This window comes from Rattus rattus, chromosome 16, assembly GCF_011064425.1.
Source record: "Rattus rattus isolate New Zealand chromosome 16, Rrattus_CSIRO_v1, whole genome shotgun sequence".
Taxonomy (NCBI): Eukaryota; Metazoa; Chordata; class Mammalia; order Rodentia; family Muridae; genus Rattus; species Rattus rattus.
The window spans coordinates 35,804,912-35,868,417 of NC_046169.1; the positions used below are offsets into that span (position 1 = coordinate 35,804,912).

The 63,506-nt window shown below is 52.2% G+C and overlaps 1 protein-coding gene across 2 annotated transcripts; it reads right to left on the reverse strand.

Annotated features, from left to right (window-relative positions):
* Nucleotides 1-12,750: 12,750 nt before the first annotated feature.
* Fbxo21 (F-box protein 21) lies at nt 12,751-46,860 on the reverse strand. 2 transcript variants are annotated; one of them, XM_032886550.1, is made up of 12 exons: nt 46,583-46,860; nt 45,687-45,822; nt 43,569-43,663; nt 36,946-37,067; nt 34,140-34,286; nt 33,782-33,918; nt 32,324-32,460; nt 28,602-28,781; nt 27,645-27,777; nt 22,836-23,026; nt 21,242-21,399; nt 12,751-14,950 (listed from the first exon to the last, which is right to left on the reverse strand). In XM_032886550.1, the coding sequence occupies exons 1-12, from the start codon at nt 46,819-46,821 to the stop codon at nt 14,763-14,765; spliced, it is 1,863 nt and encodes a 620-aa protein (XP_032742441.1). In that variant the 5' UTR covers nt 46,822-46,860; the 3' UTR covers nt 12,751-14,762. The 2 variants fall into 2 exon arrangements, with proteins under 2 accessions (XP_032742441.1, XP_032742440.1); XM_032886549.1 differs by having other exon boundaries at nt 22,836-23,047.
* Between the last annotated feature and the right edge of the window lie 16,646 nt (nt 46,861-63,506).

The window sequence follows — 63,506 nt, forward strand, 5'->3', positions numbered from 1 at the left end:
AGCTAAATTGAGGTCTGGAGGGAGCCTTACGCATGGAAGGCACCATGGGGGCTCCCTCCCCCTCCCCAACACAAGGCTATCTCAGTCACCAGGTAACTAATTGCTTGTCCTTGGAGGCACAGGTCCTTCAGAGGAGCTAAAGAACAGGGGCAGACAAACCTGTTTGTCTCTGTGCCAGCGTGATTTGCAAGTCTGGTCCCTAGGAAACCAGAGGGTGGCTGAGCCCAGCGAGGTTGAGCTGGGCCCTGCCTTTAGCTCTGCTGTGGGGTCATGCTTGCTCAAGTGGGTGACTTCGCCTCCCGGTGCCTCGGTTTTCCCGTCTGTAACATGGCACAGCAGCACTGTCTTCCTGGGGTAGCTGTGAGGAGGGTTGACTAAGGCTCATCTGCTCCAACTGTCAGAGATGATAATCCCCAGCTAAGTACCCTCTAGGAAGTCCATCGGTGGTGTTTGCCAATTCCCACAGTGTAGACATCCCAAATGGCCGACTCAAGCCAGCAGTAAGGAGCTTTCAGGGTCCCCCTATTTTACAAGATTCTGCACAAGCTCAGTCCATGGTGGAGCCTTACCTGCTTGTATGATGTTCATGCATTGGCCAGGAACATGGGTGGCCCTATAGACGGACGGACCCCAGTCTGCAAACAGGTGTATCAGGGGAGCCAGATACTGCTGCAGGGGCCTGGAGGGACACCAGACGCTCCCCTGTTTGATTGGTCGGAGACCCCAGTGGTCTCCCCCCCCCCCATGGATTTGAACTCTGAGCAGCCATTTCTAGGATCCTGTAAGTGTCGGGTGATTCCCCCCGGGTTTTGGAATACCGCGGAAATACTGGATAATTTTCGTGACTTATAAAGACTCCAGGAAATTAGAAGGGACTCTAGGTGCCAGCCAGCTGGATAGACAGACCACATCAAACAGGAGCCCATCAGCCAATTCCTCCCAAGGGCACAGCTGTTCTGATTCAGGCCTGTGACGCCAGACCTGGGAAGCTGAGGCAGGAGGATTGCTGGGAACTCATTAGCCCATCCAGGATACACAGTGTGAGCCTATCTCTGAAAAGGAAGGGGCTAAGGCTGCGGCTTAGTTGGTACCACATTAACCCGGCGTGCAGGAAGGCCTGGGTTCCATCCCCCAACACTGCATCCACCAGACATGGTGGAACACACCTATAATCCCAGAATTTGGCAAATGGAGTGTCGGGAATTCAAGATCATCCTTGGCTATGCAGAGTTCAGGGCCAGCCTGGGCTCCCAGCCTTGTTCTCAAACAAGGGAGGGAGACCCCATGATGAACTCCCTATGTCTCTTGAGTACAGTTCAATGAATAATGGAATCTCAGACTCCACCTTTTGCTAGCCCCTTCTTAAGTCAAGCTCCGATGTAGGACCTTAGGAGTCCCTCCCATCATCCTCAGGGACCTTGAGACAACCCCCCTCCAGTCACCCACCAGCCTGGGTGAGGGTCCCCGTGGGTACTGACCTCAGACCTCTCATTCCCAACCCCAACCCCTTCCAGGTTACAGGACCACTGAGCCCCCAGGATCTCTTTCTCAGTTTCCGGCCGGACCCCAGAGGGATGCAGGTCCATGAGCCAGGGGTGGGGGCTAAAAATAGGAGGCTAGGTCTCCTTGGGGAGGGCGGCTTGAGTGCACTTCTCCATTATTTACACAATTAAAAATAGTGACCAATCACTGGCGAAGACAGGGGCAAATGGAAGCTTGTCCCTGGATGGGCTTCAAATCTGCATTGGAGTGGAGCGGCAGAGAGAGGTGGCTGGAGCCCAGAATCCATTTCGAATCCACTGTGCCTTGTATGGAGCTTCGGGGTGGGGGAGTAAAGGCCCTGAGCTCTCAGGAGCAGCGCACACCGGTGGGTGAATGTAGTTCTCCTCACAGCCGGCTGTACCCAGTCTGTAGGGGGCCCTGAGGAGCCGCCTCCTCCATCACTGCAGGCGGCCCAAGGGAGCTGTCTGATCCCTGCCTCGAACCTGGGACTGTTGGGTCGTGGACCTGGGGGAAGGACTTGAGGCTGCTCGTGCTGACCAGACGGATCCTGAGCAAACACAGCATATACAGGGACCGAGGGAGATGGGACACTGGCCCAGCCAGTCATGGCTGGCTTTGAAGAGGGAAGAAGGGACCAAGGAGAACAAGGAATGTAGCCTCTAAAAGCTGAAAACTGCACCAAACAGCCCCGCTCCCCGAGGCTGCTAGAGAGATACCATCTGCACTTTGCTGGTGGCCCAGCGAGACCTCCAGCTCCCAGAACCAGAAGATAACCGCCTTTACTCTTCTAAGCCACAAAAACAAAGCGAAACCAGCCAAACAAAAACTGAGCTGAGACAGAGTCTGAGCGCGTTAAGACACCCCAGCACCGTGAACACGGTGGGGACAGGGTGGGGCGGTTTGCTTAGTTTGTGTGCGCATGCGCGCGCATTGCCTCCGGTTCTTTTTTTAAAAGTCTGAGGCCTGGGTCCAGAAGCTGCAGTCAAGTGCCAAGGTTGGGATGAGGACATTTCACATCACAACTCTGGGAGGCTCTGAAGCCGACCGGCTGTGGCTGTATTCGATGTGTCCACGGATTTCCCTGACTAAAACGCATAACCCGGACAGTTTTAGTTTCTCTGCAGGATTGTGTGACCATGGCTGCAGTCACCTTTACAGTATCTTTTTCGTTCTCACACTTTCAGCTGTGATCCCGCAATCCCCCAGCCCCCAGGAACTCACCAACTCCGGATCTTTCTTTCGTGTAAACAGAATTGTGCATCCGGTGGCCTTTCACATCTGATTCCTCATAGTGTCTTCCTATTCCTTTCCTCTTCCTGGCTGAATACTATTCCACAACCGGGACATTTGTTTGTTTGTTTGTTTTGTTTATTCATTCTTCATAAGATGGACACTCAGTGGGCTCTGTCTTTTGGCTGCTGTGACTCATGCTGTCATGAACATTTGGGGTGGAGATACAAGAACACAGTGGCGGGACACTCTTCCTTTTCTATGCATTTACTTCCGAAGCCAGAGCCACAAATGTGGCCACAGGAGTTGGGGTGTGTGAGGATACTAGACAAGGAGGGTCTCCACATGTCAGTGGCTTTCCTTCAACCATCTCTGCTAGCATGGCCAATGAGAAGACACCCCCCTTTACCATCCCATGCTGGAGATATGGAAACTGAGACTCAAAGGGGCTGGAGTTCACCTAGTGAGCAGGTGACAGACCCATCCTGGGTCCCAGTCACTAGCCCATGACTGCTGACACTACTTAGAGGTGTCTCCAGCCACCAGGGTGACCCAGCTTGGTTACACGTAGCCTGTGCCACAGAGCCCAGTTTTTATAACTGGAGATGACGCTCCCACTCCTAGCAGGCTGGGCTCTCTCCTAGCAGAGCCACACCCCTGTCCAGGTCTCCATTGGTTCTGATGTAGCCAGGGACAAACCCTGGGCTGCTGGGCATAAATGGGGTGTGATGCACTTACCTGAGATCCCCTCAGGGACACAGTGTGCTGTGTCCTGGTGCATTACAGAGTGCTGGCCCTTTGGGTCCAAATGCATTTTTCCTCCTAGTTTCATAGTCACAGATCACACACATCCGGAGCAGGGAGGGTGGCAGGGAGTAGCAAGACCAGGGACAGTTTCTGGGATGATTACGTCTGTCTGTCTGTCTGTCTGTCTGTCTGTCTGTCTGTCTGTCTGTCCTTCAGCCAGGCTCCCAACCTTCATCTGTGCAGGGGGTGCCGAGGCTATATCTAGAGGCCCAGTGCTATCCTGCAGGGTGAAGCCAGCAGTGTGGGCTGAGCCTGTCACTTCCTTCCCAGCCTGGAGCAGTGGAGGTGAGGGGAGCCCTGCAGAGGGTTCTCCTCCCCCCTCCTCCCTTCTGAGCACCTGCACCCACGGCTGCACAGAGACGCGGGGGTGATAAACACAGGGTGGTTGCAGCATTACGCAGGGTAAAATTTGAAGCTGAGCAGAGAGAGCTTCCCCTCAGGGGACCAGCCCAGGCAGGTGCTGCAGAGCCAACGGCCAGGCCTGGCCACGTTGACTCAGCAGAACCCAAGCTGTTGCTGGCTGCTGACTAGGCAGGGGCAGGAGAGGGGAACTGGCTCCCGGCTGCCCACTCCCGCTGGCACCGAAACCCTCCAGAGTTGCACTAACATAAAGAAGCAAACTCCGCTCCTTCATCAGCCAGAGGGAGGTGTAGGATGTGGGTCAGTTTCACTCAGGGACCCAACGTGGGCTAAGCTGGGGGTCCCAGCTATGTGAGGGTCATAGAGGTGGTGGGGGGATCTGGGGTGGGGGAGGAGATGGTACCCCACCCTCCCGCTTCCCAAAGGAACCGAGTTGCTCCCCAGGGAGCAGCAGAGTGCATGCACAGAAGGCATAAATTGTCCTGAGGGGACCTCAGTCTAAGAGGTAGGCAGCGATGGACAGCATGCACGCGAGATGGCCCTGGGGTTACAGCAAAGGCCCCCACACGGTGGCACGGTAAATGGAGAGCCCCTATTTCACTCACAGGATTTCCCCTACCAACCAAAGGGCACAGACCAGAGCTCATTCTTTTGGGTTAGCAGGAGTCCATAGACTTCTCCACACACAAATTTAGAAGCAGCTCTGGGTGCTGAGGCCTCCTTATGGGAACTTGTGGGCAGTCCCTGTCCACTAGGCCATGAGACCCCTCACCAAAATGAGCAGGACCCCAAGCCTGTTCCAGTAAGGTTGTTCATTAGCCTCTGCTCCCAGGAGTGGTTAAGACCTTGGCTAGCTATGCCTGCACCTTTCCTAAATGAGGCATGGTGGGATAGTGGGGGACAGGAGGGTGTCCCCTAAAGTGTCCAATATGTCTAGCTTCAGCCACCAAGCCTGATAACCCACATGGAAGGAGAGAACTGAGTCCCATTAAATGTCCTCTGACCTTCACATGCTCACATGGACATACATGCGTGCATATACATGCATACACACACATTAGAGAGTTGCAGGTGAAAAGTCAAATTCAGTTGGTGCTGTGTGTGTATGTGTGTGTGCGTGTGTGTATCCACGCATGCACGTGGTTCTGTAGGTACACACTCATGCCAAAGTGCAGATGTGGAGGTCAGAGGACAAAGCCGCAGGATTTGTGGTCTTTTCCATCATACGGGTTCCAGGGATTGAACTCGGGTTGTCAGGTTTTGCAGCAAGCACCTTTACCCTCTGAGCCATCTTGTGGGCCCCTAGTGGGCTTTGAGCACATTCCCAGTTGCAGTGGCTACTCTGGATGCCAAGGCTCTAGCAGGCACGGGGACCCCAGAGCATCTGGTTTGAAGACAGGGGACAGCCTGGAGTCAGGGCTGGCTGAGCAAAAATGCTTGCAGTGAACTGGAGGAAGCTGATCCGGGCTCCATTGGGCTAACCCCTGCCTCTTGTTTTCCCTACTGGTTGGGCCAGGTGGCCAGCCAATCAGGACTGGGCGAGGAGAGTGGGGGACCGACTTAGATTCACAGCCCTAGGTAGCACACCTGTGGCTTCCAATCCCTTCTTCCCACTGATGAGATGCCCCAGGCCCCCCAGGCTCTGCTCAGCCTCTGCAAGGAGGGACAGGCAGCCTCCAGAGCAGCTGTGGTGTGTGTGTGTGTGTGTGTGTGTGTGTGTGTGTGTGTGTGTGTGGTGTACTGCTGGTGTGAAGGTGGTACATTCCTGGTGGCTGTTCCCAGATGATGTCACGGGCAAGCAGCCCCTGCCTGCTATTCTCAGTCTGTGGAGCACACCTCTGCCTGGCACAAGTCTGCCGACTTCTGCAGGGTTCTTATAAATAACTGGAGCTGGGAGTGCTCGAGGATGCTTGAGGTATATGAAGAAGGCGGCTGTGGTGGGTGGCCACATCCTCCCTCCTGGCTTCGTGGACAGGGGTCAGAGTGTCACCCTTCCTGTGTAACACCCATGGGTGCCTACAGCTGCCTGCTGACTCCTCACAGATGTGCAGGCCAGGGCACCTCTGAGGCTTCCTGGAGTAACCCCAGGGATTTGGGGTCCCTACACTGCCCCCAAGACAGGTCCTGAGCTGCTGGGCCAAGCAGAACGGAGACACATGAGGAGCAGACAGCACTGGATGCTGGGGAGGAAACATGAGGCATTGTCCAAGGAGGTACCCTGAGCTTAGGTGGAATAAGGCTCAATACTTCTCCTACGGAAGAATTTGGGGTCAGATCCCACTGTAGCCCAGGCTGGCCTCAAACTTACTATGTAGCCAAAGATACCTCAAATTGCTCATCCTCCTGCATCCACCTTCTCTATGCTGGGGTTACAGGTGTATGCCCTGCCGAGTCGTTTAATTTCTTTGAAAAAGCTCTAATACTGCGTGTACATGTGGGTGTGTGTGCCACAGCGTGTGCAGGGGGATCAGAACACACACAACTTCATGGAGTTGGTTCTCTCCTCCCACCTTTATGTGGGATGGAACTCCAGGCTCCCAGGCTGGTGTGACCATCAAGATAGGTAGCCATTTTTAAGTGCATGGTTCAGGGATGCTGGGTGCCCAGGCTGCGGTGTCAGATGTTTCTACTTTGAAAGTTTCAAGAGAGAGTTTGTATACAGCCCACCCTGGGTAGGAGCCCCTCCACTTTGCCGGAACTACAGTGGGTATGAAGCGAGCGTATCTGTTAGTACACGCAATGCTTGAGGGGGGTTATCTTGATGCTTACTGACACTTGTAAAATACAAGCCGTCTTAGAGCAACCGACTCAGGAATTTCTATTTGTATGTCAGTGTGCAGAATATTACACTCAGGGTCTCGCTATGTAGCACAGGCTGGCCTCGAACTTGTAGAAATCCTCCTGCCTAAGCCTCCCCAGTACTTAGAGATTACAGGCACGTCCCCCAGGCCTGGTGTGGAATATCTTTATGTGCTGGTAGCTGAAAGTGGACCTGACTTGTGTTGTACATGGCTTTACCAGGAGACTATCCCCCGGCCCAGAAGAGTGCATTTATAATAACAATAATAATTATATTAATAATATTAATAATTATAATGAATAACCATATATTAATATTATTTTAAATTTAGTATCTCTATGTGGTCAGGCTGGCCCAAACTTGTGATCTTCCTGTTTCAGCCTCCCGAGTACTAGGGTGACCAGCCTGAACCACCAGGCCCCATCTGCTCTCGGCAGCCACCATCGTACAGCACCTGCCCAGCTGGGTGAGCCATATGCAGGTCCCCACTCCAAGGCCCTCTGCCTTCTCCTGGGGTCATCATCCTCCGGGAGTGCGATGGCCATGTTGCTGGCAACAACTAAGAGGCTCCACCATCTGGTCACAGGGTGGAAGAGGGCCGCCATTTCTGTTTTTCTACATCACTCAATCCTAAGAGGAGGGACTCACAGCCCTAAGACAGGATTGCTGGCTCCTGAGTCTCCTTGGCCCCTGCTGAGTCCCCATACAATGCCCCCGACACTGCTGGCCTCAGGGATGTGCACAGTGATCAGCCTTTGGAGGTAGACACAGCAGTGTTTCACTTTTAAATGACAGCAACGGCATCCCCAGATAAATTCGTGCTTCTGGCAGCTTCAAGGCCTTAGAGGAGAAGGACACTGTCCACGAGAGGTGGGCAGGTACCTGTTCTCTCTGCCTTCCATCTGTGCTGTGCGGGCACAGGAGAGACACAGCGCCAACCCAGGCTTCCCTGGAGTCACCAGGAGAGGATGTGGAAACTTACCTCGCCCCCGCATTCTCATCCCCGCAGAGGAACTTGGGTTCCCTGGAGGGTACAGCAGAGCCCTGGTCATGCCACCAGTTGGCAGGGTGCCTGGCTCATCTTGCACCCTGGCTCCTTCCTGGCTGTGTTCCCGGCTCGATGGCCTCCTATAGGCGGGTCACTAGGCACTGGGCTTAATGAGCTCCGCGGGGGCTGATGATGTCGGTTGTTGGCCTTCGTTTGCCAGGATGCCTGGATGGTACTGAGGAGTCTCTCACTCGGAGAGAGACCTACCTGTGTGCCCTCGCCCTCAAGCCACGTGGTTGTCTCTGGTACCCTGCATGTAGCGCTGCCTGGTCTAGGCGGCTCACTCCGGGATGCTGTCCCTACCTCACAGACCCGCCCTGGTCGTCTGAGAGCCAGGAATGCACTGCTCAGCGGCCTCGAGCCCTCCCCAGCTCTGAGCAGAGGAGATGCTCAGACAAATGGTACTTACCTGGAGCCTTTAGTGAGTGGGGAGAGCTCACCAGAGGAAAGTCTCCACAAGCAATACCCTCGCCCATGGGTGCCACCCTGAGAGACCAAAGACTCGACAGGTCAGCCTCTGAGCACCTTGGGTTGGCAGCGTCTGATCCCTGGAAAGGTAAGATGGTGTGGTACACACACAGCTGAACGCTGGCCTGTCCCAAAGTATGCGAGTCTACCTTTCTGTGTGTTTCACTAACCACCAACTTGTCCCGGCTACAGCTGTCAGCAGGTGCCTTTGCGGGAAGGATGGCTTGATCTTGGCTATGGGGTGTTCAAACAGACGTGACCAGGAGAGCGGTGAGTAGCAGCTGGTATGGGCACCACGCAGAGCTAGCCTGAGCCCTGAACCTTGTCTCTCTGGAGCCTGTGCCACCCCAGCTAAGTTCCTCTGCCTCTCCAGACCTGGAAGATCTCAGAGTACATCCATCCATGTTGACCACTGCCATAACACAGGGCCCACGTGCTTCCTGCCAGCGTCCAGTCACGGATGAAAAAGTGACTTTATAGAACATTCTAGGAGAGATGGCTTAGCGGTTAAGAGCACTGACTGCTCTTCCAGAGGTCCCGAGTTCAATTCCCAGCAACCACATGGTGGCTCACGACCATCTGTAATGAGGTCTGGCGCCCTCTTCTGGTGTGTCTGAAGGCAGCGACAGTAAACTCACATAAAGTAAATAAATGCTTCTTTTAAAAAAAAGCTAGTAGGGGGACACAGGGGGAGGAACTAATTAAAAAAAGAAGTTCAGGGGAAACCACAGACCTTTGTGAGTGACCATGCTACCTAGCACCTTGTCCAGAGCAGCTCTGTGACTCAGTGGAGGCCAGGTCTCCAGCTGGGAAGAGACAGGGTCTGAGCACTTAGCTTGTGCTTGGGAAGTGTTATTTTCCAGTCCTTCAAGGGTGACGTTTCCCCGCAGAGAGTCATACATTTCCTTTGAATTTCATACGTGGGCCACCACCACCACCAACAAAAAACGTTCTGGAGCCTCACCTGGCCTGCAGCACTGACTGAATGCAGGCCGATGAGGCATCATCTGGGGTGATGTCCCCGACCCGCATGCACTGCAGCTGGGGACCGAAGGGTGCCTGAGTCGGAAGGGGAAAGGTTAGGCCTCTTGGTGAGACCACAGCACTTCGGAGTACCATCTGCAGCATGAGATCCCTTTTCCAGCATTTCCCATCTGCAGGGGTAATGGGGTCTGACCCTGTGCCGGCTGGGTATCAGGCAGAAGGACTGCAAGTTTCCAGTGCCTCAGGGAACAAACAGCTCAGGTGCTGAGAGCCCAAAGAGGAGCAGCAGAAGTGGGATGGGGGAGCGGGGGGTGGGGAGTGACTGAGGGAACGGGTCTCCGTTAGACTGTTGTCAGTGTTTGGTTTGTGGAGTTTAGAGACAGAACCTGTCTTAGGCAGGGTTTCTATTCCTGCACAAAACATCATGACCAAGAAACAAGTTGGAGAGGAAAGGGTTTATTCTGCCTTCACTTCCACATGTACGTTCACCACCAAAGGAAGTCAGGACTGGAACTCAAGCAGGTCAGGAGGCAGGAGCTGATGCAGAGGCCATGGAGGGGTGCTGTGTACTGGCTTGCTTCCCATGGCTTGCTCAGCCTTTCTTCTTTTTTTCTTTTCTTTTTTTCGGAGCTGGGGACCGAACCCAGGGCCTTGCCCTTGCTAGGGAAGCGCCCTACCACTGAGCTAAATCCCCAACCCCTCAGCTTGCTTCTTATAGAACCCAAGACCACCAGCCCAGGGATGGCACCACCCACAGTGGGCTGGGCCCTCCCACCCTTGATCACTAGTTTCGAGAATGCCTTACAGCTTGGTTTCATGGAGGCATTTCCTCAGGCAAGGCTCCTTTCTCTGTGATAACTCCAGCTTGTGTCAAGTTGGCACACAAAACCAGCCGGTACAGAACCTGAGGCCCTCTATGTACTGACTGTGTGGTCTGTGACTGGGCTTCACTCCAGCCACATTTATTACTTTTTTCTCTTGAGAAACATTTTAAGGTATATTTATTTGTATATTTATTTATCTGTGAATGCATTTGTGAATACAGGTGTGAGTATGTGTGTAGGAGCGTGTGTGTGTGCATATGGGAGAGACATAAGGGAGTACTTGCGTGCGTGCGTGCGTGCGTGCGTCAGAGAACAACCTGTGAGCATCCCTTCTTCCACCGTGTACATCAAGTGGAACTCAGGTCTCTGGGATTGGTATCAGATCCCTTAGGGCTAAGCACTCAATGGCCCTTAAATTTTTCAATATCGACTAAGGACACTGACTGTCCCTTAGCACCTGCAGTCAGAGGTCACATTCCCAATGTGACAGGAGCAGGGCGAAATGTTCTCAAGAAGATCCCAGCAGGAACCATTTCTGACAGAGATCATGGCTGTGCGGAAGGACATGCGGAAGTTTCACAGAGACTCGTGGCATTCTGGTCCCTGTGGCTAAGGCGGGAACAAGTATCCATCTACCGGCAAGTGGAAGAACGGTGTCGCTTGTCATAAATGCGGTCCTTCCCTGGCTGTGATCACATGAACGCTGAGTGAAAGAGGCCAGATACAGAAAGCCTCAATGGCCAGCACTCCACAGACTAAGTGTCCACAGGAGACAGATCCATGGGAACAGAGAGCAGCAGTGAGGGTTGAGGAGGGGGAAGGCACCATCTTGAGGAGAGTGGTTAGGAGTAGTGGCTTTGGGTCACGTACCCTGTGCTGAGACAGGGAACCAGCTTGGTGTTCGTCAACAGAGCGGCAGATGAAGGAGGTATAGACAAGACAGCACACTGTTCAGTCCTGGACAGGGCAAGGAAATCTCTGAGCTGCAATGGCTGGGAAACATGGTTCAAGGGGTTCATTTTACTCTGGCTGCTATCAGCTGAGGGGGAAACCATTACATCACACAGAGAGTGCAGCACAAGGCCAAAGAGGAGGCTGGGACATCCTGGAAGAGATCTCCAGGTACCATTTATGTGGGTTATTTGATGAGCAATTAGCAATCTCAGAGTGCCACTCGGAAAGAGTGACAGCATGTAGTGGTGGCGTGGTCCCCATGCTGGCCATCTTTAGTACTAGCTGCCCTAGTGGGACGCGAAGGGGGTGACTTGTGGCAGCCACCACGCAGTCCCCTCACATGCTGCAGGAGGGTCCTGATACATTCATGGGAACCTCTAACAAACATTCTGTAGTGCTGGGGTGGGGTGGGGGTGGGGGTGGGGGGCACAGTGCTTTTTGGGTCTATTTACTACAGAAGCACTGTTAGCCTCATTGTCAACACGAGGCTGCTGCACACAGATGCTCTAACCGCACAGAGTTTTTACCCATGGAAGGGAAGGTTCTCGAACCCCCCCCAGAGTTTGGGATGCTCAGAACGGGGGTTGGGAGGTGCAGTGAGGTAGCTGGGTCCGTAACACAGCTGGACTCAGGGGTGGCTTTCCTATTCAAGCGCCCACCCACACACACTAACAGCCGGGCCCAGGTTTACCCACAGGATCTTACTCTCACCAGGGCCTAATACAGCAGCAGCCTGCCTCCAGGCAACCTTGAGTGGGGCCATCGTGCCTTTTAAACCAAAGGCAAGCAAGCGTTACCCAGTGCTGGCCAGGCATCTGGTGATCTGGGTCTGCCAGCCCCTTGAGCAGGAGGCTGTTTAGGCTGGTGCCTTCTGGAAAGCAGTACACCCATGACAAGCATCAGCATCCTCCAGTGAAGAGCCCCGTGCCTGACTCTCGACTTTTGCCTCTGTGCATCTTCCTTCCGTCTGTCTGTCCTTCCTTCTTTCCTCTTTCCATGCAGACAAAGTCAAATAAACAGAGATAGCATAGGCTCCATCTGGACGATGACATCCACAGATGTTTTTAAATGAAGACTCGGCCATCCAATCCCCCACTTCTTGTCAGGACTAACGCAAACATACAGCTGTCTTTATGGGAAGGGCCTGCCGCTGGCCTGGCTCCACTTAATATGGCAGGAATGATGGAAAACTTCCGAAGGAGAGCAGAGGCGGCTGGTGCAACAGTCTGTGAGATGGTACTGAGGTCGAAAACAAGGCCCTTGCTAACTAGGGAGACGGGAATGGAGTAGCTCTGGATCGCTTCCTCTGAGTGTGGCTGCAGACACTGGACTTGGGGTGCCATTCTCCAGTATGCATGTGAGTGCGTGCGTGCGTGCACTGGGCGAGTTCCAGGCTCGACTGAGGGCGGCATGTCCGGCTGACTGGCCTCTCCTGCTAGCAAGCTGCAGGTGTGCAGAGGGCTTATTCCGAGTCGCCTGGCTGTGCTCACAGCCTGAACGGAGTGGAGGGCAGGTAGCATACTGCCAGTGACAGCAGAGCCCACTGTCCTGGCTGTCCCTCCACTTTCTGTCGTCCTCAGGGTCCAGAAAGTCTGCACTCAGTCAGACACTTGTCCAGTGTTGAGAGGAAACTAGGGTCAGCTATTTTATTTCTTCCCCCTCGTTCAGGAGAGAGACCCTGCCTTCTCCTCCCTTGCTGCCGAATGAAGCGGGCAGGTCACTGGCATGGTTTCTCTCGGTAAGTACGTTTATTAGTTGTTGTACAAAAAAAAAAAAAAAAAAAAAAAAAAAAAAAAAAGACCCTTGGCATTCATTAGGAGAGAAGTTGCTAAAACCAAATATTTAGTATTTTAACATTGTGAAAGTTCTACTTTTGTAACAGGGTTTTTGAAAATGGAGAAAACTTTTGGAAAAATTTTTAAAAAGAAACTTATGATTTATTAGAGTACAGGATCCAAAACACATTTTTAGAAAAATAGAAAGTGCCCAAATGCCAACTTACACGGGTGGTAGAGGCTCCCTCAGCCAAACGAAGCCTTCGTGAAGAAACACATTTAAAAACAGTCTACGTACATTATTTACAGTCAGGTCAGGGAGGGAAGCCATCCTGCTCAGCTTTGACGCTCTCTACGGAAAAAGGAAACCAAAGCAGAAACCCAGCAATGGAAACTTCCAGCATGCTCCGCGGCTGCCTACAACTGGGATGCAAGATCTGAGTCCTCCGGGCTGGTTTTCTCATCTTTCAATGAGTAGGTGTAAATCCCCCAACCTCAGGCAGATGCTCGGAGCACTTAAATTTCCAAATGCAAGTTCGAGCCCGCCTCTGACTGGTTCTGACTGGTGAGGCACAGACTGGGCAGGAACCTCTGCAGCTGCAAAAGCCTCAAGCGTCCTGTCCTTCTAGAGACTGCCTAAGTAATGGTCTCCCTCGGCCACCCTGGGGCTGCTGAAGGGCAATGGAGGGAGTGCTCACTTGGACCGGGTGAGGATTCACATGCGGAAGGCAGGCAGGCGAGGCCGGCGGGCAGACCCTAAAGCTCCACTCACTAGAGTGATGGCATTTTAAACACAGGGCAGAAGTGCCATTGGCCCAATGGGTAATGACCTATGGGACCGCTTGTCTGAGGACCCACTAGGGTCTGGTGAAGGCTTGGTCCTTTCACACTCATGGACAGCATCAGGCAGAAGCCAGGTGTGACCTGAGGCTAGACCTCATCCAGGAGTCAGTGTCCTGGAGCCTTCAGACTGGCAGCTTGAAGCCCAAAGCATGCACTCCTCTTCCGATAAGCCCAACACTCTCAAAATGGAGGGTCTGGCCGTGACTCAAAGGAGTGACAGGGAACAGGAAGTCTGTCTTCCCGGTTAGGCTTCTTCAGTTCATTTTCCTGATCAGAGGAAGAGACCTGTTCTCTTGGTTTGGGGACCAGGAGGTACAAGTTTTAAGAGGAATTTTCATTCGATCTGCAGGCCCCACTGCTGAAGCGGACCCATGACCGCCTTAAGATCCACTCATGATACTGGAGTAGATTCCTAGGGTTAAACAGGGAGTAGTCATCTAAAAGGAGCAGCTCGCGGACGTGGAGGACTTCCCTCGGAAAGGCCATTGCTGTACATTTGCTCAGAGAACCAATGTACGAGACAGAAGCTCACAACAGGCAGAGATGTGCACAGACCCAGTGGGGGAGAAAGAGGGAGACACTGTCCTCTCAATTTAAATTAAAAAAAAAAAAAAAAAAGGAACACTTGAAATCTGTGTTTCTGTATTAGCAAAAAAAAAAACCCATGGACTGTGACCACTCTGACGACACCATCTCCAGGCCTTCCTCCGAGCACAACCTAACACAAGACGGAGGGCGGTGGCCCTGACCCAGCGGCCTGTGTTCCAGACATGAGGAAACATGGCCCCCGACTGTCTATCGGAAGAGACGCTGACACAAGGTAGATGAGACGGGGATGGGAAGGGGGTGAGAGAACAGAGTGCGGACGGTGAGACCTCATGAAGACAGAATGTCACACACTGTCACCACGGGACAAGCAGACGAGCCATGCCACTGGACACGGTGCCTTTCAACTGATTCACTAGTGTAGCGGAGAGCAGCGCTGTCTGTGGCTGGAGGAGCACACACCATCTAAACCGGGAGGCAGCCAGGGCTGCTGGTGAAGTGGCTGTCCTGTGCTGACCCCGGGGGCAGCACGCGTCCTTCAGGAGTCTGTCCCCCAGAAGGCGGCAGCGGCGGCAGCAGCGGCAGCAGCAGCAGCAGCACACATGTGACAGCCCCTGAGTCTACTCAGCTGTGTCCTCCTTTGCACTGTAAATGTTCTGCACTGTCTCATACACAAACTCCAGGTCCTCGGGGTACCGGATCTCCAGCTCTGCATTTGGGATGTAGTGTGTGCCCGTGAACTCCGAGAAGTAGCGCCCCACATCTGGGTGCGAGATTTCCTGAGGCTCCACGTTGTATTCCAGGTTTTCTGTTGGCAAAGAGGCAGCAGACACTGCTGTTAGCATTTCGCCTTCCACAGCAGCTCTCCTCAGCCCCTTCCGGGGCTTTTGAAACAGAAAGTTACCAGCAGCGATGTCCTGGTGTTATAGGTGATTACTCAAGAAGGAAAAGGCAGAGGTGGCAGCTATGGGGAGGTGGCCCAGGTCCCCTTCCCTGTGGCTCTGCTCAGAAGACATATCCTCCTATTCTCAGAGAGGTGCTTGGCTCCGAGACTCCCAGTGGCACTTCTGGAGCATTCTCCGCACCCCTCGTCTGGCCTCGCAGACAGCTGGACACAGGGTAGACAATCCTCACCCACACCTCCCGCCATCGCACAGCTGTCAGAGCCACTCTACCACTTTGTCATGAGTCTCAAACCTGCCACCCTGTGCACAGAGGAGCCCCTGCCACACAACAACCGTTCTCTAACTCAGTCCTCCCTTGGGCCACACCTCCTGGGTTAGCTGGTGACTGCAGCTGCACCCACACCCTGCTCGGTCCCTAGGAGAGCCTGGTTGTGTCCTTCCTTATGTTGACTTTGCCAATGGAGAAAGGGACAGACCTAGGTACCACACGGAAAAGACCCAGCCTCAGAGGACAAGGGACCACAAGGCCCCATTGCTGTGGTCCCACCAAGAAAGTGGCTGACCACACAGAATCCCCAGGACTTGTTCCCAGGCTGGGACACAGGCACAACCTTACTCTGAAATACTTTTAAGTGGGTCCCTGAGCAAGGCTTGTCACAAGCAGCACACAGGACAGCCCAGACACACAGAGGCCTAGAGCTAAGGCTGTCCCTGACGCTTGTCTACGTGAGGTAGTGTGTCCCAACCACCTTTTCCCCTTTAACCACAAATCTGGAGGATCTGGGGAAACTGTTGGGGCAGCATCTTCAGAATGGGTTAGGGACACGCCCCCTGTGAGGAGTCACACTGTTACGAATTCATCAGCTCACCAAGACATTAGTGTGGAGGCAGGGGCCTGACTGCAGACAAGGAGGGAGGGCACATGGTCAGGGACAGTGTCTACCTGAGAAAACACCAGGAACTCTAGCAATTGTAGGCTGCAGGGTACTGTTGGGTCTGGGGCTAACTCTGGCCAGGCCCAGTGGCAGCCTCAGTGCACTGCCATCTTGGCCCCAACTCACAGGAGGGTCAGACCCAGTCAGTGTAGAGCTGAGGGGACGTATGTGTGCACGGAGGGGCTTAATGGCCTACACCAGCTGCCCACCCTGCCCACCCTGGCCACTCAGAATCAGCGGGTACACACACCAGTCTCCTCACCTCACAGAAACCACCAAGGAGAGAAGAGAGCGTGGACCTCTAAGGCCCTCCGAGAGAAGGCCCTTGCTCTCAAACAGCGTGTCTGCCACTGTAGGCAGGACAGGTGAGGAAACCAATTCAGTTCTAATGGGAATCTGATCCCCGCTTTGAGGCTGATGTGTTCAGTGCAGGGGGGTCAAGGGAAGCTAACCCCCCAAAGTCTGGGAGCTGCTCTGGACTGCAGTGGGGGTTCAGGGGTAGTGCTGAGCACCCCAGCGTACAGGTCCCACCACAGGGCGTTACTTGCCCTCTATTCACGTGTTCAGGCGGGACACGCTGCTTTACAGGAGCCCCTGTACCTGCACAGCTCATCCCCCCTCTCCATAATGCTCTCTCTAGGTGCTAACGGTGGCCTCTGCATGCCTGGGGGAAGGGGAGGGGGAAACAGCTTTGTGGGGACAACAAAGATGGCTACTGCAGGCTTCTGAATATGGTTTCTAACAAGAGGCGGCTCTGGAAAGCAGAGGCAGAACAGTGGGCAGAACCTGGTAGCTGATAGTACACGCTCTGGGCTGCCTGGGCCCCTCTCTAGCTGGACTCAGCACCCTGGCCTGCTGGCCCTCGGGCGGCAAAAGAGGAGAACGTAAGGTCTGCTCTGTGGTGTTGGGGAACTGAACTCAAGGCCTGTGCTTGCTGTACTCAGGCTGTACCCCAGCCGGATTCTAACTAACGCTTCTCCCGCCTCCCACGTGTGGGGATCGACGCTGTTCCCCTTAAGCAGAGCCTATAGAAAAGAGTAAAGAGGCCAGGGGCCGTGCATCTGGAGGGAATGTGTCACCTGATGTCTCTGAAGTAATGTACTCTAAGAAGCACAGCGCTGCAGCTCTCAGGGGAACATGGTGTTTTGTTTTTTGTTTTTTCTTTTTTGTTTTTTCTTTTTTTTTGGAGCTGGGGACCGAACCCAGGGCCTCGCGCTTGCTAGGCAAGCGCTTCACCACTGAGCTAAATCCCCAACCCGGGGAACATGGTTTCTATTTAATATCGTTGGTAGCTTCCTCAAACTGTGGACACACACTGGGAGATACCCCCTGGGGTCCTCTGTGGGCGCCTAGCCTGGCACTCCCGACTTTGGGGGACAGAGGCACATTCTGCACACAAATCCCTGGAATGTGGTGCTCATCTCTGTCACTCTCTACACCAAATGTGCACTGAGCATTTACCTACATTCTCCACTGTTTGAACAGAGGCCTCAGTCAGACCTTTGGTCCAAGTGTGGATGTCTCTAGTCTCAGGACTGTGGGGTGGGGCCCCCAGAAGAATGCAGGCTCGAGATTTTACCACTGAAGCCTGCTGGGCCACTGAACTGAGTCAGTGGGCAAAGGCACTGGCTGCCAGCCGCACTGAAGCCCTCAGCTTGGTGGGGGTGGGGAGAACTGACGACCACAAGCTGGCCCTCATCTCGTCCTGCATGCCAGTCAACACCCACCTCACCACACAGAACCCCAACAAGAGAAGGCCGCATGGCCCCTGAAATGACCAACTGCCACTTTCTATCCCCCACACACACTGCGGGGGAGCCTCACCTTGGCACCATATGTGCCAGCAGAGCAGATGGTGTGGGGCTACAGCGGGGAGCAGCATAGGCTGTGACAGGAGTCACGGAAGGGGACTGCTGCACGGCTCAGGCTCCGGCGCCAAGAGGAGTATTCCCTGTACACCTCCCTGTCACCTCAGCAGCAGCCCCAAAGGGACAGCAGCCAACAGAGTGCTGTGCAGTGCTCCCCCTGGTGGGAGCAGGTGTCACACGCAATTCTGAGGGTCAAAGATGCCACAAATGTTTTGGAGGGCTAAGGACTAGAAAGTCATTACTGATGGCCACTACTCAGGGATAAGATCTGAAGTAAAACAAACAATACAAACGGCTTAACCCAGAGATGCTCAAAGGGAAACCTAAGGGAGTCATTTAAAAATGTAGCTTGTTGGGCTGGAGAGATGGCTCAGCAGTTAAGAGCACTGACTGCTCTTCCAGAGGTCATGAGTTCAATTCCCAACAACCACATGGTGGCTCACACCCATCTGTAATGAGATCTGGTGCCCTCTTCTGGCCTGCAGTCACATATGCAGGCAGAATGCTGTACATAAAATAAATAAATAAATAAATCTTTAAAAAAAAAAAAAAAAGAGAAAAGAAAAAAAAAATGTAGCTTGTTGGCCCCTGAGACTGCCCAGAGGACCCAAGTCTGGCTCCAGCAACTGTGTGGGCAACTCAAGCCAGGATCACTCCAGCTCCAGCAGACCAAGGCCGCTGGCCTCTGCAAACACTGCACTAGACATCCACACAACGCACACCCGCACACATATGCACATAATTCAACACAAAATAAAGCCTTCAGAGGTCCCATACAAAGGGAGAGGAGAACCAACTCCTTAAAGGGTCTCAGTCTCCAGCACATGCTTGGGACACACACACACACACACACACACAAACACACTCTCTCTCTCTCTCTCTCTCCCTCTCTCTCTCACACACACACACACACACACACACACATACACACACACACCTCTCTCTCTCTCACACACACACACACACACTCTCTCTCTCTCCCTCCCCTCACACACACACACACTCTCTCTCCCCCCTCTCTCTCACACCTCTCTCACACACACACCCAGACTCACTCTCTCTCTCTCTCTCACACACACACAGACACACACACACCTCTCTCTCTCTCACACACACACACACACACACACACACTCTCTCTCTCCTCTCTCTCTCTCTCTCTCTCACACACACACACACACACACACACACACACACACACACTCTCTCTCTCTCTCCTCTCTCCCCTCTCTCTCTCTCTCTCTCTCACACACACACACACACACACACGCACACACACACACGATAATTAAAAGTCTAGCTTGCCAAAGTCTCCATCCTGTGCCCATGGGCTGTGAGCGTCAAACTGTCCTCAGAGACCACAGCACACTGGAGTGAGAATCAGGACTCAGGCAGGGAGTGGGAACGAGGAGGGAGGCACAGGAGAAGCATCTCCTGTCACTGAGCGGGTGAGGCAGGCACTCCTCAAGCACAGCACTCCTGTGTCAGCGTGTATCAAGTGCTAGGGCAAACCGCAGTGTCACAGGTCTCTGGGGAGTGACATTCACAGGACACAGTGTGGCCCCATGGACTTCCTGGTAATTACTGAAGAAAGTTACCTAGGGCTGAACTCAGCATCACTGGAGTGGGCCATAATCCCCAGGTGCTCTGGGTGGGGTGGCCTGTGGGGCAGCGATGCCCATGTAGTCAGGCCTGCGACTGCAGTGCCAGGTCACAGAGGTAGTGGAGGCGAGGAGAGTGAGCCAAGCTAGAAGGCCAGACCCGGACGACCAACACCTGGACCTAAGAACATCCAAGTCCTGGTGCAGGACGTGGACTACACAGTGAGAAGCTGTGCTCCAACACCAGGCTCTACAGAGGGAGTGAACCGCAGCAGGGACTGCGGGGCTGAGCCTGGCACACTGCTGAGGGCTGTCCTGGGACAACTGGACGATGAGGAAGCTGATGGAGCAAGAGCTGTTAGCCACGTGGTTTAGTGTTGCTGCCGCTCTAGTGTGCCACGAGGCAGGGTCCTGCAAGGCTCCTTCAAACGCTGGCAAAAAGTCCACATCTCTATTCACTGACTGTAAGACAAAGCCAAGCAGCCAGGCACCATGTGGAGTGGTCTGCCTGCAGGAGCGGACAGGGTGGGGTGTGAGGACAGCTAAGACAATGGGGAGAGCCCAGGCTGGAGGTCCAGCACACACCAACACTTCACAGAGTCACACAGGCTGGCCCAGGAAGGTGGCTATGGGGAGAGTCCCTTGTCACCCTTGCCCCACACAGCCACCAGCAGCAGCCCTCCTCATGATCCTGGGGCTGACAGGAAGGCCATCAGAAACCAGCACCAGCAAAAGCCAAGATAATTACAGCCACTTCCCATGTGCCCGGGCCATGGACCAGATACTTCCTTTCCCTGCGCTCTCCCGCTCCAACTACTCAGGACTCGAGTGCTCCTTTCCTGAAGTGCGGCAAGCAAACGAACTAAGAATAAAGACGCTCACACCTGCTGTGCACAGGGCGGGCCACCGCTGTACCTGGTGCAGCCACACCTGTAAGCTGTGGCTGACGACAGAAGGCCTCCCTCACTGTCACCTACTAAGGCCCCAGAACACTTTTAAGTCACTCTGCCCTTCAGAAGCAGAGTTTGATTTCCTTGGATTCAGACTGTGCTGTGGGAGACCCTAGAGCATCCAGGGAGCATGGCGGCCCCTTCCCCTTACCCAGAAACACACAGAGGTGAGGTGACAGCAGGGGTCCTCTTGGCCTCAGATGGGATGATCATGAATGTGGGAACTATTTCTGCCTTCTGAAACCGTGACACCTGAGCCACCCTAGGTATTTCTCTCTCTGCTGTGGGCAGAGCAAGCCTGACACTGAAGGCCAGAGCGCATCGCCAAGCTCCCGCTTCACACCCTCTTAGGCAAAGTAGAGGTGGCCTCTGCAGCTCCAGGCTCTGCATATGTGTGAGGCTGAGCCTGGGTTCCAAGCAGACTTGGTGCCCACAAGAGTACACCTGTCCATCATGCCAGTGCTCACGTCCCCTCTATGATAAAGGCCGGCTGTAAGGGACACAGACAAAGAAGAGGCAGGCCCACTAAGTAGTCTTTGCTGTCAGCTCCACCTACCCCCAGCTCAGGACTTCCCAATCACCAAACACACAGGGATTGTGCTGGGGGCTGCACTTTCCACTTGTGGCCACATGAGGGCGACTTCAGGCCAGTATGCTAGAAGCCAGGCCCGGGAGACAGAAGTCAGGAGTCCACTGGTGTGGACAGTGACAAGTTGAGAGTCAGGAGCAGCTCTAGAACAAGAATATGTTTATGTACCTACGTGTGACCTCCCATGGACAGCTGCCACCTCGGCACACACTGGTGAGCTCTGCCCACAGCATGGCCGGCCAGGACCTTACCTTGTGCTGCGTATCTGCAGGAGCCGTCCTCCACCAGCACATTGTAGAAGGGCTGATGGTGGCCGTGAGGCAGACTGTGCACATTCATGTTTCGGATCCACTCGTGCCCCATCATGCACGTGGGGTCCCAGCCGTAGATCACACAGTTGTAGCCGTACCTGTGGGCAGGGGAAGATGGCCGGTGAGTTCCCAGGGAGCCTTAGAGTGGCAGTGGCATCAGGAGACTGGCTGGGGCTCTCACACCCTTGTCCATTACCTGCTTTTACCCTGTGTCCGGTCATCCCTCAGACACCCTGTCCAGCTCACAAACTCTCTCCCTGTCAACAGAGCACTTCACTGGAAAAGAATAACCTGCTGTTGTTGTTTGATTTTGTAGAGATGGTCTTCACTGTGGAGCTCTGACTGTCCTGGAACTATGTAGATCAGGCTAGCCTCAAACTCAGAGCTTAGCCTGCCTGACCCTTGAATACTGGATAAAAGCTATGCACTACCATGCTTGGCTTAAGAAACTTCTGAGCAGAGTGAGACACACACAGAAGTGTTGGCCGGTGTCAAAGGCGACCGACCATACTCCCAGTCATCTCAGAGTAAAACAGACTCCCAGAGGCACAGCATCTGACTAAACATTGTGTGACTTGAGGTCCAAGACGGAAGGAATCAGATGACAAAAAGCCAAGTGAACAAAGGACCCTAAGCAAACTACCACACAAAAACCTCCATGATCCACCCAGCTTTGGAGGAAGCCAGGCAACTGCTTATTGCATGTGGTCAGATGCGGGTACAAGAGTGAGTGGTGACGCCTTCCCTCTCCGTCAGAAAGACCTGCAGAGTGGCTACAGTGAATGTGTGCAGCACTAGAGAGGGAGGAGGGGGAGGGGAAGGAAGGGGTGGGGGAGGAGAGGGAGGAGGGGGAGGAGGAGGTGGTGGTGAAGGAAGAGGTGTGGTGATCTGGGATACTAGGAGCTTCCGCTGCCTCACGTCCTCTCCTTTTCACTTACATAGGTTTGGCAATTTCCGTAAAGGTTAAGAGAGTTCACTAAATGAACAGAGGCTATAGCTCCTAACAGCACGGCCTCACGACAATGGAGGGGCGGGGGTGGGGAGCAGCCACACATCAGCGAGGAAGCCTGTGTGGTGAGACAGAGCAGCACCCTTGCCAGTGAGGGAGTCCTTAAGACCAAATGCCACCTGAGGCTGCCCGTGCATTCCAGGGCATGCTGTGGGGACAGCGGGATGTGAACCCAGTGCCGCTCTGGGGTTAGACCATGCAATGATGAACAGATGTGTATACAACTATAGGTCAGGGCAGCTCTGACAACCCGGACTGGAGGTGGAGGGGAGGAAGGGAGAGACAGGAGAGGGCCTGCGGCTGCACTTCAGTGAGCTTTTCTAGCACGCTCTGTCCCTAGGCTTGAGCCCAGCAACCTACGCTAACTTTCAGAGCAGTTAGAGCCCACGAGAGCCATGACCCTTCAGTCAGTTACCAGGGTGTGGCTCCGGGACCATTTTTCCTCTGCGGTGTGGGTGTGGCCGTGGCCCTGGCACATGCCCGTAGTCTGAGGCTAGCCATGGAGGCCTAAGAGCAGGTACTCACCTCTTGTGCTTCATAACGAGCCCGATGGAGTAGCAGACATCCCTGTGCTTCTCCTCGGAGCGCAGCTTCACCTCCACGCCCACCTCCTCCTTCTTGCGCTCAATGTGCTCTAGCGTGTGCTGCACTAGATACCCCACCGCCCCGTGCTGCCCGGGGTCAAGGGTCTGGATGTGCTGGAGGATGTCAAGCACCTTCAAGACAAGACAGAAAGACTAGGAGATAATATTTTCGCCAGGCCTTTTCTTTTCCGAAGCGTGGATCGACACCTACCCACATAGCCTGACAGAGACCGGCAACAGCATGCCTTTTACGGACCAGGATTCTTAATGGGCCGATCATTCTTGGTTGGTACAGGAGCCGAGAAGGCCAACTTCTATTTTTCTTTTTTCTTTTTTTTTTAAGTACAGAAACCATTCTATCCTGCCATTCTTGCTTTAAGAGGGGAAAATTCCGAGACCCCTTAGCCAAGGCAAACAGACGCTTGGCAGAACTGTCCTGGAACTGGATGGGCTTCCCCTAAGCTGACGTCACTGGAGGGAGAGGCCTGGCTTAGCTTCTAGAAGGCGTCACCTGTGCAGAGCTGAGGCTGGCAGCAGGGCTGACCCCACACCATCTGTCTGCTGTGCACAGCAGCTCCACTCAAGCGTCAGGCATCATGCAAAGTGTGTGTGTGTGTGTGTGTGTGTGTGTGTGTGTGTGTGTGTGTGTGTGTGTGCGCGTTTGTGTACTTATACCCTGGAACCGACACACTGAGATACAGGAGCACACCCTAGTCTCTGACAAGCCTGGCCTCCAGTCCGCTGAGCCCCGAGTTGCACCTGCTTAGTGAGATGGACAACCTCAATCTAGGTGCAGCCCCGCTCGCCTTCCAGCTGCTTCACGATTCAGTTACTTCCTGTCTTACGGACAACAGATCCACAAAGCCTTGGTAGTTTTTCTGAAGCCGATCTTGCCTTCCAGAGCGGTAGACTCAGCCCCTGGTGCTTCCCGGAGATGAATTAGAGGTCTCTCTCTATTGGCCATGGGACAGCCACTATGGATTTGGCTCAGAAAATTTAAATGCTGCCCGAGGTCAGAGGATTAACGAAGATGTGGCCCTGGGTATGCCCTCAGCCCATGGTTCCAACCACCACTGTGGTAGGAGAATTCCATAGAAGCATCTTAATTACTATGATGCAACTTAACATAAAGAACAATAGGCAGAGTGCCAAAGCCAGCTTCAACAGAAATCTATCAGGAGCCACTCCCCAGCCACATACCCTAAGGTGGGGATGCTCATGCATTTGTCCTCTGTAGCTGAGAGCATCCTGTTTGACAGAGGGCCTCTATGGATCTGCCGGAAACAATGGCTGTCCTTGTGTGTGCTTGCCAGTGAGACCCCTCTGCCACTGTGCATACAGCCCCCATCTTTCCCAGAGCCGCCCAACAGGACACAGCAACACAGCCAGACATGGACTCCTCAGGGCACAAAGGTGGCCCACATTCAGACTATTAGACAGGAGGCACTGGTCCACTGCATGGATATGTGAGGTTGAGGGCGGACATGGAGAAGGAAATGTGACCTGGACCTGGTGTATTCACAAAGAGAGTGCTGACAGTGGGCATCGTGACCCCTACCAACACTGCAGGCCTTGTCCGGATGTAATGACTTACATCTTAAATCTCAACCCTGGGAAGTAGGATCCCAAGAGTCAGTGTGGGCTATATACTATAACCGGGCCTCAAAAACAAAAATAACAAACCATGTTTCACCCAAATAAAAACGACAACAAAATAAACCCACACTCAGGGAGAGAGCTGAAGGAGGCCCGCTTGCCAGTCCTCTGACCACACAGCAGCACAGATGGCTGTGGCCAGGCCCCTGCAGCAGGCAGCTCCAAGCTCACCAGTCCGCTAACCTGTGTGCACAAGTCCTGCCTGACCACTAAGCCTCACTCTGCGCTCTTGGCTCCCTTTGCTTATTTGTCTGCTGGTTTTTCTGCTGGGGCTGCAGTTGGACATGCCAGGAGCTCTTGACACAGGTCACAGAATGATGCCTTCCATGGGTGGTCATAGGCCAGCTCTACATACGCTGCCTTCCTCCCAGCTCCTGTAGCCTAAGCCTTAAACATCCACTTCTAGAGTAGTATGTTGGTTGGTCCCATGTTAGGAAATCTGTAAAGGCTGGAAGTCTCCTTCACTTACGTCCAAAGGAACTACAGTATCCCAACCATTCCCCATAGGAATATCTCTGAGCAGCTGCCACAAGCTAAGACCAGTGCTGTGAGAGAGAGAACGACCAGTGGGGAGCACAGTGTATCCCTGGCTGTAGAACGTGGCCCAGAGCGGAAGGAGGCTGGAGCAGCAATGGAGCTGCGAGGTCGGCAGAGGCGCTGCATGAGCACAGGAGGCACACGAGTGTGGTAGAGCACTAGGGACAGATGTAGGACACGGAAGGTCAGGCAGGAGGGACAGGACCACAGAGACCAGGGAGAAAAGCATCCAAAGGCAGCAGGCACTCAGGGACCAGTGTATCCTGGTGAGATCCTGGCTGCAGAGGTCAGTGGGCCATGTCTTCCCCTGCCCTGCTCAGGTGTAACAGAGGCACTGAAGGAAGCCAGCCCTTGGGACCATACATGGGTAGAGCAGGCTTGAAGAGCACCCATGTGTAAAGTCTGGCAGGGAGACTCTAGGAAAAGGGGTCGGAAGGAGCCTGGGAATGGTGGCCAGGAGGCAGGTGGAGCAGCAGAGAAGCGGGAGGGAAAAGGGCAAGGCCACCTCCTGGCCTTACAACAGCGACAGAAAGGCTGCTGGCCAGAACAGAGCCCAGAGGGGGGAGGGGCGGTGTTGGTGGTGGGGGCTGGGAGTAAGAGCTCATGCTTTGGGGAGTGTACAGAAGCAAAGGGAGGAGGTGGGCAGTCTACACAGTGGATAAAGTGTGAGGTGCAGGCAGGGAGTAGCTAAGGTGGTGGCCACAGGCAAGCCCAATAGGGCTGACTGCTAAGTCTCATTCCAGAGAGGGGGAGGGGTGTTTCCCACACTGCAGAGAAAGTAGAAGGGTCACAGTCCACCCTGGCTCTGACAGCATGCTTTCTCCTTAGTCATGGTTAGTCACGGTGACCCTCAGGGTGATACCTGGGGTAGGCTTAGAGCAGAGGCAACTTCTTGCCTTTCAGCACTTGGAAACTGGCAACAACAGTACAGTGCCACAGGGCAGCTGAGAGGACACAGGGGAGTTTTCAGCAAAGGCAGGAACTTTCATAAGCATGGCCACCACAGTTACAGTGACCAAGAGGCCTGGGTTTTCCAGGTTTCCCAACTCAAGAGAGAGAAAGCAGAAAGTGAGGCACCTGCAGGTTTCTGCTCAGAAACAGATCTTTTAACAAACAAGGCCCATCCCACCCCCACAAGCTGTTATCACCTTCCTCTCATCCCATGCACACCTCCCCGAGGGAGGGAGGGAGGAGGGAGGGAGGCTGCCTGCCTGCCTGCGGTCCCCCCCTGCTCTCTGGGATGGCTCACCCTCTGACCTCCAGCAGCCGTCCTCTGGAGAGCAGGCCCAGGTAGTGATGATGTGCACCCCTAACAGTACTTTCGTGATCCTAGGGTGTTGATCCCTAAGCTGGCCACTGAGAACTTAGAGGAGGGGTCCTAGCTCAGAACAAAAGGCCTGTGTCCACCCAGCAGGCAGCACACAGCAGAAGGAAACTTGTACTGGTTTGAGTGACACTGGGAAGGTGACTGCAAGGGGACACCTAGGAGACCCTGCAGCAGGACGGTGTACTTCAGTTGTAGACTCTGACTGGGACAACTCAGTGAAGGGGCCTTCCGAATGATCCTGAAATCCCTCAACAAACACGACCGGCTGAACGAAGTTGGAGATTAAATCCTGGGCTGCTGGACAGGTGACAGCTCCCAGGGCGCACACTCCAGAGCCTGTGTCTGTTTGGCCGAGGATACAGGACTGCCACGTTGTGTGGTACTGCACATCCTTAGAGCCGTAACTGATCACTTATGAGAGCATTTACTTTCTTTTTTAAAATACATTTCAAAAGATTTTATTTTTAATTATGTGGATATGGGGGGTATTGGATCCCCTGGAGCTGGAGTTACAGGTGGTTGACAGCTGTCACACGCATCCTAGAACTGAACCCCAAGTCTACAAGTGAGAAACCGCTGGGTCATCTCTGCAGCCCCCCAGAGCATTTACTTTCTATATAAAGACTGCACATTTCAAAACTCTGGGAAATGTCCCAGCCAAGGCTCTAAACAAAATGACTGGTGGCCTCTTTCCACCCAGGACAGGAGGGGAATGGGTCACGACTCCTGCACACTCACATGAAACTGCACTCAGTGTGCCCAAGGCCAGTTCTGGGTTCCACGGGTGCCCTGCCCACAGCTCTTGCTGCCAGTCACAGGGTTATGGCATTAGCAAATCCAGAACCCTCAAGTGGAACAGAAAGCCGCCTGGCTGGCCTTAGCCAGATCTTCCCATGTCCAACGGCTGCGGCAGAGCCAGCACTGAGCACCTGTCCTGCGCCCCTTGCCAAGTCAGGTGACCAGGAGGGCATGGTGGGGTGGCAGTGGGTGAGCAGCACAAAGGCTTTGTGTCTTATGCTCAGAGATGAGGCACAGAACTGACAGCCACTCCCGGTGGTAGAGCCAATGCTTCTTAGAAGACAGAGAAACATTTAATCAGTGGGTCAGGGCTGGGAGACGGAGCGGATCAGAACTTACGCCCTGGTTACCAGGAGGACGACCTGGTAAGAGCCTTGGTGCAAGCTGCGCTCCCTCTCTAAGCAGGGCCCAGCAGCAAAGTAAGATAATTACCTTCTCTGGCCAGATGCCCAGGTGGAAGTAGAGCCTGGCTTGCAGGAGCAGGAGCTGCACCTGGTCCGGGTACATCGCCAGGTACAGGTCCAAGGAGTCTCTGAGGAGCTGGTAGGACTGGTCAATGCCTTCCCTGGGGACAACCAATAACCTCGCCTCAGGCTGTGGCCTTCCCAGCGGAAGTCTACAAGCAACTGATGCAGACCCCAAGGTTTCTGATTCCCAGACTCCCCTGTTCAACCCTGTGAAGCTCTCAGGAGAATCCACACTGAACGTAAGGCCCACCTGCCCGCACTGAGCAGTCACCTCAGCAGCACAGACAGATGTCTGAGGAGCAAAGTGGAGGCTGTAAGGGGAGCCGAGCTCCCCAGAGTGGGAATGATGGACGCGTGTCCAAACTCGCAGAGACCGCACAGTAAGAGTGAGTCTGGGTAGATCTGTCAATCGGGGGTCGGGACTTGCAGTAGGTGTCTGTTCTGGAGTTGGGGGTTTGGGAGTGGACAAACTGCACACACATGCAGACAGAAGGTGACCCCCTCTGCAGCCTGCTCAATTCTGCCACCAACTGCCGACTGTTCTCGACGGTCCTGTTTGTTAGGCATGGGGGAGCTGACTGCTACACACCACCCGCACTGATCTCCCAGGCCTGACTTCCTTCACGTAGAGTGAAGTTACCCTCAGACCATGTTCTCTTACGGGACGGTAAGGTCCGAGGTCAGAGACCTGGACAGGAGGACACTATCTGCCACTCTAAGACAGTCTGACTTCCAAAGAGGGACTCCAGGGTTTGAGCTGAGTGAAGTCCACTGCAATCACTGGGGATGGCTGCTCGGCATGCATGAAAGCACAGCGGTGTCACAGAAGCAGTCACCACAGGCCAGCTCATGACACACACTTCTTGTTGAGGCCCAGAACCCCGGCCCGTGCCGTGGGGAGCAGTGGGAGTTGGGGCCTCACCTCTTGCCCAGGCTCAGCAGGTTGCCCACCATCCGCTGCAGCACCTTCTTCACGTTCACCACGCCGTAGAGAGCTGCCGTCACATGCTGGCCAATCAAGTACTCACACTCTTTCACTGTCAGTTGCTTGCCCTTCCCAAAAGCATCTATGTAGATGTAGTCAAAGATGTCCAGGGTTGCCCTGCCCAAGAAGAGTCAGTAAGTCAGTTAGGATCCCTGGAGGAGGTGCTCCAGGCAGAGGCGGAGGGCAGAGCACTGAACTGTTTTCACCAATACCATCCAGGCCTCTGCCAGTTCCAACCCCAATTCTTAACACAGCCTTGGCTGGCTGTGGTGACCATGGTGCACTGGTATTAAACAGAAAGGCGAGAGACGGCTCGGTAGATAAAAGTGCTTGCTGTCCAGCCTGATGATACTTTGATCCCTGGGACCCGTGTGGGAGGAGAGAACAGACTGCAGCGAGCTGTCCTTGATGCTACACGCAGGCTGCGACACACACATCCTAATCAACAAACAAGGGCAGCAGTGAAGCGCACTGCCTGACAGCTGCTTGGAGCCCCACAGCCCTGAGCCAGGACGCCGACAGGAAGATACAGGGAGTGACCAAGGTGGCTTCGAACAACAGAGCTGTAAGCAGCTGCCTGTCTGGGGCCCTGGACCTAGGAGGACCTAGAAAAACGTATGGTGCAACAGCTCCTTTGTGCACACACAGCACCAGGCTGGCCTCCTAGAGAGCAATGACCCCAGATCTGCTCACACATTCTCACAGCGTGGCCAAGTGGTTTTGAGGGCTCACGAATGGGTGGGTGGCTCTGTGTGGGGACAGCTTCTTTTGAGCAATCCTGGTCTGGTGCCCACTGCAATCACACAACATTTTGTCTTTGGCTGCTAACCGTCTCAGCCGGATTTCTTTCCTGAGTCTCGTTCATAGCGCACTTTTGGCAAAGACCTGAGACTTACATAAATGTTCTAAAAGAGCATGGGACTTGACGGCATTTGCTGTGAGGCCAGAACTTCCTACAAGAAATCATCAAATATAAAACATAGACAAAATGAGCACGTGGCCAAGTGCCAGGATGTTTTTAAAACATGCCCAGACTATCTGTGCCCCAAGAACATAGAGATGAACACGTAAGACCAATTCTGGGGATGGGTGAACCTTAGCAGTAAGGCAGAGTTCAATCTGCAGCACACATAAAAAACTCAAGTCCCAGGGCTGGAGAGATGGCTCAGTGGTTAGAGCACTGACTGCTCTTCCAGAGGTCCTGAGTTCAATTCCCAGCAACCACATGGTGGCTCTCAACCATCTGTAATGGGATCTGATGCCCTCTTCTGGTGTGTCTGAAGACAATGACAGTGTACTTACATATAATAAATAAATCTTTAAAAAAAAAAAAACTCAAGTCCCACAAACAAGACCCAAACAGCTGATCCTACATAGAGAGCAAAAGTGAAAATCCAGGGACAGATAATAAACAATATATTTTTGGAAAAAACAAAGTCTACTGCCTACATGTAAATACAACTTAGCAGAAGTAGCTGAGCTTAGTAGCATGGACTTGAATCACAGTGCAGAGGCAGAGGCAGAGGCAGAGGCAGACAGGTCACTGTGATTTGGGGGCCTGTTTGACTTATACTGCAAGTTCCAGGTCACCCAGGGCTGTAGAGTGAGGCCTGTCTCAATATCCAAAAATCCAAACCCCAAACAAACTCTCACTTCACAAAGTTAGAAACGCAAACCATGGTTTTCATGACACCAACGCAAGGTGTCACCCGCACAGCAAGCTTAAGGGTGAACTGGGGAAGCCGGGGTCTCAGGGGTAAAGGTGCTGACTGCCAGGTCCAAGGCCCCGAGTGGGGTCCCAGGGACCCAAACAATAGAAGGAAAAAACTGACTCTTACACAAGCTGTCCTCTGACTTCTGTGTACACACACACACACACACACACACACACACACACACACACACACACACACACACACACACAGACAGTTAAAAAACAAAAACCATTCCAGGCAAAAGGATCTGCTTTCTGTTTCTGCTTTGCAGTCAACAGAGTACGAAGCCAACATACTAAGCTAGAAAAGACAAAACAGCACTGTCCAGACTCTGAGCACAGAGCTCCAAACCATCGCACACAAGACCCGTCCTCCTGGTGCTGACGGCCAGGCCTATACATAAGTACCAGCCGCAGCTAGGGACAAAAGGCGTGGTAGCTCAGAATAACCTTAGCAGGCCATGTGTACGGGGGAACAACTTCCTGCTGGACTCCCAGGCTGTCATAGCCAGGAGGCTGCAGATCTTTATCCCAGTGCCAGAACCAGTCAGAACCAGCCAGAGCAGCTTCCCGCGCCAGTCAGTATCCAAGCAGAATTTCTGTCTTCATGTTTGATACAAGGTTAGACTGCAGCCCAGGCTGGCCACAAACTCTTGCCTCAACCTCCCAGTGCCTCCCACACAGGATTATAAGGAACAGATAAACCGGCCCTCCCTCTGTATGGAGGAGCAGAAGCTGAGAACAGAAGCAGGCTGAGGACTGGGGGATCTTGTGTGGCCGGGGTGAGGGTGCAGAGTACAGCACAGACAGGAGGGTGGAGTCCAGCTGCTGGGAAGGCCTGTGCGCATGGTGCATGTCACTGCTAATACGGCCTGTGTGCATGCCAGCATGGTCCCTGGTGCCCCAGTCTTTTCTAATTCTCTGGGTTTGTTTCTGCCACCGGCCTGAATGCGGGAGTAAAGGGCTCCCCCTGACGGCGGGCTGCCTCGCCGTACTAACAGGTTACTGCACTGTCTGGGCCTGGGTAGTGCTCAGCCCTGTAACACCAGTGCTCAGGACACGGGGCTCAAGCAGGAGGACTCCAAGTTCAAGGACAGCCTGGGTAGCATAGACCTTGTGTTAGAAGTGAAAAGAGCCAAAAATGCTCAGGTTATGCAGGACCCTTAGTGGATGTCACATGGGTGGTGTCTTACAGACACACAAGGAGGGAGGGAGGCTGGGCTGCAAATAACTTTTCTTAAGGAACACCTTTCTGCTTAAACTGGAAGGGCAGATGCAGTTGGCTGCACTTCTTTTCCATAAAGCAAGAGAAAGACTACAGAGTTTAAGTGTGTGCATGTGTGTGCGTGTGCGTGTGTGTCACACACATGCACACTGGAGGTTGGCCTTGAACTCTCCCTGCCAGCATTTACAGAGGTTTGAGTCCTATCTGGTATTGAAACTCAGGGACTGCACATCCCACTCTCCCGGACAGGATACCGGGGACAAGTTTTCTCCCTACATGGAGACCAGCTATTCTCCCTAGGGACGACGCCCCTTAGGGGACCTGGGGAACAAGGGGACCTGACCTGAAACAGACTGACCCACAAGCAGCCCCATCTGGCCAGGCTGTAGGCTGCCCACCCTGCTCCTCTCTCCCAAGCTGGAACACAGTGTGGGAGGAGGGAGATGTTTTATGGCTGAGTGGAAAAGAAAAGAACCCTTTGATCGGATAGATGTTCAAACTATGGGACCTTGAAAGCCACGAGACCTTTGGCTTGAGACAACTGCAGACTCACATGCCTTCGTGAGAAATACAGAAAGATCCGGAGTAGTGACCCAGCGTAACCACAGCACAGCACCACTGTATAACTCAATCCTCAGAAGCAGACACCTGCTTGGTCACACCCAACTTAATGCCAGAACCCGGTTCCTCAGCACCCGTTAAACATTGCAGTTAGCTCACCCTTCTGCGCCTTGGCACCACCTCAGCAGGAAGTGGCTTGGGAAGTTGACAGGCTCCAGAGGGACGCCCAGCTGCCGGGCGATGGTCAGGTAGAGCAGAGACATGCTGATGGGGATTCCCGTTCTGCGGGTCAATACCTGAGGGAGGGAAGTTGCAGGTTCAGGAGGGCCAGGGGCTGGCATCCCATGCTGGCTTCCAGGTCTCTATTTAGATCAGGGACCAAATCCAGGCCGTTGGCTTTTTCTCACAGCCAGAAAACTGTCTGTCCCCCTAGCCTCAAGACAGGGTCTCCTTACAAAGCCCAGACTGGCATCAAACTCTCCACTCTGCCCCCTAAGCCTCTGCTCCCCACACACCTCCAATTTCTTGCTTTTGCCTTTTACGTTTGCAAGGCCAGGCATGGGAGCTGGAGCCCCATGTATACTGGGGAAGCATTCTACCGCTTAGCAACCCCACACACATGAATCTTCAAGCTTTTAAAATATTTAAAAAACAATACTCTCTTGTGACATTAAAATCACAGAAGCCAGGTCTTCTGTGGTCCACGTATATAATCCCAGTACTTGGGAGTCTGAGGTAGGGGGACAGAGTCCAAGATCAGCCTGGGCTACTGAGTGAGAGCCTATCTCAAAATAGGAAATGAAGCTGGCAAGGACTGGACAGCCACCTTCAAAACTCCGACTGCCTGTGCCCTTTCACCCAGTGAGACAGTACTGAGCACACGTCCACACTGCGTGCTTGAGAACGCGGACTGACTCACTGACAGGCATTTACAGGCAGCCTACCAGCTTCTTCCCACCAGAAAGCAAGCGTGTAAAAAAGTATAAGAGATGACAACAGAAACTGTAAGTTACAGAGAACAGGACAGACAAGAAAATGGACATCAAAGGTGTGTGGCTGATGTGGCTGGGCCAGAGGATTCCAGGCCAACGGAGGCGGGTTTGCACAGTTCAGCATTCACCATCATGGACTGAGCAAACTGGGCTACAGAGATGCCCATTTCTTGGTGCAGGGTTTGCTTACAAAAGTCATCCTGTAGCAGATCTAACCCACAATACTGTCCTGCAGTAGAGGAAAAACGGACTTCACTGAAACACAGAAGAGACAACAGCAGTGTCTGCCAGCAAGAAAAGGAAAGCCATCCCATCGGAGATGAGCCCAAAGGCTGTGTGCCTGTGCACACAGTCAGTCGCCTTTGTCTACCTGCAGGGGGCAGGAGCACAGCATCCCAGGGCACCAACCAATATCTGCAGGTGGGTAGGCGAGGGCACAGAACCTACAGGCCCCACCCTTTCCCAACGTTAGCTCACACACAGTCCCCAACACTATCTGATCCTGTGTGTGCGCGCACTTGCAGGGTTAGGCAGTAGAGCGTCTACGTGATTAGCACGCAGCGGACGCTGCAGATTCTACGGCTATGGGGGACTTCATGCCTCCCCCCACTGCAGCCACACCCACCTGGTGCATGTAGAGGTTCAAGGCATTGTAGTAGTCCATGCGGTTCCCTTTGAACTTGAGCTGGTCGTACAGGACATAGTTGATGGCGTCCAGCACTTGGCTTTGGAGTTCTATCTCCATTATCATAGAGGACTCGCCTGCAGGACAGAGATCTCTCTCTAGGTCACATGCATGAGCAAGCACCCCAAACACTCACACCCCAGACATAAGCAAGGCGCAGGCAGTGACTGACAAGGTCCTGGCAGTCAAGTGCTGCCAAGCTGCGGATGGAGCCAGCATGGGTTAGTGCTTTGCACACTTCAGGTAACTGACCACCCCCAAAGCCGCTGCAGCCCAGCCCATCTCAAACATTCCACACCTGCCCTGAAGGTCAGGCTCGGGTGACGACTGTTGATGCCACGGAGGGTTTTGCACACAAGCTCCACGATGCTGTGGATCTGGGCCTGGATGTCTCTGAGGCTGATGTCGGAGAGCGGGTTGCAGTACTGGTCGATGTAAACGGCACCTGTGGTGAGAAGGGCAGAGTCAGCGTTCCTCTCTACCTGATGGAGAGCAGGGTGTTACTGTCCCCAGCTCCTGTGCTGTGACTTCTCACACTGCCACACTATGGATGTCAAGCATCGTGCCAACACAGTGAGGGGGAGGATCAAACACCTTCACCAAAGCACTTCATACAAAACAAACCACTTCTGGAGGTCCACGTTCCCACATCCTATTACAAGGAGAGCCAGAGGCCACAAGAATGCCCTCAGGCCACCTCTCTCCTCACTCCATGCCCTCAGGCCATCTCTCGCCTCACTCCCGAGTTCAACCCAAGCACAGGAAGACACTGCAAGGCAATTTCTCTCAACAGCAAAACTGAAAGCAGGAATGACAGACAGACAATTCCAACTAACCACACCTCTCCTGGCTGAAGAGGAGACTCTAGAGACCACGCCTCTTTAGGAAAGAGAAGGAGCCCTGTTAGCCCCACAGAGCAGGGCAGATTCATCGCTGGCCTCAGCCGACCTCACACCATGCCTAAGCCATCATTTGGTTGCAGTGCATTTTTATTTGAAAGCCTTCTAGTTACTTTTATACTCGAGAGACTTTAGGCGAGCCCAGCCTCTTGCTGCTTCTACCGACCGACCGTCCAAGAAGCTGGAGGCAGTTGAGGGCAACAGGAGGCGCGGACGAGGCTACAGGGCTTGTGCTGCCCGAGTGTGGGAGTGCTCATCTGGAGCTCAGCCACTCTGTCACCAGCCCTGGCTTCCTCAGTGGCTGGCCGCAGGGGTCTAGTGAGGGCTGAGCCTCTGGAGCCAGCACCCCCACCAGCTGCTGCCAGCCACTCAATGGCTTCTACTGCCTACCTAGTTACTTGGGTGGACTGTGACCTGTAATCTTGTATTTGAAAATGTGTAACAATTATGTATCTTTCATATATAACCTAGAAAACAAAGACTGTCTCACTATTCTGAATCTTAAACAAGCTGAAGGCTGGTGGAACAGTGCACATCTTTAATCCTAGCAAGCAGGGGCAGAGGATCTTTGTGACCAGTTCAGTCAACACAGCCAGACAAGGCTACTCTGCCTCAAACAAAAGAAAGTAACAACAAACACTTCCCAGCTCTAGCAAGTGTAAATGCAGACAGGATGGCCATGACTTTTTTCATTTCACTACAAGATGTTTCACCTCCTTTGAGAGAACAACGGAGCCTCCCACAGCTAGCACATATCGCCACTAGGCACCGTGAGCTGTGGTGATCTTCACTCCAGGGCCTGGAACATAACCCTACTTACAAGGCTGGACACACTTAGCACTCCTAAGAAGGAAAGCTGACGGCTAGGCTGTGCTCTGTGTCTAAAAAAATAAAAGAAAAAGCAAAGAAATACAATGAATACTCTTAACACCAAGTGTCCAGCCCTCACTGTCACCTCTTAACACCGACGGGGTGTGACAGCCCCTGTAACAGCTACTATGACAGCCCCTGGGACTGCTGGGGCCAGTGGGCTCTGCAGGGGTCAGCTGAAACTCACCTCCTTTGACATGACATGAACCCTAAGCTAAGGGCTGAGGGGACTGCAGGAGGAAGGCTGTCACCAGGAGGAAGCCAAGCCAAGCACCCATCTCTACACAGTAGTCAGGCAAAGGCCTGGACACAAGAGCAGGACTCTAGCACACTGCGGAGAGCGTGAAGTTAGGGGAGGGCCTGGGAACCAAGCAGCCATTCAGAGAACACATGGCAGGTGGGACCCACAGTGATGAGGACTAAGCAGGTCAGGCAGGCTGGCTGACTGGAGGGCAGCAGGCAGTGATGCCCAGGGACAGCCAGGATTCCTCAGTCCGGCTGAGAGACTGGAGAACTGTAATGGGTAGGAAGTGACCTAGAACATCAGTGGGGGAAAGTCACCCATTTGGTGACCCCAGGAGCAGGGAGGGTACATAAGTACACACCTCACAATCACAGAATAGGAGGGCTCCTACCCAAGAATTAAAACAGTGTTTAAAAACCCAAGTCATATTTTTTTACTGTTCCCCTAAGAACCCAGTCCCTCCTGTCACAGGGTGGGGGCCCCCTCAATGACCTCTCCTTCGAACCACACCTTGCACAGGAGCTGCCAATCCTCAGGAGTCCCCAGGGGACACAGGTAAACATGGCAGGCTGACTTCTGAAGTTACAACTCTGAACACAAAGAACTGACCTCACTAGCCAAGGGCCAATCTGCAGGCCTACACGTGCTTGTGTGTTGAGGTCAGAGGCCACCCTCAGTGTCATTTTTGGAGGCAGTTCACCTTGGTTTGCCGAGCTCACTGGCAGGGAACTGCAAGAGTTCCTGCTCTCCCTCTCTCCAGTGCTGAGGTTACAAGTATTCCCCAACTCTGGCTTTCTACACTGGACCTAGGGACTGAACTCACTCTCTCAGACCTGTGTGGCAAGCACTTTCCCTATGAGCGTCCAGCCCTCACTGTCACTAAGCCAGCGGTGACTCTCTAAACACTGGAACACCTGAGCTGACAGGGAAGCTGTATTCAGAATCTTTGCTGCAAGTCTGAGTACTGTCCGCTTCTTTTGAAGCCCATTGGCGTGGCTTTCTTTCCCCTCTATCTGGAGGGACAGTCACTGTGGACTCTTAAAGGCTGCTCATCTGCTGAAGAGTCCTGTCTGCAGGTACAACAGACCCACCTTCAAGATAGGACTCGTAGTCATCTGGCTGCTGCAGGAAAGCCTTGAGGTTGTTGAGGATTTTCTGCTGCCGCAGGTAGTAGAGAATCTTCTTAGCGTAGTACTTCCAGGTCAGAGCTTTCCTGAAAGCAATCGGACAAACCACTAAGGACTGCAGCGTTCCCACCGTGTCCCACACTGCTTCCCCATCGAGTCCCACTCGGCCCTCTACCGGACAAGCACACCGGGCGCACACCTGCACCCGACTGACGAGCTCCCTGGCACGCAGACATTCTCACCCTCTATCTCTGGACGAAGGCTACGAACAGTATCCTAGGAAGTGAGTGCACTGTGCTGGTCCCCAGGGGCCTGCTCCTTCTGTGCGTGGTGGCCTCAGGGATCCTTCCAGCTGCGTGGTTCACGTGCATCCATACTGACCACCATTCCAAGATTTACTTCCGGAAGAGGTTTTCTGAAGACCTCAACTGTTACTCTGCACTACCTGGGTAGCTGGGGCATCCCAAGCCTTTTTCTTTCTCAGTCACCTCTCCTGAGACACGGTGAGCTATCAGCCCACAAGGGTCAGGCCTCTGGCCCCTCTCCCAACACCCTCTCATGAGCATCTGTCACTAACCTGACAAGCTGGCCCAGCCTGTGTGGAGTGAGCCTGAGTTGCACTCCCCTCCCCTACTTCCATGCTCTCTTTCTCCCCTTTGATGCGGCAGCAGTCCAGGGTCCCAGGAATGCATCATCCACAAGGGTATGGCTCTGCTCCAGTCCTCCACTGCTGCTACCTCCTCACACTAAAGCCCACCTCTAGTCAGAGCATAAGTAAGTCCCTCCTCCATCCACCTCCCCCCCTCTGAATCTCAGTTCCAACTGCTCTCGCTCTAGCCCTGTGCCCGGCTGTGTCACCTGGTACTTCTATTTCTCAGTGGAATGTTCCTTGCCCGGGCACCTGCAGTCCGTTCTCGTACCTTCTCTTGGCTCCCTGTTCACACAGGCTGAGTCAGGCCTCCCCCATGCTACCTTAAAGGTGCCCCCCAACCTTCATGCTGTACTTCACACAGCATTTCCCCTTGGGTGGCCCACTTCCTGCCAGCATAAACAGCTCAGCTGTTTTTCTTGCTATCTCTGAGTTTGTGAAGGCAGAGATTTGGGGCTGTTCACGGTTGTATCTCTAGTGCCCACAGTAACACTGTGCACTGTGGACAAGCAGAAACCCGTGCACGAAGCACGTCAGGCATCCCAAACACACAGGTCCTTAAGTGGGAGGCAGGATTAACGTGTGCTAGCCTCTAAGAAACAGTAAAATCCTCTTCATCTACCGAGGGGGTCAATGACAGTCCACGGCTGTCTGTTCAACCTGCTCTTTAACCTCTGTTGTAGAATGTCTTCTTTAACAAACAAAAGATGTAAATACCACATCTACTGCTCAGATCAAGACACACAACTCTGGGATGTCACACCACAGTCACACTTCATGCCTCCGTGGCCATTCCCTGCATCTCTCTGGAGTAGTGATTCTCACCCTTCCCGAGGCTGCGACTGTTTAATGCAGTTCCTCATGCTGTGGTGACCCCAGCCGTAAAACTATTTCCATTGTTACTTCATAACCATAATCTTGCCACTGTTAGGAATCACAATGTAAATATCTGATATGCAGGTTACCCGATATGGGACCCCTATGAAAGGGTCGTTTGACACCCAAAGGGGTCATCACCCATAGGTTGAGAACCACTGCCTTGTCATCTTCAGGGGTCCCTCTCTCTGCTTCCCATTATCTGAATACGTTCATATGAGCTCTAACTTGCTCTGAATTTCTTATTAGAAAGCAGACAGAGAAACTGGCGAGCCTGGGTTTTGATTGCCACAATCCACACTGGTAGAAAGGAGGCCAATTGCTACAAGCTGTCCTTTGACCACCACGCGCAGAGTGCCCGAGTGCACCCTGACGAACAAGACAACAGTAACACAAATACACTAGGAACTGGCTGGACAGGCTCCATGAGACTCAGAGGCCAGGTACATGGCTGCTACCCATGAAGGCGGTGCAGTCTTCCATCAAAAGCCACCTGTGGGCTCAGAACCGTGGGAGACGAACGTTTCTCCAGCCTTCTAACCCAGCACCACAAGACAAAAAGGACCTGCGTCTATGATCCTCTCAGGAGGAGAGGCGGGGAGGGGCTGCAAGCAAGGCCAGCCTGGACTACGCCAGGAGACTGCCTTAAGAAAAAAGATAAAAGGTCGGATGGAGGTGATGACAAGTCCTGGCTGTGCCCTTTGTGAGACCAGTGGCAACTGCTGTTCACTGCCTAGGTCTAACTCCTTAGAGGAGTGTCTAACTGAGCCAGCTCTTCCCACTGACTCGAGAGACTGTTTGTGAGCGAGCTCCTCCACTCTTTAGTTTCCTGATGGTATGAGATGCCACAGAAACAGGTAAGAGCTCAGACTATGCCTTTTACTCAGTTTTTCAAACGACAATTCCTGATTCTCCTTCAAAGACCAAGTCTTGAAAACTGTCTGCTGGATCCTGCCCACCTCTGCCAGGCTGCTGCCTTCGTCAGGCTGCTGCCCTAGCTGCCCCACCCTGAAATGAGGGGCTGATGGCACTCTTGCTGACTTGGCTCTCAGGTGCCTAGAAGCTCTGGGCTCATCTTGTACATTTCTGACACAGGCCTGAGAAACAATCATTTCTCTGTGGCCCTGGCTTGCAGTGGGGGACGCCATGTCTACTTGGCTGGTCATGAGGTCACACTGACACTGTTGATTCAGATTCAGAGGCACACAGCTTGGACTTTCTGCAGTCCGCGTATCCGTACTCCTGAACAATTCCGCCCCTCACAACTAAGAGATAAGAGGATGGCCATTCACAGCTTTCCCACGCATTTTTATCTTACACACCGGCCTGAGTATAAAAGCCGCTGGGTATTCTGCATGTGATCTTTGCATGGTCACCGCTCAATTTCTTTTCTTATTAAAAAAAGTTTAGGTTTGTCATTGTGTGAACAAGTGTGTGAGCATGCGTGTGTGTCCGTCCATGTGCAGGTGAATGCACACCATGAAGCCTGTGTGGTAGAAGACAACTTGCAGGGTCTCCTGTGTGGGTCCCAGGGATGGATTCCAGGCCATCAGGCTGGGCAGCGAGCATCTTTGTGTTGAACCAGCTCAGTGCTCTTCCAGCCAGGGACCAGTCAGGGCTCCTGCCCTACCCGCACACATAGCACTGTCTGTCTCCTGGACAGGTTGCAGGAGTCAGGAGACCACGTTAAATACATCTAGTGCTCGCTCCCCAGTAGGCTTGAGTCACACTGTCTCTGTGGTTTTGAGTTTCAAACTCCATTTCTAGCAGACGTGTCAGAAAGAGCCCAAAGCCTGCTTTCTTCCAAGTTGACAAGTTTGTCTTTAGCCTTTAGACTTGGAAGTCAATTCAGCTGGATATAAAAATCGTTGGCTGGCATTTTCTTTACATCTTGGAATACCTTTTTCCTCTGGCAGTAAGTGCTGGTGTTGAAGTCTGAGGATATAGTCATTCTTTTGCATAGAAGTAACTTCATCTATTTTGCCTGGATACCCAAAGGCCCTTTCTGATTCTAAAACCCAGAAATCTAAAATCTAAAATGTTCTTACAAGTGTCTCACTGGGCACTGGCCACTCAAGCCACTTTCTTGGGCGCAACACAAATTCTTTAATGCACTGCAGTAAACTGTTCCTGCAGACTGTGCTTTCTGCAGACCTCACAAAACTGCACGGGTGCAGTCATCACAAACTCTACAGAAACTGCTCGCTCCCGGCAGTGCTCTCCACAGCAGGAATGGATGCAAACAGGGTCACCGTGCAGACTGGCAGGAATGCCATGCAAACCTTCTAAGAGGCACGGCATTCCCTGCCATTAAATTGTATCCTACCAAAGGCAATGTTGTTACAACCTTGTTTTGAACACAACTACTAATGCATACTTTCCTCGGCTACCCATATCAGTTTTTCTGAGGACCTGACTAGTGTGAGAACACAGCCTTTCCCCTAGATTTTAACATTCCTCGGGAGAGTGAACTCCAAGATGTTCCCCATGATGGTCAATAGGCCAGGCGGTCACTCTCCTTAAAAGTGCTGCCTGCCTCCCTTTTCCTGTCATGGCAGCCTCTGAAGAACACTGCCGGCTTCCCAGCCTGGCCCTGCAGCCATGTTACATTGTCAGCTGCTCGCTCTCCACAGTAGCTTGGAGTGGAAGGCAGGCTGATTTGCTGGATTCCAGCTGTGTATCCAGTTCCAGGCAGTACTCCCTACTCCACAGTTTGTTCCCTCCCTTCCTGGGCTCCTCTGTCCACGGCTGTTTCCACAGAGCTCTGGCGAGATCACAAGCTCCCCTCACAGTCTGCCCCACTAACTGCAGTGCACGCTTCCCAAACAGCCTTCCCTGGCTCTTAGTGTAGACAAGAACTTCCTTACTTAGGACAGCATTATCTGGTTGGAAAGACGAGTAAACACATTAAAGACCTCACCCTCAGACTTCACTTGCCCATTTGTGTCTCCTGCAGCACCACTGCATTGGGCACTAATTTGAGGAAAACTAACATCTTTGTGATACGTTTTTGCACATTTTCAACATACTGCAGCACTCCGATCTAGGAAACTTATTCCCAAGAAGGCACACGGCCAAGAACTGAAGCCTAGACAGTAGACACTGCCTGTAGCACAGCAAGTGACCGTCCACCAGCTAGGGAGACCCAGGAAGATGGAGAGGGGCTAGCTGTTACCTAAGGGAACTCCTCCATTAGCAGTCAGCTGGGACAGACCTCTTGGGTAACTCTGAGAAAAGTAGAGAAGGGTCTGTCTCTCACACAGCCCTAATTTTGTCAAACAACGACCCCTCTCCACCTTGTCACATAGTTAGGACACAACAAGCCAAAGTAGGTCACCATCAAAAACCACACAGATGTCTGGACAGATGGCTCAGCAGTTAGGAGCACTGGCCGCTCTTCCCGAGGACCTAGGACCTGGATTCAATTCCCAGCACCACATGGAAACCCTGTAACTCCAGTTCCAGGGGATCTGACACACATGCACACGGGCAAAATGCCAATGCGCATTAAACAACCAACCATGCAGGCCAGGTGGAGAGCTCAGGGGCAGACGATCACTTGGCCCTGGTATAACATTCAACAGTGCAAAGGCAAGGCCCGGGGCTGGAGTCAGCAAAGGCCAACCTAAGAGCAGGAAGGACAGGCAAAGAGTACACATAGGAAAGAAGTTCACCTCCCCCCACACTAAAGCCAATAAGACGCACCGCACACACGCTGTGCCTACTGACTGTCACCAAGCCACACAATTCTGCAGTGCACACTCCAGCACACACAAAACCTACACTCTGACAGGTCAGGGAGCAGGGGCACCTCTTCCCACAAACCCCCATGAAACTCTGTCCCCTGTCCAGACGTTTCTCCACACATCATTCTCTCAAACTTTTAGGACTGCAGGTCTCCCACAGGGATAGGCTGCAAGTCACTGGTGCGCTGGGGATTAAGCTTCCCAGCAGAAAATATAAAACATTCATTCTAACAACAGGAAGAAACAAGGGGTCATTTTTTTTTAAGTCATGTGTCTATAGTTGCGGAGAAGGTCAAAAGAGGGTTCAGATCCTGTGGCACTGACGTTATAGGTAACTGGGAGTCACCCAATGTGGTGCTGGGAACTGAAGTCAGGTCTTCCGTACAAGCAAAGCAGTTCATACTGAGCCACCTGTCCCTCGAGCCTGAAAGGGGCTCTTAATTAGGAGTGTGTCTGTGGAGAATGCAGGCTCACCCGCCCTGCATCTTAAAGCGGCCCCCATCACTACATGCAGGTAGGTAGTCCCTATTTAGACGGCGACAAGAAAAGGGGTCTGCGCGTGCTCAGTGAAACCACATGGAGGTCCCAGGTCAATTGAAGGTGTCATTCCTCAGATGTCATACACATTAGCTTTAGAGACACTCTCTCCCTGGAGTTTGGTGCTCTCCATGTGGTTAAGCTTGAGGTCACCAAGGCTAGCACTAGGACAGCCAAGGCATGACACTGAGGGGCTGGGGGGGGGGGCTCGAATCTGGGTCCTCACTGACCATCTCCCCTGCTCTTGACTTTTTTTTTTTTTTTTTTTTTTTTTTTTTTTAAGAGACCACCCCCGGTTTTTTTTTCCTTTGTCTATAGTCAGCCCAGAAACTTTTTACCACTGAGCTAAAGCCCCAACCTTTTTTTTTTTTTTTTTTTTTTTTTTTTAGACTTTATTGAGACAAGGTCTCACTCTGTACCCCAGGGTGTTCTGAAACTCCCTATGCAGCTCTCAAAGCTGCTGCTTCTCCCGCCCCGACCTCCTGAGCACTGGGATTTCAGATTTGACCCCTGCATGGCTGGGATTTCAGGTGTGAACCTGTGCATGGCTTCCTGGGTATTTCTGAGGCAAGGTTGATTGAGTCCACGGATGAGGAACTCATGGCTACAGGGGCTGACAGTGAGTCAGCTGTTCACACTGAGATCGCATACACGGGCTTTTCAAAATGTAACTGTGATATAATATAAAGTATCTGTAGACACCACAGTTCTTCCACACACACTACAGCAAGTCCCTCTTCGGTTATTATGGCGGCACTCCCAAGAAAGCTGTGGCTTACCTTCCTTCCATGTTTAGGATGCACACCAGTTCATCCTCAAAAAAGATCTCTGGGCCCTCAAGGTTCTCAATGTCACTGAAGCCGTTACAAGGAACCTACAGGGAAGACACACACAGGAGGCCTCAATCAGGAGTTAGCATGGCTGACCCTGGCAGTCCCAAGTGAGGGAGGCCACACATGGAGAGAGTGGCGGTGGCTCTTACACACTGCCTCCTAGGGCCTCCAGGGCAGAAACCAACATGGCAGCCACGGCACAGTCAGACCTTGGCACCCGTGGTTCCAGCTTCCCACTCACACACTCCGAGTTTCTGATCCCTCATGTGTGGACACAGGCTGGGGGCTGCAGGACCCCAGTCTCCCAAGGTGTCTGCTACACACAACAAGGAGGGGCCAGAGGCATAAGCCCAAGGCAGAGGTGCCTCTGAGGCTCCTGCATGTGTACCTGCTCTGCACGTAAAGGCAATGGTACGTATATGCAGAAGCCGTGGTGCATGTGTGTTGGGATGAAGGCACACGTATGCTGAAGTAAACGGCGAATGGCTGTTAGGTGGAGACACATGTGTGTTAGTTGGTGGTACATGTGCTGAGAGGCGGTGGTGCAGTGGGACTCTCGGGTTAAAGTCCTGGGATGACTGTCCCCAGACTTCCTCTTGAAAGCAGCCAGTGCTTCAGGTTGACTTGCGTGCACGTGGGGAAAACAGAAACACCAGTGTGCTGAGCCAAACTGATCACCCATCTATGAAGCCACCCCTAAGTATGCCCCCTGCTGCGTTCAAAGTCCACCACGCATTCTCATTAGGTAAGTAGTGACACAGGGAAAGAGGGGAAAGTTCACTGATCCGTCATTTAGATAAAAGTGCACACAAGCACAGGTGGATCGTAAGAAGGGCCTGTGAACCAGTGGCCTGTGGTTACTGTGTCCTGCATGCCCTGCACCAAAACACCTGTGTGCGCACATTTAAGCCAGGCCTGAACACCTGTGATTACAGGCTGGCTACGGCACTGTTCCGGACTGAACAAAACCTTGGTTCATTCTGCCGTCAATACGCACGTCTATAAACAAAATGAGGAATAATGTCGATCTGTAGTTCCCATGGAGGACTGAGTTAAAATGTGTTCAAAGCTCAGATCTGCCTTTTCAAAACTGGAAACACCTTGAAAACATTGCTTATTAACTCCACTAGCAGCAGTGGGAAATCAAAAACCTTCAGAAAATAACAGTCATCAACCTAGAAGAATGAAACAGGTAACACTGGTCGACACGTGGTCTGCAGGGTCTGGAAATATGAGAGGGGGAGATTTCCTAGCCCTAGAAAAAAGTAGAGAGTGGAACGGACACCGATGTCCACAGGACATTTTGGACAAGGGAGCGACAACGACTAACTCCAAACCAGAAGAGAAACACACCTTTCAGCCATTACAGAAAAGCGACACACTGCTTGAGCCTGGCCTGAGGATGCCTACTTGGAACCACAGCCCTCAGAGGAGGCTGGACGGGAGTTTAAGGCCAGCCTGGGCTACACAGCGAAAGTCTTCTCACAGAACAAAGAGCCACAGTGATAACAAAAATGCCAAACTGCCAGGAACAACGGTTGCCAGGCAGTTTTCTTGGGGGGTGGGGGGGTGGAACTGACCTACGGGCAGCTTTTAACGTTGGTTCCTTAACAAATAGCATAGTTCACTGCTGAGCCATTTACTTCTGCTGCCTTCCTGGGAAAACCAGCTCAATAACTTGACAGTGTTCAAACGCTCTCAAAATCACGCAGCGGCTGCCTGAAGCAAATAGCAGTCTTGAAGAGAAATGAGACTTATCAGGACCTAGTGGACACCGCCCTCTGTCCCTCCCTGCTCAACACCCCACGCCCTCTGGCTTTAGAAAAGTAGGACTAGCAGGGACAAATGGCACCGTGTTGTTGTTCTGGAGGGGAGAGGACACAATGACTCTCATAACTGAGGGATTGTGTGAGCATTGAAAAGGAACTAGGAATAAGAGCTGAGATGCTAAGGCAGGCGCACAAGAACCAGCTTGCTTGCTTGCACGCGAGTACACACACACACACACACACACACACGCACACACGAGCATGACCAAGCCTGAGCCACAGAACAGATGCTTACGTGCTCTGAAAAGAACCGTTTGGAGAAGGAGGCTACAATCTTCCGGGCTTCTAACCCAGCTTTCTGCCGAACTTTATATTCCTCTAACCAATTGACGTAGTCGGTGGGACTGTAGTGCTTCATCAGAGAGGGCCACCTAAAAGGAGGAGAGAACACCCTTCTCAGCTCCGCAGAGACCGCAAAAATCACGGAGGAGTCTGCGGGCAAGCACGGGGTGGGGAGTGCGGGGGGGGGGTGGAGGGGGGACGGGACCTGGCGGAGGCTCTAGTTGTAATATCCAGAGGTAATGCATGCATTCCCTCACTACTCAGATGCAGTGACCTTGGCGTGGCGACATGAAGGCAGTGTTTCTACCACCGCCTCCCCCCTCCCAATCTCTGTGGTGGCCACAATCACGGCGATGCTAACGGTTCGCATTGATGGCGCGCCTCCTCAGCGCCAGGCCCTGCCACCAGGGCCGCATCTCATTGGACTCCCCACTCTGCAAAAAAGGGGGTCTTCTCACGGAACGGGAGACCCAGGCTGTGGAGAAGAGAGGTGGACATCACCCCTCTCCACCCCCAAGGTCATGAGCTGGAATGGCAGGTCCGATGCCGGCATCCTAACGAACCAGGAATGCACGCAACGCTGCCTGCACGTAAACATCCTGCACCGAGCGGGCCACAAAAGATGCGCGTCCTCCCGCAGCCGGGAGGCGCTTGAGGCCGCAGCCCGGGGGCCGAGCGGGAGGCCTGGCCGCGGGCGACTGACCCGACCCCATCGGAGCTCTGGAGGCCCCGGCCCAGGCCTTTGTCTACTGCCGCGGGAAGCGGGCCGCGCGCCGGTGGGAGGGTGGCGGGGTGGGGCCCACGCCAGGCCCCGGCTGAGGGGCTGCGGGAACGGAGCGGAATGCTCACCTCACCCGGAACTGCTCCTTCCACACCTGCCCGCTGCTCTGGCACACCTCGCGCAGGCGGCGGCAGGTGCTGGACACGCGGCCGATGTCGAGCGCCGTGAGCGAGCCGCTGCACAGGATGTACTCCAGCACCTCGCCTGGCAGTTGCACCAGGCAGCTGGGGCCCGACGCCTCGGCCGCGGCCTCTTCAGCCAGCGCCGGCACCACCTCCATAGCGCTGTCCCCCGCTACCGCCGCCATCTTGTCCGCGTACCTGAGGGGCCGCTGCGCGAGCACGCGCGCGATAGGAGCCTAAGAAGCCATGCCACGCCCTCCAGGGGCGTGGCCCGGGAGCGCCCCGCCCACACCAGGTCCCACCCACTTGTCCTGGAGCTTTGGGAAGAGCTAGGGGGCGAGCGCCGTGGCCCTGGTGGAGATGGTCTTTTCAGTTTTGACTATCCCGGCGTCATTTTAAACATTAAAGCTGGGTGCTCGTTTTGGCAGCGCAGAAACTAAAACCGGAACGGTGCAGACATCAGTATGGCTGCCGTGTCTAGGATGACACGCAAATTCAGGGAGACGGTGGTGCGGGCCATATACCCAGCATTTGGGAAGTGGAGGCAGGCAGATCTCAAGAGTTCGAGGCCAACCTCGGCTACAGAGCGAGTTCCAGGACATCCAGGGATACACAGAGAAACCCTGTCTCAAAAAAAATTAAAATAAAGTGGGAGTGGGGAGCTGGTGAGATGTCTCAGCAAGGAAGCCTGGTGACCAGAGAGTTCCAGTCTCAAGCAAGTTGCCCTTTGAACTCCACCTTATGGATGTGACATGAATCCACACATACAATAACAAAAAGTTAAAGCTGACCTTCGTGGCTTACTTTGTAATCCCAGCTCTCAGGAGCCTGAGGCATGCAGAGCAAAAGTTGGGCTATCTATATTAAGATCCGATCTCAAAAGCAATTTGAGACAGAGTCTGATGTAGTTAGTCAGCACTGGTCTTGAATTACGAATTGGAGCTGGACCTTGAATTTCTGGTTCCCCCTGCCTCTACCTCCCAAGAGCTTGTATTACAGACATACACACCATCAAGATGTAACAAGATGTACTTCCAATGTGGTGCTGTGGGGGCGGAACCCAGGACTTTGTGTAGTTTAGGCATGCGATTTTCCTCTTATCCCAAAATTAAGTTGTTGAAAATGGCTGTCTCCTCTCTTATGCCAAGCACTTCCTGGAAGTGATTTGGCCTTCTCTAAGAAGAACTCATTCTCCAGTGGGTGCTGGGTCAAGCATACGATTTGTTTTGGGGGGACCCCTATTTCTAGCCCTTTGATGGTATTAGGGAATAATAGCAACCCCTGAATCTATGTCCCAATTTTAGGCAAATCAAAGGATGGTGAGGTGCTCTCCTGTATGTGACTGGGTCCCTTCAAGCCACTGATCCTTTTGACTCTGCCTAGAGGTGTTCACGGTGTCTGGTTGTTTTTTTTTTTTTGTTTTTGTTTTTTTTTTTTTTTTGTCTTTTTTTTTTTTTTTTTTTTTTTTTTGGAGCTGGGGACCAACCCAGGACTCTACCACTGAGCTAAATCCCCAACCCCCACGGTGTCTGTTTTTAATTGTCATCCACTCAACCATCCATCATTTGGGGACATAGATGCCATCACTGGCAGAATAATAATTACTATACGCATACCCAGTCCAGAGGTAAGAAAACTGAGTCCCTGTTTGAGTCACAGGGAACAAAAATCTGGATTTGACCCCCAAAAGCAGATGGGAGTGTATATGTTCAGTGCTTGCCTCTGCTTTACTTTCTTAATGCATGTGTGTGTGTACGCATGTGTGTGCACATGTGCACACATGTGCGTATGTGCATGCATGTGAGTGAAAGCCAGAGGAGAGGCCTCGAGTCTCATCTTTAGTAATGCTTTTGCTTACATTTTATTATGGGTGCTCATGTGTGCGTGGGTGGTGTGTGTATACGGACGTCAGAGGGCAACTTGCAGGAGTCTGTCCTCTGCTTCCATCACATGGGGCCCAGGGAAGGAACTCAGGTCACCAGACTTGGGATCCAGTACCTTTGCCTGCTCGGCCATCCTCATCCTCCCTCTAAGACAGACAAGCAAACAAACCCAAATTCAGTTCGTCAGGTCCTAAGCTGTGGAACAGAGATACCATAAAGTCAGAGTAGTCCTTGAATCTCAACCATGTGATTTCTGACTAGGGTTAGAAAGACCGGCTGGTATACAAAGGGCACAGTAAAGAGCTCCCCTCAACTGAGTCGGAACCTGGTGAAACCTCTTAGCGGATCCCTGCCAAGCTATCTGTGGCTCTCTATTGCCCTTGGAAATAAATCTGAAATCTTTCACATTGTTACAAAGGGACAGCCGTCACCCATCTGTGGCTTCGGCCATTCTCTCCTCCTCCAGCCCACGTGGGTCTCAGATAGCGCCTGTCTCCTTCCTCCCACTTGTACCCTCCTGGGTGTATCCCATCGCCCAGGATCCACATTCAGCCAAGCCTCCTGTTTCTGTTTGCTGACCCTCTTCTTCCAGGGCTTGGCCTGGCTTCTGATTGCTGCTTTTCCTCTTTCCCTGTGTTTTCAATGCTATAATCCCTTGCTTCATTTATTTATTTTTTAAGGATTTATTTCTTTATTATATAAAAGTACACTGCATCTGTCTTCAGACACACCAGAAGAGGGCATCAGATCCCATCACAGATGGTTGTGAGCCACCATGTGGTTGCTGGGAATTGAACTCAGGACCTCTGAAAGAGCAGTCAGTGCTCTTAACCACTGAGCCATCTCTCCAGCCCCCCTTGCTTGATTTACCACCATTCATTCAGCATGTGTCTTACCCTTCTGGTCTGAAGCCCCTTCAGGACCAGAAAAGTCTCTTACGTCCTTGTCAGGGACCTTGCATGTGGCAAATTCTTTGTAATTATCACCCCTGGACTGTGTGATAGCTTTTATTGTCAAAGTAATTATAACCCGGATTCATTAGTGAGGAGAGTCTCCGTAAAGAATTGCCTAAGGTAGGTTGGCCTGTGGTATGTCTTGGATGGGGGAGGGTTTGGCTTAATTAGTTAACTGGTATGAGAAGACCCAGCCCACTATGGGCGGCATTACCCCTAGGCTTGGGGGTCCTGAACTGTGCAAGAGTTGAGAGAGAAATCTGGCTGAACACAAGCAGATAGGCATTCTCTCTGCTCTTGACGATGGATGTGCTGCAGCTGTCTTAGCTTCTCACGGCTTTGACTTCCCTGGGGTGGAGCGTAACCTGGAACTGTTAGCTCCAAAGAACCCTTTCACCCCTCAGTTGCTTTTCCTCACGGTATTTTATCAAAGCTACAGACATGAGACTGTTACAGCCTCTACAGGTCTAACCAGCTGTTGGGCTAGAAGCAGCTCACTTTTTCCCCCATCTGTAAAATGGGAAGAATGTCTACCTTCCTCCTGGGGCAGTAGGGGTGTTGGGTGAATAGATTCACGTGGCTTGTGCAGTACTGCATCAAGCCAAGGAGGACTGTGGCTGTGGGTGCCTGTATTTGAGGTAGGACAGAGAGACTCACTTCAGGACCCACTCCGGTGGAAGAGAAGCCATCTTTACAATCATAACGCACTTAGATCTGGGGAGACTCTGTTTCAGCCCAGACTCTCAAGGCCTGGCCTCCAAAGATGGCATCTCTCTGCCCTCAGTTGCTGCCCGGTCCTCTCTGTGGCCCTGGACTTCTCCTCTAGCTTTGGCCCTGATCCTAAACTGTGGTTAACCACCACCACCACCACCACCACCACCACCGCCACCACCATGACCATGGGTGGTGCTGAGATCCAGAGAAACCATTTCTAGCCATTCTTCCTGCAGCCAGGGAGCTGATCAATGTTCTTATCAGGAGGGATGGTCTTTTCCTCATGCAGCCTGCCGCCTGATCACAGAAGACAAGAGATTATCAGAGACGATGATTGGGGTGACAGGGAGAAAGAAAAAAAATCTGTGAGACAAAATGATCCTCCCCCCCTTTTTAAGATTTATTTATTATTTCATGTATGTGAGTACACTGTCGCTGTTTTCAGACACACCAGAGGCGAACATCAGATCCCATTACAGATGGTGGGATCTGAACTCAGGATCTCTGAAGAGCAGTCAGTGCTCTTAACTGCTGAGCCATCTCTCCAGCCCCAAAAACGCCCTTTATGAATGAAGAAAGTGGTTTTGCGGACAAAGAGTGGCAGGCGGATTGACAGCAGGCGAGACCCCACTCTGTGTACACAGGAAGCTCTATCCCCCTGTCCCTCCTCTTCACAGAGTTACGGGCTTCCTTGACCTATTCCCACGGCTCCTTGGGTAGAAGGCAGGCCTTCCTCCTTGAGACCTATCCTCCTTCATCCTAATCTGGCCATGTCTTCTGGGAAGCCCCCAAGCTGGCCGGCTGCCCTTCGCCTCAGGAGATAACGAAACTTTTCAAATCTCTATCGCGCAGGTGGTTACAGTTAGGAACAAAGAGTCCCCGCTCAACTCCCCCTGGTAACAGGGAGGCAGGGATGCTGTCTCCTTCGGTATTTACGGTTTCAAAGAGATGTTTCCCAGGCCTCTAAGAAAAACATTCCTGGCTAATGACACCGCCTGGCCAGAAACTTGTTTAGGCTTCGAAGAGAAGGTGGACAGAATGCCTCCTAACCACAAGTAAAAAGGGGAGTTCTACTGCTGGTGCTACTACCTCATGGGTGAACCCAGAGGGAGGTATGCCCCAGAAAACAGACACAAGAGGGCAAATTCCACATGACCTCCTTTGCAGGAAACTTTCAGGAATCCAACCGCATGTAGGTTTGAGGGTATTAAGGTCAAGGGGAAGGAGGAACATAGGGGTTACTTTTTTTGTGGGGGGTGTAGACAAGGCTGACCTTGAACTCAGAGATCCACCAGCCTCTGCCTTTTTTTTTTTCCTTTTTTTTTTTTTTTTCAGAGCTGGGGACGAACCCAGGGCCTTGCTCTTGCTAGGCAAAAGCGCTCTACCACTGAGCTAAATCCCCAACCCCTGGCCTCTGCCTTTTGAGTTCTGGTATTAAAGGCCCATGCCCCAGCTGTTTCGTTAAAGATTAAAATTATATGGGGTTGGGGATTTAGCTCAGTGGTAGGGCGCTTGCCTAGGAAGTGCAAGGCCCTGGGTTCGGTCCCCAGCTCCGAAAAAAAAATTAAAAAAAAATTATATTATATATTATAAATAATATATATATTATATATATATGGGTGGATGTTTTGACTGTCTACATGTATGCACGTATGTCTGTCCACCACCACGTGTGTGTCTGGTGCTCCTGGAACTGGAGTTTGAGGTGACTGTAAGCTCTAAGGTAGGTGAGGGGACTTGAACTCAGGACCTCCGGAAGAGCAGCCAGTGCTCTTAGCTGCTGAGCCGTCTCTCCTGACCCATGGGTTACTTCTTAATGAACGCTGATTTTCTGACTGCGGTGACGAAATTCAGGCCAGGGATGGTGTTTTTAAGGCTCCTGTTCTGCAGTGGCAGTGTTTAAGGTACATCGAATTGTCGGCTTACTTTCCCATGATAAAAGAACAAAGCACACACACAAACTTTACGTGTCAAAAGGGACAGAGACTGTATGTGTAGACACATTTCACAGGGCAATGCTTGAAGAAGGGAAGCTATTGTAGGGCACTTGTTCAGCGTATGAGAGGTCCTTGGCTTCATCCCAACAACGGGGGTTAAAAAAAAAAAAAAAGAGAAGTGATGTCTTGTCTGTCTATCTGTCTGTCTCTCATACACACATAGTGGCATACCTCTTTAAGCCCAGAACTAGGGAGGCAAGAGACAGGAAGATCTTGGAGTTTGAGGCCAGCTTCGTCTACATATTGACCTCTTGCAAGGTCAGGACTACATAGAAAGTGCCTGTCCCAACCAAACAACCGATTAATTAATCATCAATCAGCCAATCAATAAGTGCCACATACTTGTGCTCCAGCTAAACTGCCCAGATCCATGACTGTTTTCTGAGCTTTAACCATCCCAGGGGGAGAGGGGATGTTCTAAAAAAGGACACTTGTCGAATGCCCTCCACTTGTATGCCTTGGAAAAAACAGGCCTCACTTAATTTAAGTGACCTCCCTCTTGCCAGGGAAGGAACAGGCTGAAGCCCTGGATCCATCCATAGAAGGAACCAAATCCCTCCCAGAAAGGGATTTCACAGAGTTCAGTTCAGAGAGCCTAACAGATCCCTTGTGGGGACAGGTTGGATCACATCTTGACCCAGACTGCTCAGATAGAGACACCTCTTGCCTGTATGTGGGCCGTTCACAGCGGCCTGTAACTCTAGCTCCATTACCCTCTACCCTCATACACACATCCAGACACGGACGTGCACGTAGAGACTAACCTTTAATCAACCTTGGATCGATCACGTCAGTTCTCCAGCATTGCCTTGGGGGTCATTGGCCTGATTGGGTGCCTATCTTGCATACAATCTCCACAATCCAGGCAGAGGGAGGCTTGGGATTCACCAGAACGCCTCATTCTCAGGACAGATGCAGTCGGCCCTTGGTGGGCTCTACACTGCGGATTCAACCAACCAGCAAAACAGGGGGTGGGGGTGGGGGTGAGGAATCCCAGAAACCCATGGGGTTCTGAGATACTGAGGTCAGTCTGGCTATATAGCTAGAACTCATTTAAAAACAGTAATACCAACCACAGATGGGTTTGAAATGTGGCCCCGTGGGTAGAGCACTTGCCTAGTGTGCGTGATCAGCGGTTCTCAACTTTTGGGTTGTGACCATTAAAAACACATCATTTTCAATGGTTTTAGGAAGCCCCGCCCCTAATCATAAATTTATTTCCATTGTTACTGCATAACTGCTACTGAGCAAGTGGTGGTATCTTGTTTCCTAAGACCACTGGAAATAATGGGTTTGCTGATGGTCAGAACCCACAGGTTCAGAACCGCTGCCCTAGGTTCTACCCACAGCTGCCGCCATTGCAGCCGCCATGTTCTCAGGATCACACTCAGTAGTCAGTATCCATGCACTCCCAAGCCTCGGTTCCCAGCTGCATTTGAGGCCTGCTCCGTGGGGAGGGAATCCATTTCTGACGCCACAGAACTAGTCTAAAGCTCCCTGTATCCGGGGAGGCCCTAGGAGTGGGGGAATCTACCACGAATGTTTTGTCAAACGGACATGTCGTTAAAACTGCCTTCTAAATATTTATGTTTATGTCACAGACTAGTACAGCCTCTGGCCTTGGTCCGAAGAGTCTCTTTTGGCAGTGTGGGACAGGCAGTTAAAGTTGGGGGGACTCATAACTGGCCAAAATGGGGAGAATATGTGATTTCTGAGAACTTGGCCCCCAAACAGGAGTCCGCAATTTTGAGAACAGTAGCCTTCCTGTCTTTGAAAAGTCAACGAAACAACTGTTATCTGAGCTGTTTTGGTGAGAAAAGCCAGTGGGGGAGGCCAAAGATTTGTAGCTCAGCTGCGTGACCTCTGACCCCACAGCTAAAGGCAAGTGACTTCACAGCACACAGAGCTTGGGGGCATATCCGGGTGTTTCCTCTGCTTCATGAGAAACCATAGATTTGGGGTGTCTCAGGGAACCTCCCCTGCCACCCCTTCCTCCATACTGACAGGCAACTGCAAACACATTTTCTCTTTCTTTTTCTTTTGGCTGGGTCCAGCTCCTCTTCCTGCCCAGGACCTTTACCTACAATTCCACTTCCCTGCAGAACCTGCTCAGAGTGCAAGAACACACGTCCTATGATCTCAGACCTAATGAGCCTTTCTACCCACAGGCCTCTGCCTTTCCCCTGCTTCAGACACTTACATGGCCGTGTAATGTATGTTATGTTGGTTGATAAGCTACAGCGTGCATCATGAGCTCACTGAGAAGCTGGCCCCGGAAGCAGGGTCTGATCTGCTTCAAGTGTGGCTTTGCCCAGTGTCCTGTGAGGCCCCTTAGGGATGGGCTCCCCCTCCCTAACTCTGTGATCCAGAGGGAACAGAATAGCAAAGGAGGCCAAGAGCAAGAGTGCTGTGTCCTTGGGGCACAGCATTTTGCACTGAGGTTACCATCTATTAGCTCAGGCTAGGAAAATGCCTTCAGTGGAGAGACAAGCTGGAAGCTCAGCTATGCACACACAGCTCCAACAGGAGCTCTGGCTAGAAGCCTCAGTTTCCTCAGTTAACATTGGGTGAATGTTTTGAGTGCCTCGTCTGATAATATTTTGTTCACACTCTCGCTTTATTTTTTTTATTGTGGCTTTCTGTCTAACCAATCAATGTACTCATTCAAAACCCAAATCATTGCCCTTATACATACAGTAATAAACCAACCAATCAACCAACCAACCAACCAATCAACCAACCAACCAACCAACCAAAACCAACAACCAACCAATCAACCAACAAAACCAACACAACCAACACAACCACCCAAACCAACCAAACCAACCGAACCAATCAACTGAACCAATCAACCAACCAATCAACCAACCAATCAACCAAAACCAACAACCAACTAATCAACCAAAACCAACAACCAACCAATCAACCAACCAACCAACTTATCAACCAACCAACCAACTTATCAACCAACTTATCAACCAACTTATCAACCAACCAATCAACCAACCAATCAACCAACCAATCAACCAACCAACCAATCAACCAACCAACCAATCAACCAACCAACCAACCAACCAATCAACCAATCAATCAACCAACCAATCAACCACCACAACCAACCGAACCAATCAACTGAACCAATCAACTGAATCAATCAACCAATCAACCAACCAACCAACCCAACCAATCAACCGACCTTTGCTGGAGAGATGGCTCAGTAGTCATGAGCACCGGCTGCTCTTCCAGAGGACCTGGTTCAATTCCCAGCACCCATATTTAGGCTCACAGCTGTCTATAGCTATAGTCCTATGGGCTCCAATGACTTCTTCAGGTGTGCAGGTTTACATGCAGACAAAAGGCCTGCATACATAAAATAAAAGCCCAAGTCATGGCTGCCACAGACCAATCTCTGGACCAGACACAACAATGGACTGTGACTGCTGACCTCTCCCTCTTGCACAGGCAGACCCCAGGCTTTGAAGGGCTGGGACATACCCTGTTTGGCGATCTTATCTAAGAAAGGGAATACTTACATAGGAGGTGTCAGTGCTTCCCAAGGGGGAGAAATTCCTGTTACAGTCCTTATTAGCTCCATGGTGCTGATATCCCTTCCTAGGAGATAGTGAAGCCAAGGAAAGCAGGGCTATCATCCAGCTAGGCTCAGCTAGCTACTGAAGCCAGGTGTGGGCACCCCTGTAATCTCAGGAGTTTGGAGGCTGAGAAGTTTGGAGGCTGAGAAGTTTGGAGGCTGAGAAGTTTGGAGGCTGAGAAAGGAGGTTTGCAAGTTTGAAGCCAGCCTGGGCTAACTAGTGATATTCTATTTAAAAGGGGGGGGGAAGCTAAGGGGGCTGGGGAGATAGCTCAGTAAATAAACTGCTTACAAGCATTAGGACCCAAATCCATTCCCAGAATCCATGTTAGAAATGAGAGGAGAGGGGTTGGGGATTTAGCTCAGTGGTAGAGCGTTTGCCTAGCAAGCGCAAGGCCCTGGGTTCAGTCCCCAGCTCTGAAAGAAAAAAAAAAGAAAGAAAGAAATGAGAGGAGAGCCTGGGGAGATGGCTCAGCAGTGAAGGGCATATTCTGTTCTTCCAGAGCACCGGAGAGCAGTTCCCAGAATCCACACCAGGTAACTATGGGCTGCCTGTGATTCCAGCCCCATGAGATCTGACAACTCCTTCTGGCATTTGCAAGCATGTGGCATAGACATACACATGAATAAAAATAAAAAACAAAGTATTTTTTAAATTAAAAAAAAAAGGAGGAAAGAAAAGTCAGATGTGGTGTTGAGGGTTTGGGAGTCCAGGAAGGTGGAGGCAGACAGGGGCGGTTCCCTGGGATTTTCAGGCCGGCCGTAAGGAATCAGTGTACTCCAGGTTAGTAAAAAACCATGTCTTAAAAAATAAGGTGGGGCTGGGGATTTAGCTCAGTGGTAGAGCGCTTGCCTAGGAAGCACAAGGCCCTGGGTTCGGTCCCCAGCTCCGAAAAAAAGAACCAAAAAAAAAAAAAAAATAAAATAAAATAAAAATAAGGTGCATAGTCCCTGAGTAATGAGAACTGTGTGTGTGACACACACACACACACACACACACACACACACACACACACACACACACACACAAACACACACTACTTGCACATAATACTACCACAACCAACAAACAGCAAATCAGAGGTTAGGTGTGTGACTCAGTGTTAAGAGTGTGCTTGCCCAGGGTGCACATGACTGTGTGTTTCGTCAAAAAAAAAAAAAAAAAAAAAAAAGTCACTTGAGGGCCTGGAGAGACGTCTCGGAGGTTAAGAACATCAGCTGCTCTGGCAAAGGAGTTTGATTCCCAGCCTCCACGGCAGATGGGACACAGTACTAGGGGGGAGGGGAGGGGGGGTCTGATGCCCTCTTCTGGTCTCTGGGGGCAGTACACTTCAAATCCTTTCCCTGGGGAAGACTTAAACACCTTGCATTCCTTCTCCTAAGTGCCTGAGGGCAAACTGTGTCACGATCCCACCAGATAGGGAAGGGGCAGGTTTATGGGCCTTTCTTATGAAGTGAGACAGGTGAGTGGGCTTTAAGCAGCCACACTGGATGGGCGTGCACCCAGCGTGGATGATGAAACCCCTTTCTAGGTCTCCCTTCCTTGTATATTCTTCCAGGCTTGGGTCACCTGCACTTAGGGCAGAATTGGATACACGTGGTTGGAAAGCGTGGCTACAAGTGCTGGTCCCAGACCTCCCTGTCTCCTCCCCCCTCCTCATACAAGGGAACAGTCAACAAGGGCAGCTGGCAGGATTCTTGGTGATAGCGTACAGCTGAACTCCTGAAGATGGCTACAGTTTGGCTTCCAGGATAGCCCTGTGTGAGACACAAGTACACACAAAATTAAAATGACAATCCTCTTAAAAGTTGGTCAAATGTTCTGCTGAGGTTTTCGAGGGCCTCTCTGGATCTAGAGAGCTACAGGGCTGGTCCAGCTAGCCCGACTTTTCCTTCCTGACTGGTCTGACCCCTCTCACCTTCCTCTTGTGTCCCTGAAGTCACCTTATGGCTGGCATCGTCCCACCATCCTATTTAACCTCCCTGCAGGTCTTCTCCATTGGTTTTGCCTTCCTTCCCCTGAAAGATGAGCCTTGCTGGCCAGAGTCTCCTCACTAGATTCTGACCGAGAGGATAAGAATCCCACAAATGACCAGTTGGTTTATATTATTGCACCCGAGGAGAACTAGAGTCTTGGAGGGTCAGGACTGAGCCGTGACATCAGGACAATGGTTCCAAACACCATGGATGAGCCCTGGCAACGGATGAATAGTCTGCTCTTGTAACGGTGAAAGAGACTTCTCAGGTGTGAGCAAGGCAGGAAGATTTAGACAGACGTTAAGCTGAGTGGCCCGGGGCCAGTGTCATCACAGTCCTCCAGGAGGAGTGGCAGGAGGGAAAAGGTCAGAGAAAAGCTCCCTTCGAGAAACGCTGGCTGTGGGCCAAGGAATTTACGAAGCTTCCAGAAGCCAGAGAAAGCAAGGAAACACTTAAACAACAACAAACTCACCCAGTTCTCCCTCCTCCTCTCTCTTCCTTCCCCCATCCCCTCCATTTTCTTTATGGTCTAACTGTGGAACCCAGGGCCTTATGCATACTGGACAAAGCACTCTACTCTCCCTCTGAGATACATTTGTTTTAGCTCTCTAAGGCGGCTTTAGGGAATCAACGTCAACAAACAGGCTTAAAACAAAACAATGTATCAGGTCTTGGGGTGGGGGTGGGGCACGCCTTGAATCCCAGCCCCCAGGAGGTAGAGGCAAGCGGATCTTTTTGAGTCCAAGGCCAGCCTGGTCCAGGGCCGCGCTTTAAAGAATTTATCTCAAAGAGAAACAAAAAAAGAAACAAAAATCTCCCGCAAAGCGCTTATCAGCTCTGGAAGCCAGAGTCCCCTAGTAAGTCTTATGGGACGGAAAAATGGGTGCCGATAAGCCACGCTCCTCCTGGGATGGTGGGATAAGAGCTCCCTGACTTTCCCAGCGTGTAGAGAACTCCCCCAGCCCTGCCTGTTAGAGAATTTTCTCTCCGGGAGTGGGGAACTAAATAACCTCTGCCTCCTTTCCCAGGGTCGGAATGACAAACCAAACTTCCGACTCCACTGGAGACCCAGGGCGTTTGGGGCTGACTCACAGATCAGTAGGTGAGGAGATGCAGGACCAGTGTTTGCACCTGGCATCCAACGGAGACGACGAAGCCATAGTGGCTGCAATAGATGGACACCCTCGTCCGACTCCTTCTCTACCTATATACTCTAGCCCCTCCCCAGACTCAGGCTGTTTCTCGGTAGGACAGAATTGCCTACTACTGGTTGGAGGGCTGGGCGGATACTCAGGTGAGGGTGTCATGACCCTCCCCATCTCCTCTCTGTATGAAGGAAGGTCAGCTGGGACCATCTTTCATGAGCAGGCCCACCTGAACTCCTGGAAATGGTGACAGTTTGGTTTGGAGTTTAGTCTTGCACCACACTGGGTTCAGAGCCTCACCCTCCAACCCTTGTTGCAATGGTGTGGCTGCCGAGGAGATTTTGTTACTCGGCGTTTCAGTGGCGAGAGGTAACTAATACACAAAGGCAGAGAAGCCAGGTTAATATCTGCACAGAGAACGTACGGCCAAGAGACCAGGACTGACAGAAAGGATAATGGGTACTCTAGAAATAAGTGAGTGAAGGGTTAATCTCAGTACTTCATCTGATGGGGTTTCAGGTTACCATGGAAACACACCTCTGGGAGGGCTTAACTAGATTATGGGTTTTTTTTGTTTTTGTTTTTGTTTTTGTTTTTTTTTTTTTGAGACATAAAGACCCACCCTAAATGTGACCCATCCTGTGGACTAGGGTCCCTTTCTGAATAAAAACAAGGCAGCATGCTTAGAGCCACTCTCTGGTTCCAATGTCACCAGCCTCCTGCCTCCTGCCACCATGATAGACAGTACTCCCCAACTACAAGCCGAACCAACCTTTCCTTCCTTAGGTTGATTCTATGTCATGGTGAAGTGTAAAGGAACTATTTTTTTTTAAAGATTTATTTATTTATTTATTTATTTATTATTTATTATAAGTAAGTACACTGTAGCTGTCTCCAGACACACCAGAAAAGGGCATCAGATCTCATTACAGATGGTTGTGAGCCACTACATAGTTGCTGGGATTTGAGCTCAGGACCTCTTGAAGAGCAGTCACTGTTCTTAACCACTGAGCCGTCTCTCCAGCCCGGAACTAATATTTAATAGTAGAAAGTGGGCTCGACAAAGATGGCGGACGGAGGCCAGGGGACGCTCCGCGCGCAGGAATGAGTGTGGAGGCAGGGGAGTGGAGTGGGGGTTGGGGGAAGCTTTGTTCGTAAAACCCTCAGGGAGGATCAACCCAGCAGAGAAGGTTTTGGTGGAGCTGGGAGGAAAAGGAGGGGTTCAGGGTGCTGGCACCCATTGCGTGTGCACCGTGCGTGTTGAGCCGAGCGGTTGGCGCGCCCTCTCTGGTTCTCAATGGCACTGGGTGCCTTTGGCTGAAAGATCTTTCCAGAAGGGGAAACCTGGTGTAGTGCGTGCATTTTGGGGAACATGCTGCCATTGGGTTTATAGACACAAGGGAGGCTTCTCCTCCATCCGGCTTGTACTGGAATTCGCTGCTGAAGCTGCAGGAAGTGTCTCTTCAGAACTTTGGAAGCCAGATTCAGTCACCCGCTGCCGCGGTTAACACACACTTAGCAATGGCCGATTCATCTCTGAGGCTTTCTTCCCAGCTGATAGCCGTCTTATCTGGTGATAATCCTGTGGGGGGTGAAGAGGGGAAGGGGGCGAGGATAACCCTGGGAAATCCCCCTGAGAAGTCTTCAAATCTTGCACACAGCAAGTTAAGGGTGGGCTGAGACAGCGAGTCTCAAGTCACAGGCTGGATTCTATACTGTTCAACTTGATTATAAATATGGGTGTGTGTGTGTGTGTGTGTGTGTGTGTGTCGGGGGCACATGCACACCTGTGCATGTGTTTGCATGTGCCTGTGTGTTCCAATGACTATTGTATAGATAATATATATTATATACATATACATAATTCCTTTGAGGCAATGTCTCTCCTGAACCTGAAACTCATGTTTTTCCCGGTAAGTTGGTGCCAGCAAGGCCCCATCCTCTTGTCTCTGCCCCTGCAGCACTGGCTTTACAGGGCACCCTTGGCTTGTTTCATGACTGCCAGGATGTGAATTCATACCCTCAAGGTTGTAAACATAGTAAATGCTCTTAACCATGGCACCAGCTTCCCACCCCTGTTCCTTGGCTTTATCCTTTCCGTGACTTTGCAAAGGGTGAAGTGAAGTGGGGGAAACTCTCTCTCTCCCTCTCTCCCTCTCCCTCTCTCTCCCCTCCCCTTGTGTCTCAGCGTCTCATTCTCTCTCTCTCTCTCTCTCTCCTCCCTCCCCTCTTTCCTCTCTCCCCTCTCCCCCTCTCTCTTTCTCTCTTCTCTCTCTCCCCTCTTCTCTCCCCTCTCTCCCCTCTCTCCCCTCTCTCTCCTCTCTCTCTTTCTCTCTTCCCTCTCCCCCCTCTTCTCTCTCTCTCTCTCTTTCTCTCTCTCTCTCTCTCTCTCTCTCTCTCTCTCTCTCTCCCTCTCTCCCCCTCTCTCTCTCTCTCTCTCTCTCTCTCTCTCTCTCTCTCTCCCTCTCTCCTCTCTCCCTCTCTCCTCTCTCCCCCTCTCTCTCTCTCTCCTCTCTCCTCTCTTCTCTCTTCTCTCCTCTCCTTTCTCCTCTCCTCTCCTCTCTCTCCTCTCTGTCCTCTCATTCTTCTCTCTTACCTCTCTCTCCTCTGACCTCTCTTCTCTCCTGTCTCCCCTCTCTCTCTTCTCTCTCTCTTTCCTCTCTCCCCTCCCTCTCTTCTCTGTGTGTCCCTGGCTGTCCTGGACCAGGCTGGCCTTGAACTCAGATATACAGCTGCCTCTGCCTCCCAAGTGCTGGGATTAGTTTGTGCCACACTGCCCTATTTATCTTGTTTTTTTGAGACAGGTTCTCATGTATCTCGGGCTTGCTTTAAACTTTCAGGGTAGTGGGGGATGACCTTGAAAATCTGATCCTCCTGCCTCCACCACCCAGGTTGCTGAGATTACCGGTGTGTGCCATCACACCTGTATACAAGCATATTGTTACTCCATGAATAGGAAGCCCATGTGTGTGTCTGTGACATGATACACGCGTGGGGGTCAGAGGAGAACTGTGTGCCGTCAGCTCTCTCCCTCAGGTGGGTTCCAAGGATCAAACTCGGGTCAACAGTCTTGTGGCAAGTACCTCTACCCATCGAGTCACTCCACCCCCCCCCACCCCCTTCCCCCACCCCCCGGGGAAGCCCGTACTGTGGAGAGCAGCAGTTCTCAACCTTCATAAGGCTGTGACCCTTTAACAGAGTTCCTCATGCTGTGCTGACTTCAAACCATAAAATTATTTTCATTGCTACTTCATAGCTGTAATGTTGCTACTGTTACGAATAGTAACATAAATATCTTTGTTTTCCAGTAGTCTTAGATGACCCCTGTGAGAGTTGTTGTTTGGCCCCAAAAGGGGTCATACCCACATGTTGAAAACCGTGCTCTAGACTGATCTCTGGTGACTTAACATGTTCTCATCCTCCCAACACACACCTACACACTCACATATCATATATTTTTGCCACCCTTTTCTTCCTTGATTTGTGCTTGTGAAGGTTCTGTTTTGGTGTAAACTTAAAATGTTCACCTGGTTGCTAGGCAACAGGAGCTCTCCAGTTGGGAGACATATCCTGTTCAGTTGTCCCGGGCCAACTCTCAGGCTGGACCTAGGTGTTAGGTGGGAAGCTGGCTAAACACGCAGACGTGGAGGCCTGATCCAGAGCCAACACTACTGGGCTGCTGGGGGAAATTTCAGGAATTGGCTCTTTATACAGCCCACCCCCTGAGAGGCCAGAGAAAAATCAGTGCTTCAGGGAGAGGCTGCTCAAACCCACAGGGAAATAAGCTGGGGAAATTGGTAGAGCCATTAATCAGACCTATTTGCTTTCCTATTAAGATCCACTCAATGCCATCTCATCCCACCCCATCCCATCCCTTCCTTCCTGTACAATTCCTTCCCTTCCTGCCCACCCCTTCCCTTCCCTTCCCCTTCCTGTCCATCTCTTCTCTTCCCTTCCTTCCTTCCTGTCCCATCCTTCCCCTTCCTTCCTTCCTGTCCCATCCTTCCCTTCCTTGTTGTCCCACCCCCTTCCCTTCCTGTTCCATCCTTCCTTCCTGCTCCATCCCTTCCTTCCTGCTCCATCCTTCCCTTCCTGTTCCATCCTTCCATCCTGTCTTCCTTCCCTTCCTCCTTCCTGCTCCATCCTTCCTTCCTGCTCCATCCTTCCCTTCCTGCTCCATCCCTTCCCTTCCCTGCTCCATCCCCTTCCCTTCCTCCTTCCATCCCTTCCCCTTCCTGCTCCATCCCTTCCCTTCCTGCTCCATCCCTTCCCTTCCTGCTCCATCCCTTCCCTTCCTGCTCCATCCCTTCCCTTCCTGCTCCATCCCTTCCCTTCCTGCTCCATCCCTTCCCTTCCTGCTCCATCCCTTCCCTTCCTGCTCCATCCCTTCCCTTCCTGCTCCATCCCTTCCCTTCCTGCTCCATCCCTTCCCTTCCTGCTCCATCCCTTCCCTTCCTGCTCCATCCCTTCCCTTCCTTCCTGCTCCATCCTTCCTTCCTCCATCCTTCCTTCCTCCATCCCTTCCTGCTCCATCCTTCCCCTTCCCCCTTCCTTCCTGCATCCATCCCTGCTCCATCCTTCCTTCCTGCTCCATCCTTCCTTCCTGTCCCAT

Excerpts from the sequence above, each read along its gene's own strand:
- Fbxo21 (XM_032886549.1), bottom strand. The coding sequence starts at position 46,821 with ATGGCGGCGGTAGCGGGGGACAGCGCTATGGAGGTGGTGCCGGCGCTG. Across the intron at positions 43,664-45,686 it reads AACGGTTCTTTTCAGAGCAC|GTTCCTTGTAACGGCTTCAG; the intron begins GTAAGCATCTGT and ends TCTTCCCTGTAG. Across the intron at positions 23,048-27,644 it reads TGGGCATCTGGCCAGAGAAG|TCTTTCTGTCTTGTCTTGAA; the intron begins GTAATTATCTTA and ends ATTATCTCCTAG.